Source organism: Acanthopagrus latus, chromosome 13 (genome assembly GCF_904848185.1).
Source record: "Acanthopagrus latus isolate v.2019 chromosome 13, fAcaLat1.1, whole genome shotgun sequence".
NCBI classification, from domain to species: domain Eukaryota; kingdom Metazoa; phylum Chordata; class Actinopteri; order Spariformes; family Sparidae; genus Acanthopagrus; species Acanthopagrus latus.
In genome coordinates this window covers 837,364-909,452 of record NC_051051.1, presented here as the reverse complement: position 1 = coordinate 909,452, position 72,089 = coordinate 837,364, and the positions used below count along the sequence as shown (strand labels likewise).

General features: G+C 42.8%; 1 protein-coding gene and 1 long non-coding RNA gene across 5 annotated transcripts; one reads left to right on the top strand and one right to left on the bottom strand.

Annotated features, from left to right (window-relative positions):
* Nucleotides 1-15,998: 15,998 nt before the first annotated feature.
* On the bottom strand, nucleotides 15,999-69,392 carry gabrg2 (gamma-aminobutyric acid type A receptor subunit gamma2). Of its 4 annotated transcripts, none has more exons than XM_037120023.1 (10): nucleotides 68,838-69,392; nucleotides 59,523-59,662; nucleotides 53,096-53,163; nucleotides 49,976-50,196; nucleotides 48,513-48,595; nucleotides 46,091-46,228; nucleotides 28,757-28,909; nucleotides 25,277-25,482; nucleotides 23,762-23,785; nucleotides 15,999-19,958 (listed from the first exon to the last, which is right to left on the bottom strand). In XM_037120023.1, the coding sequence occupies exons 1-10, from the start codon at nucleotides 68,933-68,935 to the stop codon at nucleotides 19,677-19,679; spliced, it is 1,413 nt and encodes a 470-aa protein (XP_036975918.1). In that variant the 5' UTR covers nucleotides 68,936-69,392; the 3' UTR covers nucleotides 15,999-19,676. The 4 variants fall into 4 exon arrangements, with proteins under 4 accessions (XP_036975918.1, XP_036975919.1, XP_036975920.1 ...); XM_037120024.1 differs by having other exon boundaries at nucleotides 15,999-19,955; XM_037120025.1 differs by lacking the exon at nucleotides 23,762-23,785.
* Nucleotides 32,261-34,282, top strand: LOC119031500. Its single transcript, XR_005078617.1, has 3 exons — nucleotides 32,261-32,493; nucleotides 33,172-33,349; nucleotides 34,077-34,282. It is a non-coding gene; the product is annotated as an uncharacterized LOC119031500 (long non-coding RNA).
* Nucleotides 69,393-72,089: the final 2,697 nt, after the last annotated feature.

The window sequence follows — 72,089 nt, the reverse complement described above, 5'->3', positions numbered from 1 at the left end:
GGGGCCAACCATTACCAGCAAGTCTCATGGGGGAAAAGAGAAGGCGGGTAGATAAAAGAGAGAGCTGTGTAACATTTCAATGAGTTTTGCATCATCTCACTTGCTCTGGGGAAGGCAGGAAGGAAGTGCACAAAGTTATGATAAAGATCCACTGCAGCAGCACAGGTTCTAGATTCCACATTCCTTCATGATCCTCCTCTCCTCAGCATGTGACCTCACAACCATTTAAACTTCTGTTACTGTGTGGATGCAGATGTGCCACTGTGTTATACCATTTTCTATTAATTATTAACTAAAAACACATGATTTATTATGTTTTATCTTGTTCTCTATTGCTGCTGATCTCTGAGACCTACCAAACAAAATTCCATTATATGACTACCATGACAAAGTGTCTCCAGCCCGTGCAGGGTCCCCGGGGGCTGCAGGAGATCCGAGCTGACAATGCCTGAGCAGCGGGGTTTCGCCCTAGAGGGGTCGCCAGTTCATCACAGGGCTGACATATAGAGACGTGTCTCTGGACTGTGGGAGGAAGGCAAAGTACCCTGAGGGAATCTACGCAGGCATACAGAGAATGTGCAAACACAACACGGAAAGACCTGCGAGGGAACAGAACAATCACACAATGCTGCTCTCAGATGAACGCAACTGAACCCCCGCCAAAATAAGGTGGACTGCAGATTCAGAATTTAACTGAGTCGTTAAAAGGGTCTGAAATGCAGGTAATCAAGTGACAGACAGCTGGTTAGTGAGCAGACCTGGAAACAGTCAGTGTGAAAGACACATTTCCTCAGAGGCATCAGCACCTATGAGGCAGTGCCACACTAATTAATGTATATATCTGACATGTTTGTGCCTTAAAGAAAGAAATGACGTTAAACCAGAGCACAAGAAGGTGCAAATCAAAGACTTGTGGTTGTTAACAGCAGTATAAAGACGACACTGATATAAACACAGAGCGAACGTCCAGTCCTCAGCTTGTTCCTCCATGGAAAAGGAAAAAAAAAACACACACACAGTATGTTTCTTTCAAACAGGAGAGAAATGATTTATTTTGTAACCAGTCTTAATTGCTGATGCTGGATTTGTGACTATATGGTTATATAATCAGCGTGTAGAATCCAGCTCATTACAAGTTGTTTTGTTCGGCTGGTGTTTTGTGTAAAGTCAGAGAATGGAGCTTGTGGATGTTGCCAGTGTAAAATTATGGGTTGGCTGGAAAAATATGGGTTGCTAAAATGAAACCCTGTCCCCTGTACTGTTTGTCCTTGAGTCAGGCACAAAACCCCCCTAACTACTCCAGCTGAGCTGTTCACGTATCTGCAGCAGAGAACTGTGAGCTCGCTGGCAGCTTCCAGGTGTGAATGTGGACTTAGATGAATGTAAACAGAGTTGGCAGAAGAACAAGCACACTCGGTCAACTCTGTGACTTTCAGCAGCATTTTGTTATCCCCTCTTATATAATGCTGGCCGTAATATTCATTTCACTTGTTTCAAGCAATGCAAATGTGAGCTGAAGTTTAATGCTTGTTGGTTTGGCATGACAAAACATGCTTTAACAGCTGGCTCATTCGATTTTCATCAAACTGCTTCTGCTTTAGTTGTCTCCTCTATTGCTCTTTAAGTTTCATGCTTGCTTTCAGGCGATTTTTCGTCATCGCTCTGGGATATCCTCATCGATCGCAGCAGGAGACTTGCTTGATAGGGAGTTAAATGTCTGTTTTTGTTGTCTGTCTAAAACAGTAATAATGAGCGAGGAGGAACAAAAAGCTCAAAGTTCAGAAGCCAAAGCCCTTCTGCGTGCTTCTACGTGTTTTCCATCCACACTCGGTTTCATGAGCAGCAGGCAACATATGGGCAAACTGCAGAGCACAAATGTTATTCACTTAAGCGAGGTCATGCTCGAGTCATACGTGATTGTTTTTAGTTGAGTGATGCTTGTTATGTTGCACTGTTTTAACAGCCAGTTGGCATTTCCATCTGTCAGGCACTCCACAGCCTCACTTGAAAAAGGTTCATCAAGTGCAGTGCAGCTCAGGTCTACCTACGAATTACAACAATGAAAACAAACAACCTGTTTTTAATCAGTCAGCTGTGTTCATTTCTATTTTCTCTTCGGCGTGGGTCAGGATAAGGTCATGCTGTTTGACACTGTGAGTGCCAAGCATGCGAACGATAGAACAAGAAATAAAAAATCAGGAAACAAATCAAAGCAAATCTGATTAAAGTCACATTTGCATCTAGAAGAAGCTCATCCATCAATGCTGCCTTCCTGAGCGTACTCTAAAGGCCATCCAACGCCCAAGGACTCTGGATTTATTTTTAGGTTGAGAGTAAATAATTAAATAAAAAGCCCCTTAAACCTCCTGACCTTTTGTCAATGCCTGTGATTTATCCTCCGACGTGACGCGGCCATTTGGATTCATCGTCTGTGCTCATCACGACATTCACCGTCACATTTATATTTATAAATGATCATATCAGACAGCTGACAGCGTTTTCCACTCATGACTGTGACCGCAGCTTCAAGATAATGCTATTTGAACGAGGGGGAAATCACAATGTGGCTTGTGACCTTGGTGTTGTTGTCGTCTCGCTCAGTTTTTACCTTTTGTGAGATTTGTCAAGACGTTCGGACGGACACAAAGTCATATGGATGAAACAGACAACTAGAGGCAAGAGCACAGTCATGCACACACACATAAAGGGAAATTGCCTTGAATTTTATTTATTCATGCTGGTCTTTTACCACAGCTGACACCTGGTGTCAATGAAAACATTCATCTGTCCACCCATTTTCTCATCATCCTCTTCAGGGTTGTGAGGTTGCTGGAGCCTATTACTGCACACGGGCAAGAGATACACCTGTCAGTGTATCACAGGACCAACAGATACGGATGAACATTTTCACACTCATTCGCAGCTAACGTCAGTTCAGAGTTTCAATTTCACCTGTCATGTCTTAGGACCTGGGGAGGAAACGGGGGCACGTGGAGGAAACCACTGCACACACTGGAACAACGTGCAGCTTCTTGCTGTGAGGCGATTAGGAAACCGCTGAGCTGCTGTTCCACCCTAAAGACAGAAAACATTTAATTTGTGTTGAATGTAATGAAATCAAACCAAGGGACACCTCTTAAGTGTGTCCCAGGTTAGGAAAGTTATAATTAACTTCCCCACATGAGTCTTGGTCAAAAATCAAACACATGTAGATGAACATATAAAGAGTATTCACTCTCTCACAGCAGAGCGGACCTGGTAGGAAATCGACTATCCAGCTGTTACGTAAGCAGCTTCCCCCTCATCACTCGCCAGACCAAATTGCAGGACAGGAAATTCCTGGAAGATGCCAGCCTGCATTTAAACATCACATGGCTGACACTTCTGGGCAGCCATCAGTGCCTTGTCTACTGTTTGTGTATGTGTGCAGGCACGCATGTTTGATCTGTATTATAACTACAGGATGTAGATGCCCTCAATGGAACAGAAAGGGTGATTATTCACTATGTGACGCTCATTAGCAAATCACTGAATTGACATCAGCTAGAAAGTATAGGTTTGTCTAAGCTAATGTACTGTATAAACGACTTTATTCACATGAGAATGATTGCCAGCAGTGTGCACAGTTGTTCAGTCCTTCTTCCTCCACCGAGGGAGGCAGAGCTCTCTGGGCAAGTGTCAGGATGGTTAAACCCCTTCATCTCCTTAGGCTGGAGAACCACAGAGTCAAGTTGTTGTGCCAAAACAGCAATATGTGATTTATGATGACATACGAATACAAAGGAAGCGCCTAGTCCATCTAAATCTAGGCTGTGTTTTGTTATTTCTTTTCTGTTTAGAATACAACATTGAGCATTGACCGCATCATCTGCTACTGTATGTCTTGCACATACTTGGAGTTGCCACCAGAGGGTCATCAGTGCCGACTATGATGGCTGACGAGCCCCAGTGGCCTCAAAGAGTTTCTTGCATACCATCAGGTGACTGAGGAAGTCGACTCAGCAGGTTGGACCAAGTCGAGGTCCAGTCTGTGTAACCCTGACGTTAACTTGAGGGTCAGGGTTAGGGTCAACATCACAAAAGGTTTTTAAAAAAATCAGTAGAGCTGTAGAGATCAGCAGATAATTTACCTCATCAGACGGCATTCAGAGGATGTTTAACGTCAGTCTAAAAAGTGGTAATATTATTCTGAACGAGACACGTCGTTATTTCCAGAGCTGATGATGGAAGAAGAATCCATCTCGCTTCCATCTCATATCTGTTGAGAGTTGCACTTGCATAGAACCAACCAGGCAGCCGGAAAGGATCAGGCTGCGACATGGAAACCAGTAATTATGTTATGGTGATCATCATTTACATCTTTTATTTCAGTCTGTCTTTCAAACTGAGCACCAGCTGGTATCTTCTTTAACTGAGACAGATGGAAGTGCATTTACATGCCAACCACATTAACTATGAAATCATCACAGTACCACACTGGACGCGTGCGGACAGGTGCCATGTTTCAGTCACTGCTGATCTGAGCTGTGTTGGGACAAAGAATGTGATGAGGATCCATCTTGGATAGGTCCCATATGGAGCAAACCCTGAGGGCAGACCACAACATGCTGGAGGGAGCATTTATCTCACCTGGCCTGGGAATGCCTCAGGATCCTCCAGGAGGCCCAAGAGGAAGTGTCCACGGAGCGCCGCTTGCCTTCCCCTGTTTCCATCATGGCCTGCATCCAGACAAGCACTGAAGAGAGGAAAGATGGATGAATGTGAACACAGAGATTACACACATTACAACACATGTGTCCTGTTTGTTTATATATATATATATATATATATATATATATATATATATATATATACATATAGATATATATATATATATATAGATATATATATATATATATATATACACATATATATATATACAGACACATATACATATACACACACACACACACACACACACACACACACACACACTTCTGTCCAAACCCTTTCATATCTTCAAAACACATTCCTAAATGTATCTCTAAATATATATGTGTTGTATTTTGCATAATGTTTGTGCCTCTGTCTCTTCTGCTTCCCCCTATGGGAGTGACTCAGCTGTGTGCTTGGGTGAGTCACTGGGACTGAGGGGAGGAGAGGACATCCAGTGGAGGAGATATCTAAGGCACGCAACCACGGCCCTTCAGCCCTGTGGGGAGAGAGAGATCCAGTTTTTCTCGACTAGACAGGTCTGAGGCCGGAGCGACATCGCCTCGGGGGGCTCAGGCGGGGCCGGTCACATGGAGGGAGGTAGTGTGAGGGGCAGCGTGGTGGAGGAGGGCGCTCCACCAGCCGTCTGATGGAGAACAAACAGGGAGGTAAACACAAACCACTGCCAATCAGGTAGAAGTATGTGGACACACACAATACACATGACTAAATAATTTGCCTCACAGATGACAAACAATATAATAGGCATATGTCACTATGATGAAACTGATGTGTTGTAGCCACTGCCTACAGCCAGTCTTGTGCTTGGTCATTGCTCTTTCTTGAAGTCTAAGTCTTGCCTATTGGTTGAAACCAACACAGCGGCTGACATGGAAGATGCTGGTTGGTTCATATTTTGGGAGGTTTAACAACTGCTGCACAGGCTGTTTCTAAAATAACTTGAGCACCGAAGCTTTCTTTATCCCCATTATTTGACACGTACGTGGTGACGTGACACACAACAACACTTAAAACATTGTGGCAGTGCTTTCTGACAGCCCTTTGTGTGACCATGCCCTGGACCAGGCGCAGCCCTGACAGATCAGGTCATCTGCTCAGCTGATAGATTGGAAAAGGCAGCTGCCGAAGGTACTGTAAGACAAACAGAAGACTGTGTGTGTGTGTGTGTGTGTGTGTGTGTGTGTGTGTGTGTGTGTGTGTGTGTGTGTGTGTGTGTGTGTGTGTGTGTCTACGGTGGGGTATGAACATTTCTTTCGTGCTGCTCCTGTCACAGCATGTTTCATCTGCCAGTGTCTATATTCACATATGCTCAAAGGCTTGTTTTGCATTTGTGTGTTTTTAAAGGTCTCCATATGATTTTGTCACTGTATCTGCAGATGGTATGAGTGTGTGCAGTAGCAATCTATCTGACTCAGTCTAAATAATGCCCATATGTGTGCCTCTTCATGACAGGGACTGGAAAAGAAAAAAGATAAACAAACCTGTTAAGACTGGGATGAAATGTGAAGCTTCAGGTTAGACTCTGTCATGTCAGTGTATGTATCCTCCGCTCTGACTCTGCACTGCTCCTGCAAAGCTTTGAAAGGGTTGTCAAGGTGAACTGTATCACTAAGAATATCCATGAAGGTTCTCAGTCATCCAGGTTCCTGTTTATCCATCAGAGTCAGTTCATAATCATTTCTCACCAATGAAGGAGGAACAACCAGAAAGAATGTAAGAAATCTGTGGTTCTGTTTGTTGTTTGAGTTTGTTAGTTCTGTGTTGGTTTACAGTCAGTACTCACAATAAACCAGTTCACTAAGGTGAGGCAGAGATACAGATCCAAACTGATGCAAACTGTGCAGTACAGAATCCTTCTATATGGATGTAATATTGAGGGCTAAACAGGAAAGCACGAGGAAAGTGGAGAATTGATCTGTCTTGCTCCTGGGCTGTACAGAGCACTCTGCTGTATTATTTGTATTTCAACACATTATGTGGATTTTGATTGTTAAAATGGGGCTCAATTGAGATTTAAAAAAAAAGGATCCACATTGACAGACAAGCAATCAAAGTACAACCCAACTGAGAATAAATGTCTGCAACATTTCTGCAAACCACAGGTATGTTGACATTTTGCATCTCTTTATAGTACAACTTTATGTTTCTTTAGGTTAAAATCTAAATGTTATGTTGTGACGACCCTGGTGAGGTTTAGGCATTAAAACCACTCGGTTAGGGAAGGAAAATATCCTGTCAACAATATACAGTGTCCAGAGATCTTAAAAATATCAAGTGGTGACACAAATGATGGAACACGGTCTTGAACAGTGGTCACTGGCTGACCTTACCACCATCCCCTTCACCATTCAATATGAAAGTCAGGTCATAAAGATGTAATGTGAACGTGATAGGTCACGTACGGATGGGAACGCATCAGTGTTCTGCCAACATTTTACTCTGGTGACTGGGCTGTCCAAGCATCACATCATCACAGACGATGGAAATATATAGAGCATCATATTCCTTATTGTACCTTATTGTAACAAACACTATTTTCACCATCCTGTGTGCAGTCGGACATATAAACAGCTCTCGAATGTCTCACTGTCACAGCACGTTTGACTCTCTCCAACAATTTGTATCCTGGTACAAGGTGATGTGGTTGTGTGTTCGTGTGGTCGGGGGGGGTGGATGTGTGTCAGTCCCGTCTGCACGCTCCATCAATCCTGTCAAAGCTCATTGCCACAGTTCATCTCGAAACCAAACTGTGAAACAGACCTTGTAATGGTATTGGCTTGACTTATCAGGTTCTGATTATGTCTGATAGTCACTCAATGGTGAGCAAACAGCGGTGTGATGGGTCTGGGCCTCAGTCTTATTTCATTACTCATAAATATCAATGAGACGTAAACGGTGAGGACGCAAAAACATGATGCTGCCGCTCAGGAAAACAAAATGTGAGGATACCTGCAAGACCAGTGAGTCGAGAGTGGAAACGAAACAGCAGAACAGGTGGCTGCCCCGCAGGGAGACTGGAAGCTAATCGACTGCACTGCAAGTAAAGTGTGGATAATTCCAAATCACATGGAAAACTCTTAAATATTTCACCACAGCCCTAAAACACTGTTCTTATAGGGAATGCAAAGCAGTTTCTAAATAAGGAATGTCTCTAAACTTTTCCAGGCTGTATTAATCAACATCAGCCAGACTGTACTCTTATCTGCACAGTAACCCAGAGCAATAGAGTGCTCTAATTTCACAGATTCAGTCACAGTGAAGAAGTCAGTCACTGTGAGAGATTAGAGATTTGAACATCTCTACACCTGCAGCTCTCTCTCCCTGCAGGGCCAGCGTGCTGAAAAGGAAGAGAGAGCAACGGCGGGTCCGTGAGCCCCTGAGGAGCAGGAGGGAAGTGGGATTATTCACCACAAAGAACTTGAATGACTTTTAGTTTCCCAGAAAATGGCGACTTATCTTGTGAACGTGATGGCAGAGTTAAAGCATTAATGGCTCCTGACAGGTTGTAGGTCGTAACATCACATAATGACTTCTTTAATGTCTAATGTATTTTAATGTCTTTTCCTCTGACTTTTGGCTCTAACCATCACCAGTGTTTCTGATTTCTTCTAAGAAGAAGGATTAACTTTGATTTGATTCTTCTTATGAAATAAAACTCAACTCTTCAGACAGTTAGCTGGAAGCTAGCTCGGTAGTTTGTGACAGCTTGCAGTGAGCAGGAGTCTGAATCTTCAAATGTCACATTTTCAAGCACATCTTATCGTTTTAAGCCCAAAACCTTGAAAGTTCTGAAGTGGCATTTGGTCCTCTGAAGCCACTCACAATGTCAGTTACCCGCAGTATGTACAGCAGCAGAGCATCAATCTAAAAGCACAACACCACTTTGAAATATGACTATATCTGAAAATCATGATGTCAGACCTTTAATGCCACGTCTTACTAAATGTACGCTCGTCCTCAATCAAAAGAGTCTGTGCAGTTCTTCAGTTACTTCATAGTGATGATTACAGCAGCAAAGTCACGTGACTGTTCACATCCTGTGAGACACCAAGTCAGCAGTAGGTTATTTTAACTTACACATCCTAGAAATGACATAATTCATGTACAGAACATACAAATGTTAAACCACATTAGTAACATTTACTTCGACCCAAACATTGATCTGTCTGCCCCTCTACAAAGAATGGTCCCAGCAAGTCTCCACGCCTAAAGAACTAAATAGTTTGATTGTCAGCATCGCCCAAAGCAACATGACCACTGCAGCGTCACAGCGGCACGTGTAGTCGACCCAACGTCTAGGAGAGAAAACTACTTGGTTAGGTTTAGAAACTGGTTTAGGTTAAAATGACCACGACCATGACGTTAATCCAACTGTCCGTGTGCGACCTCGCCACAGATTCTGCACTCTTTATACTTCTTCTCTGATAATAAGCTGATTTAAGACCAGTGTTTGACATCATGCGGGTCAGTAATCAATTTAATTGCATATTGTCTGGAAAATTGCAATCAGATTTACCTCAGATTGTTCGGTCTCAGTCACCTGATCCATGTTGTTGTGAGCACATGAAGTGACTGTATGTATCTGAGCCCAGCTGCACCTGCCTCGAGCTGCTTCTATTGTACTGTGGTATAAATAAGTTTAACCACCGTGAAGTCGCTCAAAGCCAGCCAACCATTCATCTATATGTTATAATCCAACAATCTAGCGCACATGTTTCCTGGCCTCGTGCTCCCCAGGGTTTGCCTGCTTCAAGAGCAGCACCTGAGGCGCCCTCGTCAGATCTGGGACCCTGAACAACCTCGTCTTTTCATACCCGCATGTGAAATGGGCAAGACTTCAGCCCAAGTAACAGCTTAGCAACTTCACCTCCACCTCATACTTCAGATATGATGAATCTTTAATGATCCCTCAGGGAGAAGCAGCTCAACTGCATCAGTAAATAGAAACAGGAAACAGCAAAGTAGAATACAAAATCGCATGGAAAGAGAGATTATACATAGAAAGATGGATGCTGCAGGGAAGGTTTTTTTTTTTTAACTTCCTGAGGTTGACATTTTGGTTGACACTCACAATGTTTATACAAAACTATGCCATGCTAAGAATAATCGAATAGGAAGTAGCTTCTGTGTACGACTCTGCTGTTTGGGAAGAGGTGTACAGTCTTAAGACAGTTGTGCCTTGGGCAGATAGGAGGAATGATAAAGGTGGTAACTTTACAGGATGTGGGAGTCGGGTAAATCCTCTGCTCGGGTGCAGTGCAGTCCTTGTCCTCACCTCTGATGCTGCCTGCAGGCGCCGAGCTCAGCCCAACAACAGATCCCAAAGTTTTGGCTCCACAGAATATCAAACCAAAAGAACACTAGCTGTTTTAAACTGGCAGAGCACATGGTCTCATGTGACTCCTGCTGGTGACAGAGACAGACTTCACACATGTACTATGATTCAAATATAATATTAATGACCAGTGGTGGACTGTCTGAGGGGCTGGAGCACCCTAGAGGGCACTTTAGTATGTTTGGTGTCCTGGAAGGGGCAATATGTCATGGTTTATCTACTGAAGGAGCGTCAGAGAGGGCGCTGTCTCTGCATTGTTTCAAACAGGGGGGAGATCTTGTTGTGTTTGTCCCTTCTTCTCTTGAAGAAGTCTAAAAATGTCGGCTGAGCCTGCTGCTAACAGAGAAGTGGTTGCAGTTTGCTAAATGGTCGTCAGGTATCAGCTGACATCTGTCCTCCTGGCTGTATGTGATCCTGCTCTCCAGCTGCAGGTGTGTGAATGTTGTGCTGCAGACTGAAACACTCACTGATCATTTCTGGAGCAGAGAGGACACATTTGTACATGTCATCATTTGTTGTTATTGAAAACACTTTTGTTTTGTTTAATGACTGAAGACAAAACACGTCATTTGACATTTGATTGATGTGGCCCAAAAATGCCTGTGAAATTCAGTGTAATTCATTGGCATCAGTTTAAAATCATTATTAAGTATTATTGATAATTCATTCTTAAGTATATTAAAAAGCACGTGAAATGAATGTAAATCAAAACTGAACTATAAACACATTACTGAAGCTTCAGCAGGCTCAGATTAAGAGCAGCGGTAAGTTCACTGAAGGACTGCAGGAAGCTGCAGCTGCAGCGTCGAGGGTCATTGAACTTAAGTTGCCCATAAAGCCTGAGCTTCATGGTACGTTCACCTCCTGACCAATGCAGCTTGTCTTCAGAAAGACATCGGTACACTGATGTCATACTGTGTCAGGTCTTTGCTCTTGAATCAAAAAGGAGGATGTGAGACTTTTCTGTGCCAGGCTGCTGCTCAGCAGCATCTCCACCCTCAGCACTTAACGCTGTCTCCTGGTTGGTTAATCACATCTCCAGCACATATTACAAACACTGAGGAGCAATAAGAAAAGAAAAGGTATTTAGTTTAAAAATAAAATGTTTTAAACCAAAATAAAATTAATGTCAATATAATTTAAGGGAGACATGGTTTGGATCATGACAGGACAAATATTAGAATAAAACATGGATGACTTTGGTGTAACTCGCAGCTGAATATCTGCTGTCAGAGGACACAGAGGTGGTTGGGAGGGAATTTGAAAAGGATAAATGTCAGCGGCGTCTACAGGCATTAAAGTCTCTGCTAATTACCAAAGTGAGAAAAATGTAATCTCTTGATATTTGTCTTTCAGTGACCTCTCGCTCTCCCAGTTTGTCCTCTTTGGCCTTTTCAAGTTGGGGATATTAAACATTATAATGAGATGATTTTACAGCAGTTGGTCAAGTTTCATTTATTCAGTGAGAAACTTTTATGTGATATTAAAAAAAATAGGTACAAGAAATAAATAATTGTTGTATTTGTTTCATTAGTGTAAGAATAAAGTGTGTGTGTGTGTGTGCACATGATCCTCGTGCATTTATTATCCCATTCATCATCTGCCTGATGATTGTGGATTGCAGTATGTTGACAGTAAGCCCTGGTCATTAATCCCTGTGTATACAGTGTCTTGGCTAAAGGAAAAAGTTACGTAAGCAACCCTCTGTTACTCTGCTCAGACTGTCATCGAGCCCGGGCAGATTACATTTGAGCTGTTAATGAGGGGTGCAGAAAACCAGGCAGAAACAAGCACGCACAGTTAAAAATCCATCACAAACACAGGCTGAAACATCCGGCGGCTGCAGCTGGAGAGCACCTGGAGTCCAACACTCAGACTGCAGTGGTCAGTCAAACCGGCCGTCAGTGCTAACTCGGCTTAATTTAATGTGAAGGTCAAATTATTTTATGGCTGACATTTTACAACGTGCACCATTGAAGAGTTCAGAAGTTGTTAAATGTCATCTCTAATGAAGTCTGCGGTTCACTGATGAGCAGGTCCGTTTCTTCAGCACCAGGACTTTTTGAACGTTGTGAAAAGAGGTCAGAAGAAATCCAGTTCCTCAGCAGCGGCTTTGCATCTGACAGGTGGAGATGAATCGTAGGTTTATTTAAAACAAGCACAACAGTTCACGATCTGCAGCAATCATGGAATGTAACTAAGCACATTTACTCATGCACGGCACTGATGTACACACTTCAGGTACTTTTGATGAGTATTTCCATTTTCTGCTACGTTAAACTTCCCCTGCACTACATTTGGAGGACTTTTACTCCACTACATTTGATTACTTTAGTTACTTGGCAGATTGCACACTGCTCTACCAGCAGATAAAAAAACAGAACAATGATTCTGATAATCTGAATAATGAATGAATGAATGAATGAATGAATGAATGAATGAATGAATGAATGAAGTGAACCCTGAACATAGTTTTAGTATTCCGACCTCGACTTGTGTTGACACAGGTTGTTTTCACTCCTCTCGTCTGTTTTGTAACCAGCTGTGTCATTTTATAACTACCGTCTTGTGTCTGTGAGGTTTTTGACAAGTTTTTGGTTCTGACCCGTGTGCTTCATTAAGCTTCAGTACACAGCTGAACTGAACTCTACTCCGAGTCACTTTGTTCTAGAGTGACTCCAGAGGGTCAGGCTGGTAACGGGTGAGGTAATCAATCACAATCGGCTTTTATAAAGTCAATTTGTGGGTTATTGAGGATGTGTGGCAGTGGAGCAGTATGTGGGACCAACTCAAAAGAAAACTGCAGTGGTCACGTTCAAGGTAATGAAAACTGGTTAACTAATGTGGTTTTCATAGTTTATTGTCTCAGTGGAAATCTGTTTCACAGAAGAGTTCAATATATCAGGAACAGGCAAGCGAGGCAAACTGAACTGATGAGGAGCAGGTGGAGGTGGTGAGGCGGAAAAACACTAAGAACCACAAAAACCAAATGAACTGAAACTGAAATGACAGGACGGACGACAGATATCACACTTTGTAGGACTGTGAATATACGTTCATTTAAAGAGTCAGGTTCAGTATTTTCAGAAAACTTTTGATCTGACTCGGAGTCAGAACATTCATATTCAGGATATCTCACTGGCACAGTGATGAAAGTAAGATGGTAAAGTCCTAAAACGGAGCCATGTGCAGACTGCATTATTCATGCAGGACTCCCTGCACTCCCAGCTCTGCACTCGCCCAAGAGCTTGTACCTCCGCTGATGAAGGGGCCGGCTCTGATGGCATGGCGCTGTGGTTCACTGCAGACGGTTGCGTAATAATCAGAGGGATTCGCTGTCTGTCCTTTGCAGCTGCCACCCTGCGCAGTGGAGGGAAAGGTGCCAGCACAGGGGTCCATCAGCCAACTGCTGCTCTGTTTCAAGTGCACTTTCCTGGAAGGAAGAGAGTCACTGGACACGAATGGAACAGGCTGTGCTATTCCTGTAAAGAAACCGTCCTATTAAATGAAAAACACGCTTCTGGTAGAGTTATGTCATGCCTCAACTAATGTCCTTAACTGTGTCCCTAAAGGCAGAAAATGACCCTTGTTTATCTGTGTCATCAGATAAATCAGTGACATGATTTACAATTTCACTTCATAACACAGAACATTTTACACATTCAGAGCAAAATGATTCCACACAGTGTTCAGCCTAACATTCATATGATTTATATCAGCTGTTTGCATTTGTTATGTTTCCCCAGAAAACAGAACCTGGAGACTCACAGAGCTCAGCACAAACCACAACAGGGTCAAAGCAAACTGGTCTCTCAGTGTCTAATAAAACCCACAGCCGCCTGCTGATTCTATCAACATGAGAGACCAACAAAAACACTGGACCCAAAAACCAAAGGTGAGGTGGGAGTCAGTGATCAAGGGGAAACTAAATGTGTAGAAACTGGCCCAAAGAAAGAAATCTCAAACTCTCAGCTCAGAGTTTCACCCAAACAGAAACGCAGAGAGCCGACTGATGGTGTCGACTCCCTGAAGACACACGACCACCTGAGCAGGTGAACTGCAGCCCTCTGATAAAACCTCCCAGCTGACTGACTGCAGCCAGCTGAGGGAGAACAGCACAGGTGAACCCAATAGATCCTGATTACCTGAGACCTGGACCTGGAGAAGCTCTGATCCGTCCATAACACATTGAGGATTACATTATATTACACTACATTTGGTGCTTACTCAGTGATGAAGCTCTAAAATTAAACCTACAGTCCTCAATATTTGGATCTCTACCAGAGCGACATCCTCCGTTAGCACCCCGTCTACTTTTCATTGCATTGAAAGACTCCTGACAGGTTCACATGAACAGGCTTGAACATCAGAATTTAAGACTGTCTGCATCATTCACTGCCTCACAAACTCTGATGTCTTTAGTGTAATTGTGCAGAAGATAATTGCTGCTAAGAGAAATGAGCTTGGTAAATTTACTAAAGCACGTCAGTATTTCCATTCCACGCAAATATTGTACTTAATACTGAACTACATCTAGTTTACACATTTAGTTCCTGCAGAGATTTAGTTTGTGATGAAGCTCTTCCGACTCTGACCAAGTGATTTTGTGCCCAAACCTGTCCAGACAATAACCCCAGCACTGTGACAAAAGAACGCATTTGAAATCTGCAACATACAGAAACGTCAAATTTTAACTGATCAGCTGTTTATCAGAAACATACTTTGCCAGCACATATTCAGGCTGCACACAGTCAAGATCCATCACATAGACACAGTAGAGGTCTCGAGTCTCATTTCACATGGATGTAAGTTGTTAGCAGCTCCACCAAAGACACATTTATCAAATCAAACCTTACGTGGTCTTCTCTCGGCTGATTCCAGTTTGGGTTTGCCCCAGCAGGTCGTCTGTTTCATCCATGTATGTGTGTTTGGAACCAGCAGTGAGGAATCAGACTGAGCTCCCGAGGACTCTGACAAGTGGACAGGAGGAGCTCAGGATCCAATCAGCAACCTCGTTATAAGTTTTTGAGAAGATTTATGAACTTAAACTTAGTTACTGTTCAAAACATCAGTGATCGCAAAGAGTTTAAATCTGAACGTTTCTGTTGGGTACAAAGTATTCATGTAGATACGACTCCACATTAGTTAGAGATGTTAGGATATCTCAGTGTTTCACTCAATTGTTTATTCTGTGAATTTTCATGTTGTGTTTTGTGAATATTTTACTTTTTTTTGCACATGCACATATGCACTCACTCATATCACCATATCCCTAACTCATTTTGAGTAGTGTGTAACAGCCATCCGCTTGATGTTCATCTTTGTGCCTCTCGGGAATGCAACTTTTTTTTTCTTCATATTTCTCTAAAACAGAGACATTTTGAGCGCAACCCCTTCAAGGACAGGACGGCCTCTTCCTCTTCCCCTCCTCTTCCTCTTCCTCTTCCTCGTCCTCTCCATCCTCAGACTCAGTTCATGTGGCTGGTTCTCCTGCGCTGCCTCTCGTCTGCCAACCAGATTGTTCAGCTCGCCCCAGTTTGAAACAATTCAAATAGTTACATTAGTTATATTTCTAATGATGTAACTAGTTATCTCTAACCTAGTACATTTAAAAAGAAACCTTCTTATCACTGGTGATCAGTGATCTTCTTGTTTCTCTGTATATAGAACTTGCCACTGAAACATTACATCATTACTACAACATCCTGCAGTACGATTTATACATAATAACTGGGCGGCTGTGGCTCAGAGGTAGAGCCACCAGCATGTTATCAGAAGGTCACTTATTCACCCCCCTGGTGTGCATGTTGAAGTGACCTCACACTGCTCCTGCTGTGCATGTCGGCCTCCACCATCATGTATGAATGTGTGTATGAATTAAGTCACTTTGGACAGAAGAGTCTGATAAATGTCCTAAATGTAAATATAATGATGAACTTATACACAGATATAAATGCAATCATTTTATTGTAAAATTCCACAGCTATGTGCAATTCCCTTATGAAAAGGATTTTTTCCAGTACATGTATAGCATATTATGCAGACCCTAACAGAACTGATCAGTGCCCCTTTTATACAATACTCAAATATACATAGATGGTAAACAACTAACATACTGTATGTATGAGGATCATATGAAATTCATTTTGTTCTTGGACACATTTTACTGAGCTCTGTAGCTCCAGTGCGTATTATTTTGTTTTCTGCAGTTTGACAAAATACATAACAATAGAAAATATCTACATGTGCTGTTCGCATATTTGTCTCATTTGTGGGTCCAAAATAAATAAAACCAACACTGTCAAAAATAAGCAGTGTAATAAAGTCTGTGTGTCAACGCAGGCAAAGAAAGGACTGAACCAGATGAAACAAAGCTTGAAGTCGTCCCGTTTCTTCAACACGTCCCCGTTTGACTGAAACGTATTCAACATGCACACTACTGAATACAAACACTGTTCAGTATCTCCCACACTGTTGTGTCTCTGCACTGACAGTAGAGTGCACAGAAAATATAATAAACAAACAATAAACAAGCTTTTATCATCATGAAAAAAAAGAAAAAGACCACAAAGTCTGTTTGTTTTCTGCACCACTGTTCAAACACAACACATGCTCGTTATCAGAAAGATGGGCTCGTAAATAAAGTCAGATAGTCTGAGTCAGATAAGTCTCCAGTTCACCCTGATACAAACAGGACTTTCTGTCAGGCTGCTTCTCATGCTTCTGCTTCTCCACGGTGTGAAAAAACAAAAACACAAACAAACACAAAAAGCAAATATCAAACGTCTCAGGGAACTTTCACTGCAGGAACTCCGCTAAGAAAACGCTGAATTGTAGCTTGTTCTGGATTAACAAATGATATTATTGTTTGATATTCTCTATTGTATGTGTGTCAGTTTGGCACTTTGTAGGATGCAATCACTCTTATACGCTTCTGTAAACTACTGAACACTGATGACGACCAGCCTACGTCGCTATCGACACACGTACGTCTGTAAAGATGTGGGAGATGTGCACACTGAGGACGGGTTTAGACTACTAGGCAGCAGCTTCAGAACACAACAGGACCACCATTAAATACAAAAGGGAAAGAACTGCAGGAAATATAAGATAATCTGATAAATGCATGTGGTTGAATCATCACTGATGCCTTTATTAATGATGAAATATCAAGACCAATGAAAACTCGTGGTGGTGGGAAAAAAAGTGGAAATAATTAATAGTCACAGCAGATGTTCTTCTTCTGGTGGCTCGGGAACTGTTTTTTTGTGTTTTTTTTTTCTTCCCTGAAAATATTAAAGTCTACTACTGAGAAGCTGCACAACAGGTAAATGTTGCAACTCACTAATTCAACAGATATAACAGTTCGACAGGCCTTTGTGAGAGTAGTGTACATCGATCACAACATAGAAAACACAAGATAAATAAGCTCAAGCTCCATTGACACATCAACGAAAATGTGTCTGATATAAATGACAGCATTCTGTGTTTCTTTTCAGGGGCTATATGGACATAAAGTACAATTTCTTTCAATAAAATAAATAAATAAATACCATCAATGAATAAATAAATAACTAAATAAATAAATACCCCATTACCCCATATTCTACATGGTCAGTCCAGCATAACACAATAAGTCTAATATACTGTATGATGATATACTGTAACAATGCTGAAATTACAAAATATATACCCTTTTACAAAATCCCAAGGGCTCGACGAGTGTTTTCTTCCTTTTATAACTTATGTACACAGACAATGTGATTTACACCTCTTCCTCGTGAGTGTACAAATCAAACCGCAGCTCCGTCTCCATTTGTTGCATACTGGCATCTATCAAAATCCATGAGGGGCTGAAATTCATGTTCGTCGTATGTTATCATACACAACATTTACAATTCAGATGCTTTTCGCTGTGTTTTTCGCTCTTTGCACAACCTTACAAAAGAAAATTTGAATGGAAAGAAAAGTAAAGAATAGATGAAGTTCTGCCGAGCCGGTGAATCAGTTTCCTGACTGTGTGGTCATTTACATTCTCCATGTGTTTCTCCTCAGAGACACAGGAAGTGAGACGCTCCATAATAAGGCTAACACATCCGTTCTCAACACAAGCCGATGCTTTTTAAATGTTCTTTACTTGATTGAAGCTCTTAAAGGTGCAATATGTAAGAATTTCATTCAAAACTTTCCTAAAATGATCAGCAGAAGGTGAGAGAGTCACAGATTTGTGTTTACACTGCTGCAACGCTCCAGACCGCTAGCTGTGAAGCTAACTGAGCTAACTAGCTACAGTCGGCAGCAGTTAGCGATTCATCTGGCTTATTCCTACATATTGCACCTTAAAGTCCGAATATTTTTAATCCATATTCTGTATTTTTTTTGCATTGTTTAGTTATTCTGTTGTTTTGTGGCTCATCTTTGAAGAATGACACATAAAAAATCCTACAGCTGTCTGCTTTAATATTTGCATCAAAGTGTAGATTAGTCTGAATTCAGCTATCGATGCTAATGTAAAGGGTAAAAACTAATGTGATATGAGTGTTCATAAAAAAAAAAAACAAAAAAAACAAAACATTGTAGTACAGGTTCTCTTGTACAAGCTTGCATAACAAAAAATTCTAACAGCAGTGTGTCGTTATGTAAATGCTCGCTTTTAACAGCAAATGGAGGCGATGAGAGGTCAGTGTTGTCTTTACAGTGAGCTAATCATCCTGGGCTCGTCCTCCCACCTGTATGCAAAGCCGACCCCTCAACTTAAAAGGATAAACTGGGCACATTTTTTTTATCATTTGTTTTTCCAATTTTCCTAAAAAAAAAAAGAATAATTAAATCCTGAATGATAACCAACAGTGCTCTTTTTTTGTTTGTTTTAGTTTCCATAGCCAACAATAGAAGACCATAAAACATGTTGATTTTTGGCCTGAAAGGTGCATGCAATAAATGTAAACCACTATGTAATAGTAAAATATATACAGTGTCTGTACAGTTGAGCATTGTCCATAAACAGCATCACCTCTCTCCGACCACACACAGAGAATGTGTAATTGTGCCGAAAATTAAGCTAAATAAATTAAAATAAATTAACATTCAAAATCAATTGTGATGTCACTGTCTAACATAGCTCTATTAAAGTGCTTCAGATTAGTGTCTTAGTATGTTCAATTAAACAAAAGACGCGTGAGAATAAATGATAAGACGGTCGATGTCGTTTGGATTTGTCTCATAGAAGTTTGCTGTGATCTGAATTGCTATTTATTTATTTCAATGGTTCACTGTGGAACTAAATAAAAATCCAGTTCAGAAGAAAAAGAAAATTTCAACAAAAAAAAAGCCCAAAATAAAATCATCAAAACCAAACTAAGACTCATTTTGCTCACACAATCAGTATTTTCACAGCACACCTACAAACCTCCTCGTACCAGTTTAATGTAGTGCTACAACATTTGCAATGTCTGTCAATGTTTTCAAATGAATGATTGAAATTGAAAGATTAAAACTAGGGAATTAAAGCAAATGCTTTAAATCAGATCATTGGGTATTTCAGTGGGTCCCCTCCTTCAGAATGTCCCTTGCTGGCACAGAGCATATGTAGAATGTAATAGACTGTGTGATGTGTTCACACCCGGGCCTAGAGATAGAGATAGGAGACCCAGTAGACCAGGTTGAAGAGACCAAATGCAGTGGGGAAGAAGATGCGTGCGTACGAGTCTATCTTGGCGATGCGGATGTGCAACCTGCCGTGCCGCCAGGCTCCGGAGCGGCAGTCTTCGAAACAGCAGAAGAAGCTGGTGCAGTCCTTCCCGTCCAGACACTCGTACCCGTACTCCTCGTCTCGCTCCTGCATGTGCGTGGCGTTGTTCATCTGGATGGCTGTGGCCGAGCGTGGACGGATGTCTACCGTGGGTGTCTGCTTTTAACAGGATGAAAACGACCCAGTTAGCCACCAGAGCCTCAGAGCATCTTCATCAAGACGTCACTGGACCTAATTTGACCTGCCGTTTTCTGCCTCCCATTACATTAGTCAGCAAATTATAATTTGCGCCTTCGACTTGCCAACGGACCCTTTAATGTCAAGAAAATCGCATTGACCCGTAACTAATAATGTAATTAGTGCAGTTTATAGTGACGAAGGGTCGGTCCCCGTGGAAGCCATGATGCAAATCACACCTTTGGGCTGGGGTGTAGCTGGCAGCTGAGGCGGTGGTCTATATGGCTTCATATAGCAGCTGCATTAAGCTAGTGCTGGGCAATGCCCCTCTGTTCTTTATTCTAATCATGCCACTGCTGCTACACAACATTCAAAGATGCTGCAACAAACAGACGACTGTGCGTCATTTGTTCTGAGTTCTTAAAAAGGTTCTAGTGCTCAGTGACTCAACAAATAATTTGGACCTGCATGGGTGTTGTAAGCAATTTTTCTGAGATATATTTATAAGAGATGTTGTAACCGGCTTATGATGCATCATAAAGCCAAGCTTAGGGAGGAGCATGTGTTGGCAGATGTGCGGTGCACAGCTCGAGATTTCTGCAGCCCACTCGTTCTGTCACTAAACGGGTTAAAATAAACCTCCTTTTCAAACTGTGGCCCACTGGAGGGCACATGCCTTTCATTTGTGGAGGTTCCTAAAATAGGACAGCGACTTCAGTGAGTGTGTGGCCCTGTCACTCTAAAGGGAGACAATTAGCATTCAAACAGACGGTTTTCATCAGCTTTTTATCTTGAAATACCATGCCACCTTTGCACAAATTGGAATTCTGGCTGTTTGGCAGATTAAATGCCCCCCCCCTCCACTCCCCTCCTTGGCAGAAATGGACGGTTTCTTGACCTTGCTGATAAACTAGGGTGTCAAGCTCATCATAAAAAAAAAAAACACAGTGAATTAAGCAAACTCCAAAGTTCAGCTTTTAAGATTGACATCTCAAAAAAGTGTCAGCGGCTGTCGTTAGGTTGTACTGTGTGTATATATGACTACAGCAGCTCTATGGATGTGTTCAGCTCTGTGGATGTGTTCAGTAGTGTGGATGTGTTCAGTAGTGTGGATGTGTTCAGTAGTGTGGATGTGTTCAGTACTGTGGATGTGTTCAGCTCTGTGGATGTGTTCAGCTCTGTGGATGTGTTCAGTAGTGTGGATGTGTTCAGTAGTGTGGATGTGTTCAGTACTGTGGATGTGTTCAGTACTGTGGATGTGTTCAGTACTGTGGATGTGTTCAGTAGTGTGGATGTGTTCAGTAGTGTGGATGTGTTCAGTAGTGTGGATGTGTTCAGTACTGTGGATGTGTTCAGTAGTGTGGATGTGTTCAGTAGTGTGGATGTGTTCAGTACTGTGGATGTGTTCAGTAGTGTGGATGTGTTCAGTAGTGTGGATGTGTTCAGTACTGTGGATGTGTTCAGTAGTGTGGATGTGTTCAGTAGTGTGGATGTGTTCAGTACTGTGGATGTGTTCAGTAGTGTGGATGTGTTCAGTACTGTGGATGTGTTCAGTAGTGTGGATGTGTTCAGTACTGTGGATGTGTTCAGTAGTGTGGATGTGTTCAGTAGTGTGGATGTGTTCAGTAGTGTGGATGTGTTCAGCTCTGTGGATGTGTTCAGTAGTGTGGATGTGTTCAGTAGTGTGGATGTGTTCAGCTCTGTGGATGTGTTCAGTAGTGTGGATGTGTTCAGCTCTGTGGATGTGTTCAGTAGTGTGGATGTGTTCAGTAGTGTGGATGTGTTCAGTAGTGTGGATGTGTTCAGTACTGTGGATGTGTTCAGTAGTGTGGATGTGTTCAGTAGTGTGGATGTGTTCAGCTCTGTGGATGTGTTGTTGAAATACTTGTTAATATTTATTAGTTAGTTTTTTTTCTCTCTTTTGCTGCCACATGAATGTTTTGTCCCAATTCAGATGTTTCTACTATAGGCATGCTTGCTGCACATAAAATAGGTCACTGCAGTTTTAGTTTGAACATAACAATATCTGCCATAAGCATGCATCCTCAAACAAGCTTAAAGCACTTAAACTTGATTGAACTGTTCATTCCCCAGAACTTGTCGTCTTGCCCAGCACTAGTGCACAAACTAGCTGTCCCTTTGAAAACCATACATAACCACAAACCAAACAACATAGCGGGTTAGTTTTCAGCATTTTTGTCCTTATTTCACGGACAGCATGTTGAGTTAATGAGGGGGATTAGCAGAACAGGTTATGACTCAGTTCTCAAAGGGGATTGGTTGCACTGGAGGAAGCGCAGTGGAAGCTCAAGCAGAAGGAGCATTAACAGCATCCTGCCGCATGGCCTGGTCAAGCTGGGCTGTGCTGAGTTGGTGTTAGCAAAGAAACGAAAAAACAAAGAAAAGAAACAACACAGTGGCATTGGCAACTTTAACCGGCTGAAAGTAGACAACCTCTCAGAGATGACAAAGATGGAACCAGACAGGATCGTTACTGGAGGATCCCTCATGTTCAATATTTGATGGTCGTGTTTAAATCAGGGATGCCCAGAACAGGAAGGTAAAGCAAACAGTTACTGCATCGTATTTAAATACAAAATGGTGATAGGATCCTCAAAACTGCCTTTTTTCCACATTCTGTGAATAAATGTAGTTATTTTTGGAATGTTTTTTAACTAATTCTTACATATTGCCCCTTTAATAATAGTCCTACATATTTAAAGAACATTAAAACATTTTTTTTTTTTTAAAATGAGTTAATCTTGCAAAAGCACATGTTGGCCCACTTTGGGCAGCCCTGGTTTAAACAGCACTTCATTTAGACTCATTTTATCTGTTAAATTAAATGAACCAACTGTAAAAAAGTCCCTCCTCATTAAAAACTGATTGTAAATGATAGAGCCTGACCAATACTGGAGTTTTGTGGCTGGTGTATATTCCTGTGAATGTTTTTTTTTACATTATGTTCTGAAAAAAAGAGAAAGAAATAAACATATCGGCACATATGGGACAACATATATACTGATATATTGTATCTGTGATAAACCAATATTAGTCAATTGATTTATTGGTCAAGCTCTAGTAAACAAACAAATACGTGAATAAAAACATATTGCAGACCTCTCGGTGGTAAAAACAGATTCTCTTGTCTCGACTCTTGTCAGGTTGAATTTAGATCTTTGCCAGCTCCCACCCACCCTGGATGCTTTTTAGGTGTTTAAAGATTAGCATGTGTTAATCTTCTGAATGGACCTCCGACTCTAAATAGACTTAACGCGGTGCGGGGGTTGTCTGTTTCAGTCTGTTAAGGCTCTGCTGACTCTGTAGGAAGCGTCAGGTTGAGAAGCCCATCAAACACACAGGTATAGATTTACTGGCAGGAGAAGGGAAAGAAGAGGAAGCTACTGCAGCGCTGCTACTTCACTGTGGTTACAACGACAACAACAAAGAGTGAAACAGGACAGAGGGAGCCAGAATGAGACCACACTCGGTCTGGACTATTACATTCCTCTGGACACGGGATGTGTGGGATATTTGAATTTTAAAAAACTGCATAAGTACGTCTGGCTGGCTGCCTCCGCGCTGTGCACTGCAGAGTGCCCTTTTTATGTTTTCTGTGATACCTATTTAGTAACTGATGAGGAGTACAGTAAGAATGCAGGGAGATAAAGAGGAAATAAGAGAGAGGCGTGTCTGCTGTATGGCAGACAGTAAAGCAGTGAGGTGCTGGGGGCTCAAAGAGCCAAAATGCATCAGACACATGCAGTCAGACACAGGCAATATACCTTTGAGGAAAAGAGCCGGAGGAGCTTTTGTCCAGACAGGAAACAAAGAATATGTGGAATTGAAAGAGAGTAACAAAAAAACAAAGAATACATGTGAACAGAGGACAAAAACAGCAATAAAAAGAAAAGAAAAATGACAGAAACAAGATAATGTGTGAAAATTACAAGCACTGTATCGTCTAACTCAAGATGGAGAGAGAAGAAGAACACTGTAGAGAGACATACATGTTACAAACAGACACAGGGGAGATGCATGGTGGGATATATGTATCTCACATGCTTCTTACGCCAGCATCACTTCAGGAAAAATATTACAATGCAATTTCAAAAGTACAGAGATTAAGTAAACACGATTCAGAATGCAGAGCGACATGTTCAGATAACAGTGGAAGCTTCTGTCTCATGTCAAACATCTTCAGTGAAATCTATCAAATGTTCTGATAAAGTACAATATGTCAGTTTTCTAAAATATATAGAACAGAATAAGCTGATAAACTAAACTGACAGGAGGAAATCCAATAAACAGAAATCTGCATTTTCAGAAGACAAAATCTTACAAGTAGGAAAATAAACTTTTCAGGTTGACTATAAACAACATTCTTATTAATTCTTAAAAATCACGAGTCAAAGACCTCCTTTCCTTGCGCATTTCCTCCTTCACGCATCTTGGCAACTCATGCAGAGAACCTAGAAAAACCCCTCTGAGATGGCAAACTGGCATCGCACCTTCCACCTTATTAGTCATTCATTCGCCCACGAGACAGTTAGACCATGTGAAAAATCCTGAGCTGCAGAGGCTGAAACTAGAGCGCCCCACTTTCCCCCAAAGTTCCAGTTCAATACTCCTGTTCACCCGAGCACAGTGCACTTACAGGCCCGAGTCCAATTCCCCCCAAAAGAGCCGTGACTTCAAAGATGGATTTCATTCACCTACTTATAATCTGAACTTGGTAAAATATAAACTTTCTCCAATAAGTCCACTTACAGTGGTAGATTTAACAACACAATAAACTAACCCCATCTGATAAGCGAGGCGTGCTCGTCTTACCGTGCTCGTCTCTGTCAGTGCTCGTATGACGGGAGAGCGCCGCCCTTCAGTCGAGCTGCCGTGAGGGAATTAAGGCTCACACGAGGCCAACTCTCCCGTCATGTGACACGGGTCTAAATTACAGCCATGACAGATGTGTGGCGGGATTAAGAAAAGGTTCTAGCTGCACGCCTCGCTCATTGAGTAATTTGACGTGGTGGCTGCTGGGAAGATGCTCCCTTAGGGATACTTAGCAGCATATAGCTTTGCTCTAAGGCTTAATGGCAGCACAGTAATGCAGCGGGGGAGGACAGAGAGTGTGGAGTGAGAACTTGACCTTTCACCTACATAAAAGATACTGTAAACACTGTAAGGATTATGCACAGAGATGTATTACACCGAACAAAGACGTGTTGTCTGCAGCCACATTGTCACAGAAAACCTGTTGTTAAAAAAATCACTTCAGGTAGTTTTAGAAAGACGCTCACCGGGTTTTTCTTCTTCTTGTCCTTTTTCGCGCTCGGCTTCCTGTTGCTGACAAAGTAGTGCAGCGTGCCGTACTCTATAAGTGCGGCGAAGACGAAGATGAAGCAGACGGACACAAACAGGTCCATGGCGGTCACATAGGACACTTTCGGAAGAGACTTCCTGGCAATAGTACTCAGCGTGGTCATGGTCAGCACAGTGGTGATGCCTGGCAGTGAGATCAGGAAGATGGAGAGAATGAGACAGATTAAGGAAAGATAGAGAAAGTATAAGTTGTCTTGAGAAGCTGTCAGTCATGTGACAGTCCCGTCTCTCTGGTTTGTTCAGTGCTGACCGGACACACAGACTTTTACATTTACACACACACAGGAATAGTTTTTCCACGTATCTGATGTGTTTGCTGTTTCATGTTTCATGCTTTTTGATGCTTGTTTACTTGTGCTCATTTATCATCTTCTGTATTTGCTTGAAATACCTTTTGAGGTAGATCCTGTTATACTGTCAGCTTCTCTGTGTTTCTGAATGTCACCTAAACAACTGGCTTGTTTTTTGTTGTTGTTGTCTGCAGCTTTGTTTAATGTGCTAATTCACACTTTTCTGTACTTCAGCACTGAGCTCAGGAAAACTCTAAAACTTGGTTATAATGTAAAAATAATTTCCCACCATCTTATTGTTCTGCTTCCTGACTCATGCTGTGTCTCATCTGTTAATCAAAGCAGCTCTCCTGCTTCACCTTATCATATTAGAAGAACATTATAACATTATTACGAGCATCTTGTCTTAATGTTTTTTTAAATCCGTTGTGAAGTTGAAGGTAATGTGCATGATGCTAACAGCCATGTAAACATTTATTATTGCGGTGCTGAAAGAAGAATGAATTAAAATGATTGGAGGTGTTGTTAATAGAGTTTTGCCCCTCGAAGCCGTTTCAAGGTTGAGTGAAGATCAAAACTCAGAATGGACATTTTTAATAATTCATCACGGATCATGCACCAGTTTTTTAATTCACACAGCCTCACACATTTTTCAACTTTGGAACGAACACATGTTGAGTGTAGAAGGTAAGTTTTCACCCCTGAAACACATTTACTGCCAAGTATAGAAAAAAAGAGAAAGAATAACAAAACAAACACATCACTGGAGAACTGCTCGTCTGAAGCTTCATCAGTTGGAACGTGAGTCTAATTTTTGTTCTAAAAACAAAATAAAGATAAATTAGCAGATTTTGTCACTAGTATAGGAGTATTATATTGTGTGACTGGTATTACGGTATGATATTGTATATGAAGATGTAACGATTAGTCAGTTAATCAATTTGTCAATCAAAAGCAACTGAGCAGCCGTTTGCTGCTTCGAGCTTCTTGGATGGAAGTTTGCTGCTCGTCTTTGTCGTCACATGGGAGGAAATGAAGAATCTGAAGACTGCTGGTTGCACATATTAAGCAATTTGAAAACGTCTCGTTTTGTAGAAGTTCTACATTTTATTGACTCAACGATTAGTCAGGAATGTAATCAATGATGAAACAAACAGTCACTTATTGCAGCGCGACTGTTGGTACGTACTGTTTGTAAAGGAGGATTAACGCTGTTTAATTGTGAGCTCTGGAGGAAACAGCTGTTTTCCTGTCCCCCTGATCCACATACTTTACTGGTTTAGCTGCCACTGACCACCACACTGACCCAGCACAATCCTTTATGGAATAACTTTCTGGCCTTTAACTCACTGTGCCTGCCTCTCATGATGATGTTGATGGAGGTGGGATGATGGCACACGACTGGAAAATCCATCCAAGTACACAGATTACCAACAGCAGCATAACAACAGACGAGCATAACAAGACCACTTGTTTCCTTTAAATAGACCGTACATGTGAGGGCCGTGTGTACACGAGATGATTCATGTCTAGATTTAATGTGGAGTGAAAGACATTCAGTCAGCACCAAGATTAACGCTGCAGTGTTGTGAGTGAATTGATATATTTCAGGATGGCATTGAAGGATTAAGAATTATGTCATCTGCATTAATCCGCCTCCTAACCACCTGGCTTCCTGTACTTCCTGCATCATCTTTCAAAGGAAATTAAAAGATATTTGACTCTTGGTACATTTTTAGCAGAGGATTAATAATGTTATTGTTTCAACTGCAAATTATGTCTGAGCTGCAGAAGCAAAGCAAACAAAACAACCTATTTTTAGAGAGATTAATGATGGACAAAGTAATGACGATAGTGAGGTAGAACGAGGGTTTCTGCCTGCAGGGGTTGTTTTACATTCAGTTATGCTCGCTAATGATCACATCGCGTGGACTTGAGGTCAGGACTGAGAGCCATGAGGGGCCAAAAGGAGAGCTGACTAAGGAACACGGACGTAACTGCATCACACGTGAACTTTCCAGGATGTCCGCTGGACACCAAGGACAAGTTCAAAAGTTGACAAATTTCCTTGAAATCCTCACGTTTGCCCTCTTTTCTTCCCTCTGTGTCCCTCATTACATGCAGTGAAGAGGCCACCTGCATCAGTTTTGTGCTGAAGCTGCATCTCTGCATCTTCCCTGCTGTACTGCATAATTAATGCCTCATTAAGGCATGCATGAAAACGTATGTGCCAGGATAGGCTCTTCTAATCAAGATGGACTAGATTCCTGAGCAGCTGCCCTGTCTCAGAGGGGACGAGAGGAGGAGGAAGGATGTCAAAGAGGAAGACAAAAGGAAGGAAGAATCTGAGTTAGACTGTTCACTATTGCTTCTTTCACACTGTAAAACAAACCCACTAACACTCACAAACATCTGGCTTTTGTCTGCAGTGGGAAAGAGTGTGATCGGCCTAATTTGCAGGTCAAATGACTGTAAAGTAATCACAGTGTGTCTCAGCTCCGACCGGCTGTGATGGAACTATAACACCTGGGTGCATCATTTTCACCTCTTTCCTGGCACCATGCTGTGAGGTGCGCTTGTGACGTTAACTGATGCACTACAATTAAAACAACGACTATCATGTGGGACACGTCACCTCGGCCCCTCCCAGTTCCCAGTTCATGTCATGGATATTCATCTATTAAATGTATGAGAGCCTGCAAAATCCTGCAGCTGTCCTCCACATACACTGTTTGTTATGAATTGTTGAAGTTTGGCCCAAAAAAATAAACTACAATTCAACACTTCTGTGAGTCCTTGTATATTTATTCTAAACCTCATCGACTGAAACTGAAAAAGAAAGATAGTTGGCAACATGTATTAATTAAAGTAGTTGCTGCAGTAATCAAATGAATAACAATTCATATTTTCTGCAACCCAAGTTAGATTTGTGTTGTATGAATATAGTTCTATCACAGCTTGAAGCTATTTGGTCCTGCAGGAAATAAAATAAATAGCACATGATGAAATGATTCCTGCTTGCTGATCTGTTACTCTCATAACTGGCGTCAGCATGGACCACGGCATGTGATCAACACCTTGTGTCTGAAATAACTTTTTTATTTTTACCCAGTGATGTTCTGGCAGGTACTGCATCCTTGTTGATCCAGAATGAGACCCAGGAGAGGACAACAATCAGGGTGCAGGGGATGTAGGTCTGGATGGTGAAGTAGCCCATTCTCCTGCTCAGGTCGAAGAAGACGGTCAGCACCACGTAGTCTCCTGAGAGAAGAATAATAGGAGGAAAGAGTGAGGAGGGCAGTGTGGAACAATACAACAGAGGGGTAAAGGTTACACGCTGGGTACTATACACACTGAGATCAAGACAGGATGAAGAGAAAAGAAAACACTTAATTAAATCATTTCATATCATCTTTCTCTGATTAAAAATGATCGTCTACACACAAACATTACACAAACAGTGCAGTCATGGCCTCATCAATACACAATGTTGTGTAGCCGAAGACTTCACTGCACGATTGCCCAACCAACACAACTGGAGATCTACAATGAAACAGAGCGAGTCAGAGAGCTGGAGCACACACACACACACACACACACACACACACACACACACACACACACACACACACACACACACACACACACACACACACACACACTCTCCCTCGTCTCCTGCCAGTCGTTAGCTGGAACATGAACACCAGCGTCCAGCTGATGATGAGCCATCCCTGCACCGGCTGCCTGACCCCGACAGATGTTAGGTGTTGGGAGGTTGAGGTTAGCTCAGCCCAGATAGACCTGACCCTGACAATATGGATCACCTGGCCTGCCTGTTTAAAATGCATGCAAAGCAAAGCACGCGCACACACACACACACACACACACACACACACACACACACACACACACACACACACACACACACACACACACACACACACACACACACACACACAGACACAAACACAAATGTGCTTCCAACAGGAAGGAGGGTGAACTGAAACAACGTCACACAGAGAAGACAGGCACGGAAGAACAAACTCATCACACACACTCTGTGCCGGCTTGACAATGCAGCAACGCTTGTCAATACTTTCTGTCCTCTTCAGCTGTCTGTCTGTGTACCTGTCTGTTCTTTGAGTTTAATGGCAGTTCACTGCTGGCCTCCAGCTCAGTCAGCTGACTGCTAACTGATTAACATCAGACTGTTAACAGTGTCGGAAACCTCCCCTGGCTTCTTGCTGCTGTTTGTGACCTGCAGGGCACAAAGCTACTCTCTCAGCCACGCATCTACAATATGTGTGTGTGTGTGTGTGTGTGTGTGTTTGTGTGTGTGTGTTGTTCGAGCACCCACAGCACATGGAACAGTCTCTGCAGCTGGGGACTGAACAGCTGGCTAATAATTTTCCTCATGAGAAAGGGCCCACAACACACATCGCAGCTTAGTGAAAACAGCCAACATCTGTGTATTTGTGTGCTAATGAGAGACAGAGAGAGAACGAGATGAGACTGTCAGAGTTTATCATGTCTGCGAGCATGTGCGCCCTGTGTGAGCGAGTCCTCGTAGTGTCTGGACAGGAACCAAGTCTTTGTGATTCATCCCAGCATGCACCTCTGTTCGCCCAGCCATTGATAGCATCATTAAGTAAACCAAGCCCAATAACCCCCGGCAGCACAACCATAACTGTTCATATCACCACGTGTGTTTTCTGCTGATGCAGGCAGGTGCGCAGTATATTACAGCGCGCCGCCTCAGTTTGTAGGAGTACGGGAGACACATGAAGGCTGCTCTCAGGGGTCCCACAGCCCACTATTTTGTTTTTATTAACATTACATTAGCAGGGGCCTCAGACGGAGACCCCTGACAGCTGAGAAACTGCTGGTTGATACACTTATTCCAGCTTGGTCAGCAGCACAAGGCCTCCTTCACATTACTTCAGACTCTTAATGATAATGGGATTTCCACCACGGGGGTGAGGTCGGCTGGTGTAAGACCCCGCTGCCACACGCCTCCCTCCGTCTGTTCGCCAGTTTCATTACAGGCCACATCGCCTGCCAGGAAGACACTTTAAGGAGGTGTTATCGACCGCCGCCCTCCACCCTGGCAGCCTGATGTATCTGCATCAGCCCGCCTGCCATTATGGCTCTGTAGTAATGCATCAGTTTGGTAATGACTTCCTGATTCCACTCAAAAACAAAATGGTTTCCAGTTCCCTCACTGGTTTAAGTGTTTGGCAGGGATTTCACAACATTACCGTATGGGGAGGAAACGGTTTAGATAAACATTCCCAACACAATTAGTGGACTGTGTGGACACTTAACACAGTTTTGTTTTGCATTTACACTTGACTGTCTGCTTGACTGCATGTTAATGTGTCCAATTATTTTCCGCCATGTTCTAAAGTATTCTGATGAGACGTGTTTGCTTTAAAGAGTGTCCGATCCTGGTGAGCTCGGGGACGTCTTCATGTGTGTCAGAATCCTACATCAAGGGGCTTTAAATGTTAAACTCTATTTTCTGCCACTAGGGGCATCTCGGTCAGAGCAGGGAAAACAGGGATGTAGTTTGATGATGTCATAAGGCAGCATGGGATCATGGGATTTGTTGTCTTCACTGTGTAAGAGCCACCACTGCTAATGGAAAACCACCTGACATGACTGCTGGTCACAGATAATGTACTAATAATGTTTAGTCATGACTGCAGACTTCATCTCTATGATTTTATCTTTTAGATAATCTAATTTAATAACTTACCTTTGTATTACACTGAACAAACTTACAGACTCTCCTGGATCTGAGCATGTCAAAACATTTAGAATGATTCAACTGCACAGCTCAACAGAATAAATATTGGAGTTCATTTTATTTTTCAGACATTTAATTGCAGCGATTATAAAAAGCAGTTGAATGGTTTTGTCCCTCTGTTTCTCCACTTTGGACTCAGATCACAACAACTACAAACACATTGAATGTTTGACACATACATCATACATACGGCCACCTAAGAAACATTCAAACTCTGACAATGACGTGACAATTCTCGCTTCATCACCCTGGCTGAGCAAGCTGGATCCGAAGCGTCCAGAACGCTGCTACAATCTGAACTCTCCGGTCTTACTGGTCTGAAAACTACAGAGGATTGTACTTCGAGGTGTTTTCTGTACAACACTCTTCTTAGAGACTCTGTTGATGAATCATTTATTAAAACTGGTCTCTTTTCTTGCTGTGGAGTGTTTGTAGTAGAGATCTGCTGCTGCGTTTGTTTAATTGTTGTTCTCTTCTCTGGTCTTATGTACTTGTAAAGCACTTTGTGAACTTGCTCTGAGAAAGCTGCTATATTAAACAAACCTTACTCACTGAATTTCTCCAGAACAATAACTTAATAACACTGCTTCCTTTCCTCCAACACCAAACCTTTAAACCTTCACAGAACTGAACTCATGTTGCTCTTGTGTTGTGGAGCACATGTTCACATGCAGCCTGTGTGGGATGAAAGGACCCTGTTTATTCCTCATAAGGCTTCATGTGAGATATCAAAGCATCAAAGTCTTCGTGTCTGCATTCTTCCTAATGGGAGCCCTCAAACTAACCTGATCTGTCAGCTCCAGCAGATGAGGGTGCGTTCACAAGTTCACACTCTTCTCCTCTCAGGGTCTCTTTTTTAAAGGCCGTCTTATATCAAATGTACCTCCTTTTGTGTATTAACAATGAATTTGAAGAAGCTGTCATGTGTGATCTCACAGCCTTTCACATGGATCCAACAGCACCTCCATCTCTCATGACCCTACAGGCAACCTCATGTGCTAATTTATCCTCTAACAAGAACACTAGCAGGGTTCAGGTCTGTTGTCTTTGGTCCTTGTAATTAAAAATTCCAGAAAAGTTCCAGTTTCATCCCGTTACCATGACTACATTTCTATCCATTCCGCTCTGCTCAAGTAAAGACAATGCTGATGACAGCTGCCTGAAAAATCAACGACACAGACAACAGCTCAAAACTATTGTTTGTATTAAGATATGGTTTGAAGTATTTTTATTAAGATCACAAATTTCCCTGGCGAAGAGTTTACTACCAGCTGATGTAATCTATGGAAAGCAATAAAAACTTGGTGGGGAAGATCATTCATCAGAAAACAGAGTGGCTCTGTTGTTAAGAGCCGCAGAGACGACATACGCAACGGAGTCACACACACACACACACACACACACACACACACACACACACACACACACACACACACACACACACACACACACACACACACACACACTCTTCCATGCTAGCCTTCTGCCGTGGAGGAAATAGAAGAAAGATGGATGTTTTATTATTATTAGAATACAGAAATTGTTCTAACGTTCTGTATTGTTGAATATTGAGGGAGAAGTGTTGATCCAAGTATATCTGTCCAGTGCTGCACCACAGCCACAGGGGAGTTCAGAGAATTGTAACATGGTAATTGAGGACTGCTGGTCGAAAGGGGGAAAAAAAAAAGTCATGAGAATATCACTGTGCCGGCAGCCGGGCTGTAAATTGGTCTGGATGTGGACGGGCAGGAGAGACCTGAGGCACATGCTGGCCATCCAATGAACACAGACGAGCCAGACGCATCGCAGAGCTGCTGACAGGCTGTCTCACTGAGCTCCTCTCCTGTCACGGGTCATCTGGATCAGAGATGACAGCGGATGCTGTTGTGCAGGTGTGTGTGTGTGTGTGTGTGTGTGTGTGTGTGTGTGTGTGTGTGTGTTTATGAGATTGCTAATGACCAGGGTTATGCCATGGCTGGTTGCCAGGGTCAACAATACTTGGAGAGAATGTTAACTCACCACTTTCTGTGACATGACCAGAGGCTATCTGCCTGTGATTAACTGGTTACAGTGGCGCTCTGCCATCACAGGCTACTGCACTTATTCCTACCCGACGGTGGGTGGCGAGATGATGTCACGGCATTGTCATGGTGAGGGACTGCAGAGACACAGCAGTGTGATTAAACAGCAGACAGCAGTCTGCAGAGTTGTTGTTCACATTGAAGTGAATGTGATGCAGACAGATGATTATCTCTCTCTCAGACACACTAACAGCCCTCAAATTATTAAGAAGCGGACTGTTTACAGGATTTTTGACAGGTAATAAGAAGCTGCCAGAACTGTTTCCCTTAGCATCATTTAACAAGTTTGGGAGAAAGTGTAAAAGTTCTAAATAAAAAAAAAAAAAAAAAGGTTTAAATTGTAGTTTATCTACAATTAAAAAGATAAGTTAGATGATGATGTCACATGCTGTGGTCTCTGTTGGACCGTCTGCTCCGGCACACATGTTCTGCTGACACATTCTGAAAGCCTGAACTTCTCTAGAAGAAACGACCATATAGGTTGCAAAACCAAACACCTCATTACGACCCATATTTATTTTTTGTTTTTGACCTTTAGCAGCCGTGAGGAGGAAGTGAAGAGAGGGAGTATGAAGAGCGACCGGTCCATAAAGTGAAGAGGTCGGGATGATGGATGTAGTACACACGGACAAGACGTCACTCAGGAGATCTCAATACGTGTCCAGTGTGAAACCCAAAATCCACCCTGAGTTATTTTAACCTGCTAACATAGTGTTATAACGTCACATGCATGATGTACATACGTTTACCTAAACAAGAAGTTTTCTTGGCTAGATCCAGTATTTTTCTTATTAAAGCCAACTTGCCATGTTGTTTTAAGGTGTTAAACATTGTTAATTAATGTAAAATATTCAAGACATTGAAACTCTTTGGACACAGAGGCCCTCTAAGAGAAGGTCTCAGGTTGGGTGAAGGTTGTCACCCTGTGGCCCAGTTTTAATGATGCTTCATATCACCAAGCAAATTTGCAGTTAATCAAATCAGCATGAAGTAATAACCACACAGAACGGACGGTGGCCCCCGTGGCTCAGTTGGTACTCCAGCCTCAGCTGCCATCTAAAATAAAATATCACGCTTGTCTTTTACTTCAGACCACAAATAAAGGTCTTGTTTATTTCATGTTCTCACCTAAATAGTGCAGAAATGTTCAGACGACCCAGACGCCATCAGTGTGTTTCTTTCCATCACGTCATATAATTAAAAACCTAGCCAACACTTTCACCAGCCGCCTCTATCACCTCGCTCTGCCTCTCTCCGTCTCATCCACGTTCCTGCTTACCTCTTCTAAAAATGGCTTCATTATTTCTTGTTCACACACCGAGGAAAGATGCGATTCGCACTTATTACATAAGCCGCAGGTTCTAAAATTCAACTCCCGCTCTGCTTTCTCCCCTTGTTTAATATATCACCTCTGTGCTCTTATTTTCTCTTCCAACTGTTTGGCCAGGTGACAGGAGTTAAGCAGTCACGACACTGTTAGCTCCAGTTCTTTGTCTCACTTGTGCTTCATTAAAAAGATGCCTGAGCTGGAGTCAGAAATAAATGAAGCTAATTTGAGAAAAGTAACAGCAAAGAGAGGAGAGGAGAGATTGTGATGCTGTGGCGGTGACAGTGGTGGACGCTCGATTCAGCTTTGACTGGTGATATTATCTATTATCTAAAAAGGACATTTTATGAAAAACAAAAAAAGCTCAGGTAGATAGACAGGTGAGTTGATATTTTAGGGCGAGCTGTCAGGAGGAAGAGGATGGAAAATATTTCATTGTTTTTTAGTGATACAACTGCAGCCGTTCTATGTTTTAGCTGTTACCTCCATTGTTCTGTTGCTCTCAGCTGGTGTAGAATACTGATTATCTCCAGAAAAAAGGAGCCAACAACAAAAAGGAGAGTTGGAGCAGGAGCAGCTATTTGCCTGAATAAATAGCAGAAGAACTGAGTAGTTATCTTCAGTTGTAATAACCACCGTGGCTGAAAAGCTACAGAGCTTTAAACACAAAGTTGCGATGCGAGGACGGCCCGGCGCTTAATAACGGATTATAAACTGTAACTGTTGTTTTAGTACAACATGGTCTGGACCTCTACAAGTGCCTCCCACATGCAGAATCACAACACCAGAAGATTCACTCTGAAAATGTACGATGATGTTTCACAACATCTGAACTGTGAAACAGTGTGGTCCTCTGTGTTTGTGACTCACTGAGCTGTGCAGAGCAAAGTTTTCTTACTGCATGAACACGACTTTGGGCTCTTCTGCTCAGGTTGATGAGGAGGAGTCAGATAAAAGATCGGTCAGCATTTAATTTATCTTATTTTGTTGACGTCAATGAATCGTCAGAAAAAAGAAAACTCACTCTTACAGGATATCTTCAGGATGACTTTTTAGAGCGGCACAATGTCCTTCTTTTGAAAACAGCAACAATACAATTTAAATTCAAATTTGATGGATAAGCTCAAACAATCATTCCCCACTTCCTGCTGATGGCTTTGTGCTTTCACAGATAAGAGTTTTTGGTTGCCTGCTTTTAAGCTTTGAAATCAAATGAATCACAATCAGCACATTAACAGAATTGCCCAAAACTACAACAGTGATTTATGCTTGTGCACACTCAGATTAAGAAGCATTTCCTTTTAAGAATCACAAAGCTTTCCCAAATCAGCAGCTGAACTTAAAGAAAACGCAGCATCTGTCAGACGCTGACGTGCTGCTGGAGCTCAGGTTCATGTATGATCCCAACAACTCAGCATGAATATTAATGATGCGTCCCCTCATTCAGATTCATTGACAGTTTTCATTGAAATTCAATTTCACTTCAGACTTAGTTGTAATAGGCCTGCGGTGTATTATAATATCTATGACATGCATTTGCATAATATGCACAGATACTCCAGATTGTGCTCTTTTCAAGGCTCACAGAGATAATAGCATATGTCACGTATGACATGGAAATATTGATTTAGCAAATTTCTCATACTGCAATAACAGAAGAAAAGCATTTAACTCAAGTGCTTCCCTCAGATTCAGGTAATGTCCTGCACAGTGTCATTAGGATTCATGAGAAACTGCTGCTTCTGTTTTAATAGCAAATCTGAGACTTATCCCTTTATGAAACGTATTGATCACCCAGACACAGGCTGTTCCAAGCTACGCTCTCCTTATTTCTTATTGCTAATTACTTTGAAACCCTGGGTTGAAGAGTAATATTACACAAGGCCAATAAGCTCAGTGAGAAGAGTATCCTGGACCCAAGCACAGAACTTAAATAACAGTTTATGGAGCAATGAGCGCTCGACCGTGGAACAACTGCTCCAAAGAGAGGCATCAGCTTTGGATTCAGTGAGGAGAGACTGCTACAGCTCATTCTGTGTGTGCAGGCAGATACTCTATCTATCTATAGACTTTAACAACAAGAACATCTTCTGCACATCTGTCTGATCGCTACTGTTCCAAATTTGCCAAATATCCTTTCCATAAAGAAGCCTGACTGACCTGCTGTAACATTGAACTATTATTGACACTGACGAGATAAAAACTGATCTTTTTATTTTGAAGATTTGAATGCACGTACCGATGCTGCCCATCTGACGTAGAAACACTGGAAACAGAAGCAATAGAAACATTTTCTATCAGAAGTAGATGCAGTTTTATAAGTCGTATTAATTTAAGCATTAACAGTAACAGTGGCAGTAAATCAGGTGTGACTGTGTCTTCCTGCACCTTCAAGTTTCTCACTCGCACTTTGTCACAATCTAACTGAGACTAAAACCTTCGAGTGCCTCATGTGTGATTAAAGTGAGAGCGATGTTTCAACACAAACACAAACCTCCACAATCGGCATCTCTGACAGCTTTGACCTGTTTGGATTTTGGCTGAACATCCTCTTCTTTTTTTTCTCCTCTCTTGCTTTCATTCAGTTGCTGCATCTCTCCGCCCCGCGACCTCCATCTCTGCCTGGTGGCATCTGAACCAAAAAGCAGGAACTAACAACACCCTCACTTTACGTCCACTCGCCTTCCTCCCCTTGCAAATTAGATGACTTTAATTTTGTAGTCAATGTATTCCAGTGTCCTAGTTTATCCTGAGCCCTGGAACTCATGTTGCAGCAGCAGCTGTGCAGCGAGGAGGTTTGGTGTCATTAAAGAGGATGAAAACATTATGCAGGCGTCTATATTCACATTTTAGGGTAGAAGAGGAAGTTACAGGAGTGGAGCGATGGGCAGCCTTTGATTCTGAGTATGACTCTATTTCTCAACCTTCCACACTGTCTTCAATCCATATTCCTGTGTGCTTCATGGTCTGTCCTCCAAAAAAAGACAAACACCACAGAGCACTGGTCAGACCGACAGTCTAACATACCGCACACAAAAATCTATTCTTCTGCTCTTCTGCCATTCACTGCAGGCGCTCCTTTATATGCAGGTGGTGGTCAATGTGGAGGAATACAAGAGCCTTATTTTCCCAAAGCAATCTCTTCTCCTATGGCCTATCAGCACTCCCTGTTTTCAGGTTTTAATTACTGCCTTATTAGACTGTCAGCTGAGAGAGGCAGAGAGAGAGAAAGAGAGAACGAGCGCGAGGGGGGAGGGTAGCTGCAAAAAGTAGGACACAGGAATACACCGGGTGCAAAATGGGAAAAAAAATCATCTCTTTTGCGAGAGCGAGCATGGAGGCAGAGGAAGCGGAGGAAGCGGTGGGGTGTCTGGGTTGTGTGGCGCAGACACTTGTAAATGTGAATACTGTTGTGTACAGGGCGGGTTAGGATGTGTGTGTGGAGGATGGGAGAGGGGGACAGGGAGGAGTGTAAATTGGTATTTAACTTCACAAAAGGAGGATTCTGGCTGAGTCAGAGCATTTTTCCTCCCACTCCTGCCCATCACAACTATCACCCAGAAGCAAGAGGGAGAATGCACAGAGAGGAGAGGGGGGGGGGTGAGGGAGGGGGAGATTAGAGACAGCAGCTATCACAGCAGCAGAGCGACCACGGCTAACACATTGTTTCAGCACTCCTTCACCTTTTTCCCTCAGCAGAGATCGTCACATGAAAGAAAGCTTGAATGTGTCATCACTGCCATTAAATGACTGTTTTCATATACAGCACCAGCGCACAGATAAGCTGCAGCGCACCGACGGTGTAGAGGTTCAATTCTGTCGACAAATGTCTCAAATTATTCTCACTTAGAATCAAAGAGATATTAACAACACGTTAAGACCAGTGGTTTCACCTCTACGCTGCACTGCACGCGACTTTAATACATTTAATAATCTTTCATCCATAAAGATTTATCTGAACATTTTTCGATGCAACTCCCCAATCTCATCCTGCGTCTCCTTGTTCACATTTTTGTGAAGATGAAAATGTTACTCATCAAGACAAATTTATGCATCGGAGCCTGGAATCATTTTCACACAATATGCTCGAGCTCACAGGTGTTTCATTTGAACAGCGATGCGATGTCTCCTTTACAATATATATATATATATATATATATATATATAAGAAAAAAAACTATTGGCATTTTGGTTTTATTGCTTTTTGTCTCCCTCCATCTTTTCTTGATTAAAACAGGCAGGAAGTGACGAGCACCATGTCTCAGTGGTATCCTTCTCTTTTCTTTTCTTTTCTTTTCTTTTCTTTCCAAAGGACTCTGATGATATTTTGCCTTTAATTTGCTTTGGATTTCTGCTTTTGAAGCCCTCTGGTATGTGACCGTCTCCCCACCACCACTGAGGGATTTCACAAACCTCCTGATGCAGAGACAATATAGCAGGGGCCCGTCGTCCTGCTCTTTTAAGTGGATTTGCTTAAAGGAACAGCTTTTCTTTTTGGCAGGACACAACAACACCTCGATGAAACCAAACTAATCACGACATACTCCTTTAACAGAACTGAAACGTTATCTAAGTTACCAACGCCGATGGTGTTCTTCCATATAGAACGAAGGATATCAGCGGAGAATACCAAGCAACTGCCCAAACACACGTGACGCTAATGCAAATCAAGTCATGCAAATGAAAATAAAAAACGTCCCGGAGCAGCAGGACTGTAGAGACTCGACTCTGCAGAAGTGCCGTCTTAAACACAGAAGAGCTCTCTCTGTTACTTAATATCCCCAATTCACAACATCACAAGCACACCGGTGTCCCACAGTTAGATTGGAGAATTGCCCAGGATTACGATACCACACAGGAGAGAGTCAAGGAGCCATCGCATCCCTCGCTCCACAACTCCTGAACTCCCCCCCTCTTTTTAGACAGCCGACTGGTCTGCTAATTATCCCAATTCACCACAGCTGTGGCGTTTGCATCCCGCAGTTCAGCGGCAGACTCGGAGGGAGGCAGCAGGAAAGAGTGCAGGTGACAAGCAGGTACCGAGATGAAAGATTGTACTAAGATGAAACATCATCCTGCTGTCTCCCTCAATAAGTAATTGGCAAAAACAAGAAAATTGGAGCTAATAACACATAGCGCTCTGTTGAACCACCCTAAATCACTGCAGGGGAAATTCCTTCACCATGACAGCCCAACAAAGAACCCTCCTCAAGATATATGAGCCCAAATGTGATACCAGAAGGAAGGATGGAGGAACAGCTCTTGGCAACGGAATGACTGTGGCATAAAATAGCTTCCTGAGGACTCCATCTTCAGGCCTCATTCTGATGTGATTCTTCACCTTCCATTATTTTGTTGCAGCAGAGCTGCATCTATTCTGGTTGTGTGTGAGAGTGTGTAGGAGTGTTGTTAAGGATTAAATTATGGTCTCGGTCCCTGTTTGCAGCACCAAAGGCCTAAAGATAGAACAGCGTTGCACTCTGCCATGCTATAAGGGGAATCCTTTGGCTTGTCAGAGAGTGACTGTGCTTAGCATGAGCGTGTTTATATATACACAGCGTGCATGGGCGTTTGTGTGTTTGTTTCGTTGACTGTTTGCTTCGCCGGGTCACTTCCTCTCAACCACAATGCCTCCAGATTCGCCCCATCAAAGAATCATCTGCAAACTGTGGAGCTCCGTAACCGAGAGAGGGCCACTGATGTGTCCCAGGGCTTTCTCCACTCAAACTGAATCACACAGGCGGACGCACACAGACAACAGAGCTGCACGCCATGGCTTTTGGAAGGTCACTCTAAGAATAGCTTTCAATACATAGAAAAAGATCCAGTGGAGAGGACACACTGAAATGCGCATGCAAGCAAATGGACACACAGGAACATGTAATAATTCATGGACACGGAAGCAGACCAGAGCACTCTGAACACTGTCGAACACACAGATATGTTCCACTGGCAGATGCACGTAGCGCACATTTGTGCTCAGCTAAAAGCAAATTAACCACCTCATGTCCTGCTGAAACCACCCTGTAAATTCACTGCTGAGGAAAGTGAACTGGTTGAAAAACAAGAAAGAAAGACGGCAAATGGCATCAACCCTTTACACAGGGAATGACAAGCTTCTTGCTCATTTATTCCACTAATGTGCTGTGAAGATGGTTAATGCTGCAGAGAGACCCTGTCATAGTATTTAACTGTTAATGTAAGTGCACCACCCTGGCTTTAGAACAAAAGACTAATCATCATTTTCTTGATAAAACATTCATTTTGGGTCTTCTTCTTCCTCTGCCTCGCTGTCTATCACACCTGTGCATCTATAATGTGTCAGTGCAACCACACAACTGTTGCTGAATGCAAACTGGTGAACTAATAACAGGTTCAGTATCGTCAAGCTCTGAGAGTGTACATAATGTATTACTTATGCATTATCTAAAATTCAGATACAAAGCAAGGAAACCCAAGTAACCTTCAAAAGAACTCGTAATAATCCTGAGTTAAGAACCCTCGGTAAGTCTGACAGAGACCTGAATTTAAATAAGCCACTTTCTGTTGGTCTGTCTGCTAATGACAGTGAAAACAAACACTCGACTATTATGATTGAAATGCGACTGGAAAACCATAATTGAGATCTCACACAGATGTGAGCCTGCTGGAGAAACTAGCACTGATGTTAGCTAGCTAGAGAGGCTAACTCTGACATTAGCCTATTAGCTTACATTTCACAGAGCATGTATTAGCGGGCACACAGAACAGCGTCTCCTCGACTGTCACGATTAATGCCTCTGACTCACTGAAGCTAAAATATCACACCTGTCTTCTCTAGTTCAACCTAACAAGCCAGTCAATGAGTGAGCATCTTTTCATGGATGCAGGCGGCCTACAGTGCATCCTCACACAGATCAGTCGATCGAAGACTGATGTTTACAGTTCAGCTGAGGGTTTCTCTGGATGAGACACAAGCTCTGACATGTGATGCACGGCCATGAGTTTAGGAATTGCTTCTGCAATACAAAGATTTTTTGTACTTTCTCTTCACACACTCTCTCCTCCGTTCCCGCCTGTCCTTGTCTGCACTGTGACGTTCCTCCCTGAACTCCAGCCTGGCAGATGGGTCAGAACACAGCTCCCAGCATCGAGCTTAACCCAGTCATCAACTCTGAGGTTAACTTAACAGCAATGTTAACTGAGTACACTGTGCCTCTGCTGTGCTGCATCTAAATCCCCTCTACCTCTTCATCCTCTCTCTTTTCTGCCCACTATTGTCCTTTCAAGGGTCCTTGCTTGTCAAAAGCAGCAGTGGATGTTTTTTCTATTCATTTTTTCTGGCTGAGATTGTGTGCGTGCATGCAAATGTGTGTGTCTTTGTTTGTAAATGCAGGTATAAGCTTCCAGGCAGCACAGGCGGCCCTGATGTGAAGTGACATGTTAAGAGACGAAGCCTTTGGACACTGGCTGAGGGAGGGAAGAGAAGCTGCATAAAAACAGACATCGGTTGTATAAAAAGCTACAACACAACTGCACCAGGGCAGCAGATGGCACATCACCGCCCGCCCTCCTTTAATTACAATTTCACTCAATTGTTTTTAATCAGGCATCACTTTGTACCATCGTGTGTTTTATAAAAAAGATACTCAGAGAATGTGAGCAGCGGTAATGCGGTTGTAGAGTCGTACTGTGACAAGTTGAGCCTTGGAGAGGTTGGCTTGTCTCGTAGGATGAGAGAGAATCTCTTCCTCTGACTGTTTGCTACAGTCATCATTGTCTGGATCAGGCCCGTTCACCTGCCTGCCTGTCTGCTCAGGTTACCATTAAACATCCCTCTGTTGCCTCACCTGACCCCGTCTCAACTCAGTGCAACTGATGGTGATGCAGCGGAGCGCCAGAACAGCGAGTGTAGGATGGGAACTGATCAAGGAGTTGCTTTAATATATTGCTGATTCTCAGTACACTGACTGCAATGTTGCACAAATGTTTGTTTTTTTTTCATAGAGAATTTATAGCTAACTTGTCGCCTGATAGAAGAACAGTTCTGCTCCGTACTACAGTCCACATATCTCTGTTCCTTCAGAAACTGCAGCGACGACACATCAGCTGTTCTCAAGCTTCAGCCTCACTCAACGTATAGAGACACAACAACCAATTCATACAACATGACTTCAGTGAGGAAAGGAAGCGAGCATACTACTACTACTGTCGATATTATAAACACTAATAAAATACTTTAACATTATTAGATACAAATAAAAAGGGTTTAAAAGCCAAATTAATGACATTTTCTAATTTAATTTAAGGCAGGAAAATTAAATGTGAGTGTCTAGCATTTAGGCTGGAACCTGGAACCTGAACTCTTCTATCCAAAACGTGGATTTATGATCTTAAAATGCATAAACATAACCAGTAATGATGCAGCATAATGAGGAATACAATTCCAGCACACCTTTCAGCACCATACCGACAATCGCGAGCACACGAGTAGGCCTGCGTGATTATACGACCCTAACTGAATGCTTTTTGAGACAGATGTTGTGCTCATGAATCTTGAGGCAGGTCAGAAACCCAAACTGACTGCAGAATGAGGCAAGAGGTCTCTCAGCCACAGTCGAGGTTCTCCGCTCTGACAAGCGAGCAGATGGCCGTTTGTGGAAATAACAAACCAGATCAGAGAGAGGGAGCGAGTCAGAGGACGCTGCACATTCTCCACTACAGCTCGTCCTCCCACGCAGATCGCCTTTTCATGTTGTCACTGGAAAAATGTTTTGATTAAAACAGAAAGAAAATTCACATGCAAGTTTTCAGATGATGTTTTTTTATCATCTCGCAGCACTCGGCAGGTGACCGAGCAGGTGACTGAGTGACCTCTGGTGACCTCTGGTGAGTTACAGAACATCAGGGTGAATTCGGTGAATAACCTCAGAGAACAACTCAGCTGTTTTCTGCATCGTTCAGTGAAACCTGAGCAGAAATCTCATTCTGCGTGTCTGATGTGTTTATTTTAATGTAAATATTCAAACTGATGAACTATATCACAGAGGCCAACATAATGTTTTAATGCATGTAACTACATCATGATCAACTGTATCATGACCTGACATTTTCAAACAGGGTTTTCTGTGTTTCTGATGACTCATGGTGCTTTGTCAGTGTTGTTTGTCACCATGATAAAGTACTGGGTTACCTAACAGGGATAACAGCTATTACACCCTCAGCAAACCCTCCAAACACAACTGAACTGTTCATCTTAGGAGAGCATTGTTCATTTTGTCCCACTGCTACCAGCTGGCAGCATCTCCACATCTGAAGTCAGCAACAGGAAACTCATCCACACATTCAGTAAAACATTAAAAACTGTATTTTTCTATTTACATTTAACTGTAGCTACAGTGTATGCTTCTTACACGACAGTCTGGGCTTTTATTGTGAAAGGGAGGCAGTATACTAAACAACTAAGACATGCTAGGCTGCAAATGATAGGAAGATTGATGACCCTATTTCCAAACGTCTGAAACAATAACTTTACTTGCTGGAGCGTCCCAGGCAACAATACATTGTAATCCAGTGGAGTGCAGCCAAAAAACATACATTCCCACTGATCAATACACACATAACAGAGAGAGTAGGATGAATTGATTATCTCATAAAACTGAAGATGGAGTTGAAGCTACAACAGCAGTCTGTATGTGCGTTAATGTGGAATCATCATTTCAATCATTAAAGTTTTGGCAAAATAAACACTGAAGTGGCTGCATTTCTTTCCAAACAATTAAACAGAAGTGTTTATGAGGAGATCTGTTACTTGTACATATATAACAGAGGCGTAAATGTAATCAGTGGTTTCCACTGGATGATGCAGCTGATCTAATGAGTATGAACTTTCCTCTGGCCAGAGTTCCTCTCTGCGGCAGGCATCCTCTGGTTCACACCACAGACCGACGTAAAGAATACACACACTTCCTCCTCGCAGAACATTCCATACATTACTTACCGACATCTCATGAATATAAACATAAACAAACATAAGCATATGTAAGCAAACACACTGTGACCCTTCTCTCAAAACATCAACACCGCCCGGGGAAAGCAGCTGTTTTTCCTCAAGCCAACATTCGTATTCCTGCATCATTCTGAATGGAATCCAGCCAGCGCGTCGTAGAAAACACTGTGTGAGTGATGCACAGTTTTCTCTCTGCGTGTTATTTTATAGCCGCCGCATTCTTTAAAGTCATCCACCCTCGTTCCAGCATGCTATGAAGGACAGTCCGCTCAGGTGTCAGATGGTAAACAAGTAAAGGGCATGTGTAACAATCCTCAGCGTGGATTATATTCTCAACAATGATTCTATCCAAACAATGGAAAACAAACTGGAGCAGAACAGAAGAGAGACATGTAGTAGATTATAATAATGCTCTCAAATAAAACTGCTAGTTCAGTTTTTAGTGTTTGTTTTAACCATATGAGGTTCAGAGAGTCTTCATTTGGAAAAACACTGCATACAGTTACCCTGCAGTTACAATTACCCTCTAAAGTATCATCACTTGAACCATAAGGTCCAGAACATGACTGAAGGCTACGAAGACTCTCCTGTCAGTCATGTGTGTGGGAAAGACAGGACGAGCCATATAAAACTTTCTGTGTGCATGAATGAGTGGGATGCCGTCTTTGTACAATCCACGGCTCCTCCGAATGTGTCATCCCACTCTGCCAGGGAAAAAATGTTCTATTGAAAATCTGTCTTCCCATCCCACAGGGGAAGTGATATAAACAGGAGGTAATGCTGAAGAATTTCACTCGTGGCCCTGGGAACTGAAAGTGGATAAAAAAAATGACGGGTCATGTTCGTGTTTCACTACCGGTTCATGTTGAGACGAGAGAGACGGTTACTTTTAGAGCATTATTAGAGTCACTGGCTTGCATGGCTCTGCTTGATAATAGTAATAACGCCTCTCCAAATATTCAGCTCCATCGTATCGTCACATTAGAGTGATGCTGCCTGCACGCTGCTGCCTCCGTCAGCTGAAATGCATCACGGCCAACACGAATGTCGTGTCGCGCTGCACCCACTGAATTCCGTTGCAGGCGTGACATGTTGCAGACATCACTTCTGACACACGCTACCGTGCAATGACACGAACAGGATGTCACGGAGAAAGAACATGTGTATCCAGTCAGCCTGTTCTGAACACGTAAGAGAGAAGAGGTTTGCTAGCAAAGAGAATAGATTGTGTTCTTACCAGAAACAGTCCTGACGATCTCAGAGGTGTTCCTCAGACCCACAAAGGAGAACTGGTAGAGCCTCCAGGAGCGAATGTCCCCAACCTCAACGGAGCTCCTCTTCCACTTGTACACAATCTCCTCCTTGGGGTAGCCATCTGAAGAGGAGAGAGTTAAAATGAGCTTTGTTAACACACGAGAGGAGAGGAGAGGAGAGGAGAGGAGAGGAGAGGAGAGGAGAGGAGAGGAGAGGAGAGGAGAGGAGAGGAGAGGATGTTTTTCAAAGACTAACATTCATCCCTGTAAAGACATACCTTCAGACATGACTCCTTCGATTAGCTCCCTGCTATATAAAGCCATGTGTTGATACACCGTTCAATATAAAAGCAAACCACAGAACACAGTCTGTTTTATTTCTCAGTGATCCATACCCACTAAGTCAGCTAGCTTGCACATAAACTGTTTCATGATACAACCATTATATAACAGACTCCTGCACAACATGTTGACAAGACATCCAGTCCATCTGTGGAGAGAAAACTTCTTCTTCTGAAGCACTGAGCTGACTGAACAGCAAATGTTACAAATTGATCCATGGGTGCTATCAGTTGGATTCTCAGGAGAACTGATACTGATTCACTTAGATGAGTGGATGCATTTTCATAATCAAATCATGGTTGTTAGTATTGAATTTATGTGTAGTGTCCAAATGGAAAAGAACAGAAGAATAAAGTCCAGTTGACCGTCTTTTCAACTAAAATCAACCGCAGTCGTTCTTTATTTCTGGTGACAGACGAGTGTTAATATCTAAATTCTGATTCTCTTGGTTTCTGTGGAGTGCTGTCTTCAGTCGGATGAGCTCTGTGCAGCCGACGAGGGAGCGGCTTGAATAATGCACGTGAAGCTTCCTCAGTGCAAACCTTAAATGGCTTTATAACTAAAGTGCTCTCAGATGGTCGGTAATGCCAGACCCTCAGAGGAGTGAGGGATGGAGGGATCGGCCCGTTTGCCACATTACAGTCAGAGAGGCAGGCAGTCTGCTCCTTCACTGGCAGTGCTTCCAGGACAGATGATTGATTCAGTGTCCTTTTGGGAAGCGAGAACAACAGTGCTCCTGGAGCTCAATGCCATGAATTAACTTTGGAACAAGCTGTGCCGTTGTTGTCGAAATTCAAATATTAAAACAAACATGGAGTTTTGAACAAACTGAAATAACGCGCTGCGTCGTCATCCTCCACCTCAGTGCAGCCGGATCTGATCCCGTCTGGCTGCAGTCGAATCCGACCGCAAAGCAGGTTATCTGCGGATCTCTGTTGCTTTGTGGCACGTGTGGAGAAAACACAGCGCGTGATGAACTGCTGCATGCACCACTCCGCCTGCTGCCTCTGAGATTGAGCTCATGTACTGTACATCAAGCGGTTCTCAAACTTCTGAAAACATCCATTGCTTTCATCAAATTTAAATGAATGCTTCTGTTCCATTTTTAGGCCCCGCTGCACCCCCCTCCCCGGTTTCTCTTTCTTGTTGCTCTGGAGCTATTTAGGAAGCGTTCTCTCGAGAGACTATCCCATGGTGCATCTCTCTGTAGATCCATAGCGGCCTCATTAGCATAACTTACCCCCCATCTGCTCCTCACACGGGGGGGGGCAATGACTCATTTGGACTCGTGTCACTTTTTGAAATGACTTTTCGAGCAGTATTGACAAAGTCCAGGGAAATCAATCAGTGCTGTGCCTCTGGTCGAGCTGCCAGTGAGACATCTATTATTAAATCTCTTTACTGAAATGCCAGTGCATACTGTGAATGAATGAATGGTTTTGTTCACATCTCTCATTTTGTGATGAATAAATACATATTGTTTCATCTCATACGCAGCCCTTTAAAGACTCAGATAGCATGTTAGCTAGCCAAGAGAGCCCAATATCCTGTAGAACCTGCACATGCGTACATACCAGCCGATATGACGCAAGTTGTCAGCAGAACCGGGTGTTTTTAAGGAAACCTTGGGACACATCCAGCCGTGTCTCTGGTTATTAAAACGGGGTGTGTTCAACAGGAGATCGGCCAGTCTCCAGCAGTGTTGGTGGCAACTAAAACAGGTATTTTAAGCCAAATAATGAGGTTTTCCAAACCAAAACCAAGTGGATTTTGAGCCCAAACGTAACCAGAGAAAGCTGCAGCATCAAGGAACGTACGTATCTTTGGTTTTGCAGAAACATACTTAGCTAACACTCATTGTGATGATGGTGTTTGTTTTTCAGGAGATTACAGCAGATTGAATCCTCCTCCATTTGGCCTGTTGCATGAATATTCCTCAAATGATGTCTTTGTTAGGCTAATATGTGCTGCCTCATGGCCACTGTGTGTGTGTGTGTGTTTCAGATGAAACAGGAAGAGAGGGCGGGGTGAAACAGTTGGTTATCAGCATATGGCCAAACTTACAGCTTGAAAACTCCAGGGGACACGAGTGCTCATCCATTGGGAAGTTGTTCAGTTTAAGCTGGCATTCAGCATCGATGGTCAACCTGCAGAGACACAAAAAACTACATTTGGATCCACGACTCAGTTCCTGCAGAAAAAATAAATAAATACTGTAACATGTACATGTGTAAGTATAGATATGAAATGGCATGCCAGTCTGTTACAGCCTACAGTCTATGAGTGTGTTGTTGAAGTCAGAATTAAACCCCTAACCTTATCTGTATTAACACAAGGAAATATTAATTAAAATTTCACTGAACTAAATTGATGTTTTTCACAGCAACACCCGTCTCTCCTGTTCACACTCGAGGAAGTTTGAAAGCAAAGTCATTAAACTTCCCCTTAATGAGAGAATGACCTTAAATGACTTTACCCATCCATGCAGTCGCTATTGTCATGTATCACTGTCCTCCCAATCACTGCGGTCATCCTAATTAACTACTGGTTAAATTCAGAGTTCCTTAACAAATTAATGAAGTGGACGGGGTAGTGCTCTGCACAGCGGAACATCCATCACGGCTTGATTGAGTCCAGAAGAGTTCACTTTCTCTCTTATTATCACTGATGATGTATTGTGGTGTCAGAATAAGCGTCTGCTGTATTTATGATGGCATGCAAAACATGATAATAAGCGTAATTAATATTTCCTCTTAATCGATCCTCCTGTTTCACACATGTTGTGTAAGTTCACTGGTTTCACATGCAGCGTGTTGCTACTGAGCCGTGACGAGCCGCGCTGGAAGGAAAATATTCTCTCTTACTGTCAAACATCAGAGCTTCCTCGATACTATATCATTATATAAATATAATGGGCCATGACACAATACAGCAATATTTATAATTAGTATGATATCTATATCATTCTCAGTTTCAAAGAATCTTCAGTGTTTCAGAAGCTCAAATTCACTAAAAGAAATTCATGAGTAAAATAAAACTGTCTCTCCGGCTGCAGGACGGCTGAGAGCATCAGTTGATGTCTTCCTGTGTGTCCTCGTCACTAAACACTTCCTGTCTCATGCAGCACCACAGAGTTCCTGCACGCTAATTAATGTCAAATTTAAAATGCTGAAATTTAAAAGTGCCCAGGGCCTGTTCAGGATGATCAGTACCATGAATCATTTATGCAGAGAGGCCGTAAATTGTTGGGTGCTTGGAGTACACGCTGCTTGAGGTGGATTCCAAGAAGAGTGGGAAGCACCTCAGAGTCAACAAAGTGATAATAATAATAACCACGCTGCACATACGTTCACCTTAAACGAGATGAGGGCAGTTAATATGGATTATCACTTTAATTTGTTGTTCTCTGCTTTATTCAGCAGAGAGCTCAAACTGTTTATGTAAATCATTTTGTTCCCAGTGAATCTGTATTCAAATGCATCTTTGGTTTGTCTAGACACTATCTCAGGCATCCCTGACGTCTTTACCTGAGGGTGTAGAGTATTCGGCCATCGTTCCAGATTCGAAGCATGCGATTGGGCGTGGTGATCCAGTGGGCGTCGGCCTTCTTCGAGTTGCGGAAGAATGTGTCTGGGATCCAGATCTTCCCGACCATGTTGCTGTTGAGGCGCAAAACCTTCATCGTGCTGTTGAACTTTAACCTTCTGTCGTACCAGGTCTGAGCGAAGAAGATATCGATGGTGTATTCCTGAAGACACATAAAACATCGTCTCACCACAGTCATTCTGCCAACTTCAGAAGCTGAACATGCTTTATGTAACACGCAAGATAAAAGTCTCTGTTTGTCAGGAAAACCCTGTCAACAGTATTGTTTGCAGCAGGCGCTGTCACCAATATGTAGCTTTTAACTGAGCGATATGATGAGTTCAAATCCGAGAGCGAGCTGGAAAACCACTCCTCTGTTTCTTCTGTCTGAGGGGAACTTTTCGACGCCAGTGGAAACTTATTACTGGAACACATTTACAGGCGTATTCCTCAGACAAGATGGTGCCTATTCAGGCCAAGGAGGCCTTTTGTCCCCACTAAAGAGCGTTGAAGAAGACCATCTTGACGCCCTCAACCTGAAAATTAAATGTTCAACGGGGCAATTAATAATTTCCCTTGTTTGGCTCAAGTATTATCTCACCTCATAACCTGCTGCCTTGGCAGCAATTTGTCCTGAGCCTGACAAAACTCTGCCTCCCACTCCAGCCCCTGCAAGAGCCGCATTACAACATAAATATAAGGGATGAAAACTTAGGCGACGGAGGCACCGGCAGAGTTGAAGAGCTGAGGCAGAGGTGAGATGTGAGAGGGAGCTATCAGTCTTTATTTATTTTGTTATTTGGAATGGTTGAGCCCTGAGGTTCAGAGTGAAGTACAGCAGGAGAGAATAAAAAAATCTGGGGATTTGTGTGCAAGAGGGCATAGAGGCATTAACTTCCTGACAAAGCTTAGCCCAACAATAAAGCCTAAATCCATGCCAAAGAGTCCTAAACGAGATTTGAAAAATAACATTTTCACCAGGCAACACTCCCATGCTTTCAGCATCATTTTCCCACAGAGGACAGGCAGTTCAAATCCAGTGATGAGAGAAAAACTGAGTGCCTTGGGATCTTCATCTGGGCCCTGCTGAGGGGGATCAACCTATATATACTCCGGGATCTTTTACAGAATCACACTTCTTTTAATACAAACAGCTGCATGCAGCAAACAGCTTAGTGCTACAAAGCATCGATTCACGACTGCTTTCCTCTTCAAACCTTCCTGTTTGTGTTCCATCTCCTCGCACGAGTCACAACTTCCAAACATTCCTAAAGCATCATTAAAGATTCATGTTTGTGTTCATGCTTAGATGCTCTTCAGAAAATCTACAAACCTCACCACATTTGTCATGTTACCAGCCCAGCCAGCTTCATTACATATGGATGTGAAGCAAAAAGTCGACCTCTCCTGTCAGCAGAATGCCGCCGTCACACACACACACACACACACACACACACACACACACACACACACACACACACACACACACACACACACACAGGCGGACTCCCTGATGTGAGCACCAACATTTTCTAACTGATCCCATCAGCGCTTCTTCTCTAACTTGACTGTGACTGTAGTTATGGAGAGTGGGTGTTTTAGCTAAGATGAAGTGAAATGGAACGCCACCACCATGCAGAGCAGACGGCTCTGGGTTCTCAGCGGGAGCGTGCAGCAGAAAACAATGACACATGAAACAACGCTGATGTGACGGGAGGCTTTTCTAATCCTTCTTTCTCTTTTACAACTGTTTTTGTTTTATTCTTTTACTATTTCTCAGTTTTATGCAACAACAGACGAGTTGCAGTCTGGTCGTTCTACCTGAACTGGATTGCTGAAATGTTTTATCATTTCCAACACGTTCATCTCTAAAATAGTTCCTTAATTAAGAGAAACACGCTGATGTGAATTTTGGAAGCTGATACTGTACAAATAACTAGTTCTCCCACTCATATTGGCTGAAACTAACGTGCATCATTGTAAGAGTAGCATAACAAATCCTACACAGGCAAAATAAACTTGTTACATATTAAAGTAATGAAGTGGTAAAATGGACTCGTGCAGCAATTTACATGTATCAGTCACTTTTTTATTTGACATATGTGAGCGGATCGTAAAATGTCAGTTTCCTAAGCGAACCTGAGGACGACTTGTTTAAGTTGTTATCTGCTGCTGGACTTTGGATTTCTTTGTGAAGGACTCGGGTCGGATTTACTGCGACAGTCCAAACGACGTGACTTCATACACGGCTGAGTGCAATCTTGATCCATTGCTCTAATATATAAATGACTTGAGCAGTGTTTAAAGGAAAAAAGGTTTAATTTGCACATTTAATAGAAGAAATGTTTCCAGTTGGTGAACAAACATTTATCTAGTCCAACCAGAACTCGATCTGAAGGTGTCGCTCTCAACAACAGACAGAAATGATCAAAAAGTTAAGAAAAAACCTTGTCTATGAACCAGAGCTGAGAAAAATCATAAACTGGTATATTTACTTGAACAAACGACAGAGTTGAACAGGTGACACATCAGACTGTGGCTGACGTAATTCTTGGCAACAGCAGAGCGAGAACATCTTGGGATTTGCCAACGTGCACGCAGCCATTTGCAAATATGCTGCTGTGAGATCCGGCCTGTGATTCCAGCAACACAACTGGCTCATCAGAATTTCTGATTCAAAAGAGGTGTTTCATCCAATCAGGTGCATTAGATGGAGTATATTTATCCACCGCGGTGCAAAGGCCAGTGCGGTCGTTAAGCAGCTGATTGACACATGCATTGTGCTGCCACACTACATGGGCAGTGGGGCAGCATAGCGATTAGGTGGACCAACCGATCCTTCATGACAGCAAGTATCTGCCCTGCTGAAGGGTGCTCGAGCAGGATCACTGAATCGCTGCCAGCCCCAGAGAGGAGACGTACTCTCTGGATCATTACACGCTCACCTCTCTGAGGATGGAGGCAGGCTGGGTATAAATATTCTCATTTAGTTAAACATGCAGTTTCAGGCTGATTATCAACAACAATAATGACATACTGACACATTCTCCAGCACTACTCACCATGTTGATGGCGTTGACCGGGCCAATGCTGTTGACAAACATGTCTGTGTGGATCACTGTCGGTTTGACTGAAAGAAGCAGAGGAAATTCTACATGAGCACACAAAGTTTCCAACAATTCTGTCTGTATCAGAAGACATCATCTCCTTGTTGTGGATGTGTGAATACAGAGCTGCTGGAAAATATCACTGCTCAGCTGGAATCCAGCGGTGCATCAAGTTTTGTCAGATACACACCTGATAGATGTGTGTGTCGGGTGAAGTCACGCGAAAGGAAATGTTGAATTGTTGCACAATAAGTTCAGTGGAAATGCAATCGTGGATCTCTATCAGGCATCAAATTCACAGCATGAAACAACAGCATCTTTATATTCCAGGGCTGCGACAACCAGTTGGAAAAGCAATCTCTAGTAAGAGTGGGAGTCCCTAAAATGAGACAAACAATACATCTTCAGATCCATTTAAACCAACAGAAAGTGATGACAGAAAAAAACAGATGGGCAAAGCAAACTCGCAAACTCTTATCACAATAGATCCACCAGCAGAGAGGGGGAGGACAATCTGACAACCAGCACTTCAGAGAGAGTAAACCAGAGACCGTGATGCAGGAGAATCACTCCAGCAGCAGCAGCACGTCGACACTCAGCACTCCTCACAACATTATTACATACATGTAAGTGCTCAGGACTCACGGGTTGGACCGGACCGATCTTCAGACTGCTGGGATGTAAAGCATGAGGGCACAACCTCATGATAATGGATCAGACGACATCAACTTCAAACTCGCCTCAGGAACTCACAAACATTAGCAGGCGATGCAGTCGCTGGCCAGTTATCATATGATACTGTACTTCACTCATTAGAACAAATGTAAAAACTAATCTTGAGATAAGATTGTTTTCCTCATTTCAGGGATGTTCATTAATCAATTATTGATGTAGCAATGGACTCTGCTGTTTGTCAGTTTGTGTGTGTTTGCTTAATTGGCTGTTGCAGCCTGTGGCTCAAGTATTAAGATGTTGCAGATTTCATATGGTCATTCTGAAAATGGCTCAAAAATGAAACTGAATAAGTGAACTGTCTCTTTACATATGTAGTGAATCATTAGGTTTATCTGCAGACAGAGTCAGAGAACACACACGTTGTATTCATGGTTGAACTCCTGACACAGTTGCTACAACACCTTTGAGTCCTCTGCAACATCCATCCTGTTTCCTGTCAGTCTCTGCCTCAGGCTCAGAAGGTCCTCATTAATATATTGACTTGATGATATTTGAGGGAAGATCATAAATCTTAGCCCAAAGTCAACATGAGATTAAGCTGTAGTTATTGGAAACTATTACACTGTTAAGTTTGTTTTAATTGAGGATAATTCCTTTTGGGTAAACGGGTGCATGTGCACCTTCACCTACATCTGTCCACCAGCATGCATCACACCTCTCGGTGGTGGAAGCCTGCCTACACTGGTTTAGTGAGATGGACAGATGGATGTCAGACGAAGTATGACTGAGGAAACTGGACAGCTTGGTATCAAATGGACGCCGAGGCTCTGTCAGATCCTCTACGTCAGCCTGGATCAGCTTCTACACTTTACCATCTAACGCGTATGTTTATGGATGAATGGACGTTTTATGTCTGAGAGGAAGGACTCAAACAGCCTCCAGGCTTGATGTGGGAACTAAAGAGTGTGAGAGATAAACAGAGGGAGTGAGTGCAGGTTTGCATCCATCTCCTGTGTCACTCGCAGGCAAACATGGGTTTGCATCGCAGCCCTCCGTGCACACATGAATATGCATGAACAAACCGTAGCAGACAAACACAGCAAATGCTCTCACTGGTTAATACATTATCTCCCATAGTTCCCAAGTTCTCAACAATTAAAGCTCATATTGATAACCTTTTTATGTATTCTAAACAATAAATGTGCAGAGCTTGTAGAAAAGTGCAGAATAAAATTAAAATGAATCATTTTACAGTGTCAGGTTTGTTTACCTCTTTGTAAGAATTCTGACGGTCGGTTTCAGATTCCAACAAGGTTTGTGAGCCAATAATATTAGTTATATAAAAAAATTAAAGTTGGATAATTAACTCTTAATAGTTAGCTAACATCAGTGATGGTAGTGATGTTGGCTAGCTAGCTGTAGCAATGCTAGCTACACCAAACTGGAACAGCGGGGTGGTGACATGAACGCGATGGTAGGGGGAGATGGATCACCACATTCAGTGGCTGAATGTATCAGTAACACCTTTAAGTGTTGCTGCTGGCCAGACATATCTGTGACGAACTACAACTATAATTACTTTGGCATGACTGCAAAACTGAATGCTGAAAATGTGCTGCACAAAATATGTATCCCTGGACTAGATGATAAGATAAATCACACATAAAGTTACAGGCATGACATAAATAGACTTTTAATAAATAAATACAAATGTGTCTTACTTCATACAGCCAACTGGAAAGTGGATGTCTTTCATAATTGCACAAACAGACGCCAGGGAAATATTATTCCAAGATGCCAGTGAACATAAAGTGGCTGTGCTGAGATTTTTTACCTCGTGTCTGAGACAACATGATACATGCCAGAACTCCCACTGCAGGCATCCTGATAAAAGGCTGGTGGAATTCTCTGCATCACCAAACAATATCAAGAATTCAAATCTGTTATAACATCAGTAAACTCACTGTACTGTAACTTCATGTCCCTCACAATGTTCTCCATTTTTGTGAATGCTATGGAACAAGCTCTTAATCTTCTAGCAGGCGATGACCTTGATCAATGCCATGGACGTATTATAGATTAAGAAATGAGGATTTTAAAATGATCTCTCCCACGTCATGCTCTCTCTCTCTCTCTCTCTCTCGTTCTGTCTCTGTCCTATTTGTTTCAGTGTTCATCCGTTGCTGTACACTCCAGAGGCATTAAAATTAAATGAGCACCACAATGGACTTAAAAGAAATGCAGTGGCACAATCAGTGATGAATCTAAATCCACAGCATTTCAGTGGAGGAGAAACCTCGCCTTGCCATGGCGTGGTTGCTTGGTTGATTGGCTGGTGGATCAGATGACAGTATAGCCAGCTAATTATAACCCCTCTGTAGCTGTGTAACTTGGCAGCAGCTGGAAGACCAACACTGAGAGAGCGAGATCATAGCGCATTTGAAGATGATGGTTAAGACGGTGGCAGCCTGCCGCCCGGCTCCGCAGCCGCTCTCTGGGTTGAATTCGCACCTCAAAGCAGATCTGAACCGCTCTTCAGTTTATAGCACAAGAACACTTCTCAAGTCTTAAGAATACAGATGATGGACTGTGTCACATTATATGCTGCATTGTTCATACTGTACAGTATATGGGGGGAAAATATGAAAGTAGCTGAATTTAATGGGTCTAAAATAAATATTTGCTGCTTTCATCTTGTGCCATCGTTTCAATCAATTCATTATTTGCGCTTTAAAGCTGCATTAAGTCTATTCCCAGCAGTGGCACCCAAAGCTTGCTGGGTGTTTTTACACCACAAACAACTGGCCATGTTTGCGGATGGGAAGCCAGTGAGGGATTTTACCCTGTGTGCTACACTAGGGATGCCTGATGGATGGCCAGAGCACCTGCAAGAAAGGAGGATAATAAAAACTTCTCGGTGGCAGGTGTGTAGAAGCAGCTGGCGAGGTAGCACAACCGGTATCAGTGTCCCCATGGTTTGCTGCTTTGGGTAAGTGGGTGGGCCATTAAGGAGCAGGGCTGCTGATAGCTGTATCACTGCAGTCTCACCTTTCTACACAGCACTGTGGTGCGCTGGCTGCACCAATTCTCATTCTGATATAGGGGGGAAAGAAACACCCTGCCTTGTTGGAATGTCTTTAAACCAATCACAAACTTTTTGGGTGCCTCAGGATGCAGCGCTGGTGTTGGTTACACATGGTCCCCTCAAAAGAAACGGTAACAGCTGTAAGCTGGTTTGTTTTAAAGCCATCAGTGAACTGGTTGGTGTTGGAGTAACCTGCCAGGTTTAGCATGCAGGTTGCTGATTTGGAGGTTGTCGTTCTGTTACGTATCGATGGAGGTTATGAAACAGTACACTCAGATAGCGGGAGGAAGGAGGCATCAAATGACATCCTTCATACCAGCAGTCTGCATCTGGAACGACAGACCATCACAGAAACCAAGATTCACCTGAGCTGCACAAGATGTCATCAACTGGAGTAAAAGTTGTCTTCAGTTCAATAGTTTCTCCATGGCTCCATTCGATTTACAACATGGAGCACGACATGGCAAGCTGGCTATGCTAGAGACTCTGTGTCACACTTAGTGAGGCCAGAGTAGATTCTGAATCTTACATTAGAATCTACACCAGCAGTGACTTTTGCACTGGTAATGACAGCAACATTAATACAGCACAGAGGATTAGTGGAAGGAGAAGGAACTGGAAAATAAACATTTTCATTACATTTTCAATACATTTTCAAAATAAAGGTCTCTGAACATCAAGAATTCACAACATAATACAGACTTATGTTGGGAAAAAATGCCACAAAAGATTTATTAAACAAGCTGAAATGTTGGTGGCTTCAAGCAGAACAGATACCTGATTGAAAACATTCAATGAATCCCTAGAAACCTTACAACAGTCTTTTAACCACCTGCTTTGTCAGAGAACCAGATACGAGGTCAATATTCCTCTGAGGAGCACTGTGATGCTGCTGTTAGGGTTCAGGTTGCCTGTTGCTCTGTATGTTAGTGTAAATATAAGTCAGCTGTAACTCTCTGACACGCACTGCTACCTGGACTGAGGCTCGCCTCTCTGTTCCTGCTGTTGCAACTATAAAACAGCTTCACCCAGTGATACAGCAGGTGGAGAAGCATTTCACTGCTGGCATACAGAGTGGTAAATCTTTATTATTCTATAAGTGTATGTGACGGATTGTGACTTAAACCAGTTTTCCCAGGAATGCTGACCTATGAATCAGGTATTCAAGGGTACTGAAGATCTCCCTCCTCAGCTCCTACGGACAGACGTGACGGGCTTTAGGATGAATGTGCACCTGTGGAGACGAGGGAGACCTGCCCAGCCGTCTGTCAGAGCGAAGGAGGAAGTCTGCTTCTCACACTGATAAGACAAGGCTTACAGGACCGTGACGGACTGCTGTCTGAACCAGAACACATGCATGAACATAAACACAAGCACACATGTGTCATAGTCGGCCTGCCAACACACAAACAGACGCGTACAGTGGAAACAGGCGTCACACAGAGAGGCTCTGGGTACTGCCCGGCCCGGTTTAATAATGAACTGTACGCCGAGCATATTAAATTCTGTCTGTGTTCAATTTCTACAGCCTGAATGCAGCGAATACGAACAGGCTATCCAGCTACAACTGGCCTACCATTTTCATTTCATGCCATTAAAAAGTCATTATTTCTTATCGTCTTACAATTTGCAGCGGAGGTATTCAAATATGTTTCAGGTGGCATGACCAACATTATTACCAGCTACCACCACAGAGAGGAAGTCACAGGTAGAACTCAAGTCCTGAGTTCAGTCCTAAACTCTTCTGAATCTTTAACAATTCATGCACCCTCCACCAGACTTGATGCTGTTTCACAATCTTAAAAAGAGTAACGGGACAGAAACGGTCCCTTGTTATGTTATTCCTGTATTTCTGATTGGTCGGGTTTTATTTATTTTTAATACATTATTTTTCATCTTTGGGGTTTGGGAAGTTATTGAGTGATTCCAAGTGATCAGGCTGGAGTACAAGTGACGTTGTGAGTCTTTTCCTGTGAGATCACGTTGAAAGCCAACAGATTCACGACTCAAACAGTGTGAGAAGCTCATGACTCCAGTGTGAGTGGTTCTCACATCTTCCTCTTCGTGTTGAGGGAATTTTATGACCTCAACAAGACATGATGAGTCATTTTGAACCCTCCTAAATCATCACAAAGGAGCATTGTCATCGACCCAAACACAAGGCCGTTGTCTCATCTCCTTAGCAGCTGATATATTTTCTATTTGTAAAAAAGTCTCCTATGCTCATATAAAGTGTCACTAGGTTTGTGTCGTGACGTTCTTCTAATTGCTGTCTAAGACCAAGAGAAGTATTCTCTTGATTTAATGTAAACATCTAGACGACCGGTTTGAGGATAATTGCTGTACTAAGGAGATAAAAGATTGAATAATGGTATTTATAGCCTTTCAGGCTCGTACAATCCTGGATTATCTGTCAAGTGAAAAAATGTCTAATGCTGAAAGCTTGAGTCCCTTAAAGAAATGGCTGGGTGACATCACAGATGGTGTGGCTGCTGCGGTACGAGCATGTGTGGCAGTTAATGAGCCTGTATGCATTTGATGGCGGCTGTAACCATGAACGTGGGTTGTCATTCTTTTGGATTCTGTGACTAAACAGATCATCCATGAAAAATCAGCGCCCACCTCCGATGTCAGGTCTCAGTTTGTTGTCGTATCCATCTAGTAGGCTGTTGAGGATGTGTGTGACGTCACTCTCGTACACTTTGGGAGTCAGCACCCACGTCTTGTTAGACACCTCATCGTCGTCATCAGTCTGGAAGGAGCTGCAGGGAGAGAGAAGGAGGAAAATGCACGCAATCAATTATTGCTTTCAAAGGGAGAGCAGACACCGTCTTCAGTGGGATCTGCTTTTTCTTTTTTTTTTTTTTACACAGAAATATGTGGAGATGAGGGACAGAAGGAGAGTGCTGTGAAGTGCTCGATTCAAGGTCAGGAGATGAACTCATCATCACACTACTGAAGACACACTGAAGTCAATGTGATTAATCTCCTCTTCCCATTCTGTGTCCATTATTTCTGGTGATACAAAGTTGTATCAAACCATATCTGGATAATCTTCACATTTGTTTTGGACGACAGAGTTCAAATTCTGTTGTCTCCATGCTGGCGACCACAGCGTGAGACTAAATGAAGGAACTATGGATATCTTTGAGGAGACTGTGGGACATCTCCATCCATGTTTGTGTCGAACCAAAGCAGTTAATTTTCTTATCATAAAAAAGTGTTCTTTATGCCTAAACCTCATCAGATCAGAGACAAAGCGTTGTCACAAGGTAAAACTGAAAATCAAATCTGTAAATCAATCATATCCAATTAAATGTGAAGTTGCAACATAAAGAAAATTATAGTTTCAACACATCTGCGGTCTGCAGACACACATGTTCCATTTACTCTGCCACCTGGTTGCCAGTCTACAGTCTGTATCACTGTGAGATGTGAAACTACTAAACAAAGAGCGATTCAAACTTCCTATTAGACATTTGAATCTAAATGTTCACCTAGAACCAGGAGCACAGCATTCTGCTGAGGAACCCTCTGGTATACGAAGACCGGCCCTCTCATGTATTTAGGTCGCAGCAGATGTGAGTAGAAACAAGCTGTGTGCTAATTGATGTCTGATGTAAAATAGATGAAAGGACTGAACTTAGTTGCTTCTTTGCATCCCCGCACAGAGACGCCTCAGATCTTTGAATCCCCTGCATGGACATGACATGTTGACTCTTCTTTCAGAACCGGGTGTTTCTCAGTCGTGCTCGTGTTATAGAACACTTAGAGCTGCATAAAGCAATCATGGCTCGCAACGTCTCAGGCTGTATGTGCTCACTTAAAATCATATCAAATAGATCAACGCAGACAGTTTGGCAGTTTGGCTGGTGGGAGTGACATCATCTCTCAGAGGACATGCCATTAGATGATTTAAAGTTTGATTGTATCTTTCGGTCCATGACCGTTCCTGAATAAACCCTCGTTTGTGTGGGAAGTATATCAGGACGAACACAAGTCAGATCAGTCACAGGTGGGTGTGGCTGACAACAAGGTTAGCAAAGGTTTTTAATACTCTGGATCTGTTATAAAAGTAAGACCAAGTTCAAGTGAGAATATAAGAATGTCCCTTTGAACGAGGCCCCTGATGGGACCCCACATAAACACTGAACAGATTCATTGTGACGGGTTCTTCCTGTCAGGACTGAGAGTTCAGTGATGGTCACTCCTGCACACTGACATGTCTTGGCTGTTGTTTGCTCCACCCATGTGACCAGCTCTGCCCCAAAAAGCTGTGTGACAAAGCCTTTCATGAAAGGGAGCAATTTTCAGCAATTTTCACTCGATAGATCTCAAAATCTGACAGAACGTCCAGACCAGCGAATCAAAGTAACCTCTTTCAACCCTCTTTGATCAAACAGCAATATATATTTTCATCGAATACAAAGTCTTGTGTCTGTCAACGTCCAGATTTCTGTTCACTGCTCAGCTTTGTCTCTGTGTATTCTACAGCTGCACATGTGCCTTCAATAGACCAATGAGACCTGCTGTTTAAATTAAGGCATCAACTCAAAGCAAAGAGTTTTAATATTGCATAAAAGCAACATTTTACATGAGAAACTCATAGCTTCCCAGCCTCCCTCAATAACAGCTAACAGTCTCCGTCCATTCTCACGTCAGTGACTCTGCAGAAATAATGAATACCTATCATGACGGCAGAGTTGAGGGCCTGACTGCAGGATCTTTTGACGTGTCATAAAAAGGCTTTTTACAGCCCCCAGATTTCTGTGAGAGCCGGCCGAGACAAGCTATTTTCCTGATTTTACCTCCTCGCCCAAGACGACTCAAACTGAAAGGATAATGATGTCTCAAGAGACCCCGACCACAAATACAGCCACGGCAGAGCTGCACTCTCCTGTAGGTTTATCCTTTGTTAAAAATAGATCATCTGCAGGTCTGACACCTGAATGGAGGACGGAGGCACATGATTAACGATAAGTAAAGTGAACTAATATGCTGACAATAACACGCTGCAGTAGAGTGGGACTGTTGTATGTTAACAGACTTCTCCCTTCGTATCGCTGCCTGTGATGAGAGGGAGATTCACTCTGCAGCGCTGAGACGTCTCTGCTCTGTGTGACACAAAACATGTTGGCCAGATTTATGTGCAGTGCATAAAAGCACAGGTCGAATCTGCGCCGCATCTTTTCATTCAATTTGTGTGAGTGCTATCTGTGTGTAATTAGTGTGTGATTTACTAAGGCAGCAGTTCATTACACAATCAGTGTCTGGGGCTGCCTTCCACGTGTGCTCCCTGCAGAAGTGAAGCTCAGCAGAATGTAAAACTCACTGTAATGACCGAGTTTCAATTTTAATATCAACCACAAGAAAGGCTTGTAAAAGTTGAGGAAGTGAAAAAGCTACGAAATGACAAAAAATGTCTTTTTTTGTACATCTATTTGTCTCAACAAAATATGGAGCTGCAGTTTCTATGCACCACATATCTCACTCGGAAAACTTTTCGTGTAAAGAACTTTCATTTACAGAACACATTCAACTAAAAGACGATTCAGCTTGCCGTGGCTCAAGAGTGATCAGCATCTCTGCACTGAAACCAGTCGCCTGTGTTTTGTGTTAGAAGATGAGCAGATATTTTTTTGTCCCTCTTTTCTGTAGAATTCAGGACAATTAAAGTGTATTTTTTTAAACAATACAATGAATTTGCACATGCTCCACAGAAGGAGCTAATTTTCCATGCAAAAATAAAGACAGCAAATTCAAGAGTAATAATATCCAATGGAATGTGCAATCAACCACACATTTCACATCTCCTGCTATTTGTGCAATCTCCCTGTATGCATATGCATTAGAGAGGCCTACTTCAGTAATTACATGCAAGTTGCATCTCAGATGACAGAAAACTTGCATTCGATAAACAACAATTTCATTTAGATGCACAATGCATCAGAAATGAGGGCAGAAACAAAAGAGGACAGTAACAGATGTTTAGATGAAGACAGAGCGATGTGGAAGCACTCTGAACTGATAACTTTGTACCTCCAGCGTCCATCAGGGCCGATCAGGGATGGAATAAAGGAGCAGCCCTGAGAACAGAGCTTTCAGTGAGGCCTCGGAGTGGTGAAAGGATGAATGAAATAATAAAGAATCTGTAATGGTGAGAAAAGAAGACGTGTTTCCATGGTGAAGCACGAGTAAAGGAGCCCTGAGCCCTTTCTCATGTTCTCAGGACGGCTGAGAGGAATAATGTTTTGACCAGCACTCTTCCTCGGGCCGCATTAAGTGCCATTAAGTGCCATCCATCTCCACCATAACACTACTGCCCCAAACATTAAATGTTAATTAGTTTTACTCCGGTGGACAATTTTAGATATGTCTTACTTTGTGATAAAATATACAGGGAGCATCTGTCGATAGACAGACAGACAGACAGACAGACAGACAGATAGATAGAAGCTAGGTGGTGTTTTCAGGTTGCTGCTCTTCATCTCTGTGGATATGGAAATGCTCCAAAGATGAGCACATCAAAGGAGGAGCCATGTGTTCTCCACTGCAGGCAGATCTGAGCTTCTGCCTGCTAATTCAGTACCTGAAGCTCCACAGAGGGGTCTGAGCAGGCGTGTGTGTGCTGTTACGTGTTTGCATGTGTGCTCGTGTTTGTTTTTCATGCATATGCATGTCTGATATCATGATGGAGAGTGCTGGAGTTAAGTGTTGTGTTCACAGCTACCGTCAGCGAGGAAAATCTGATACATTCTACCCCTTCACATTTAGCGCCATCACCCAGAAGCACTCTCACCTGCTCTATACGCAGCAATCAGAACCTGTCCCCACTACTGAGCAGATCTCAATTAAATTCTCATCTCGTGTTTCAGCGACGAACAAAACTCTCTTCTGCAGATTCATGCGTTCAAAAGACGGTCTCAGTCAGATGCCGTCGGCTATGGAAACAGCTACATGCCTTCCGTTAGCATCCACATGAAACTCCCTGAGCTACCATCATGGCGTGTTTTAAATAGTAGCTACTAAAGGAACCACATCTAATGAACCCTCTTGCTTATTATCAACCAACATGTAATCGGTCCAGCACCCATGGTAACAACACGACAAACCACTCTCGCACATTGAGTTCTTACTACAACCCTCTTTCCAAAAGCCTCGACTATATATAGTACAAATAACACAATGGTCCCTTATTACTAATTAACAAACTGTCTGCAGAACATGTCGGGCTGTCAGCCTGCAGAGTAAGCATCCACACTCATGGTCCTCACATGCAGGACTGTTAACATGTGATCACCTGCGCCGTGTCAGCCTGCTCCACTTCACTGACTCCTGGCAGAGAGTTTTTAGGCGTCACTCTCTCCAGTGTGAACCAGATCAAATAGATTAGCTAATACTGGCGTGCAGGGTTGACTTGTTTCTCTCAGCAGTATAATTAAGCAGGTTAGACCCATTTGCAACGCTGCCAATATTGTTGCTAGAAAGCTTTTTGCCGCTAGTAACTTCTTCGTCAACATTCAAAGGTGGAGAATGTACTTTTGGGAAAACTTTTTATTCAGAAGAGAAAAATCTTCACTGATTTCATTTCTGAACCAACTGAACAGAAACAAACATCCTTAAAGGTCAACATACTGGCTGACTTTGTTAATATTTGCAGGACACGTCTGAGGACGGCCTGTTCATGAAGAGATGAACATCATCAAATAAACATTTCTGATTTTGTATCCATAGCTCATTAATGTTGTTAATTAGAATTGTGAGATGTCTGCAGAATTACCCGGGATTACACATTGTTGTTTGTGTTGCTCATCAGCTCACTGCTGTTTGTAACTGTCCTCATACATACAGTATGTCTCTGTCTGTTTATATTGTATATAGTATAGTCACTCTTTGTTTATTGTCTTCGATGCATGCACCTTCTTCATCAAGACAAATTCCTCGTTGATGTAAAATCATTCTTGGTAATAAATCTATTTCTGATTTCTGATACTGTGGAAATGTCTCTCATCCCGACTGACATACATCCTTGTACCAGGTTTAAAAGGTTTATGTCTGTAACGTAGCTGTGGTCAGGGTTAGAGCGAGGTTTACTGAGGAAGCTAACTAACAGACAAGGCGTGGACACTTCATGTTGCACTGAGCAGCAACAAACATATTTTCATTTTCTCTCCCTCATGTCACTGACAGAAACTCCAGGTTTTCAGCAAATCTATCACAACAGTCCAGGACTCAGAAGTCGATGACCATCAGCCATCAGCGAGTGGGAACAAATATTTGCTCAACCTCGTTCTTACTATTACATTTCTGTCATTCCTTCACATTTTCACATACTGTAGGGCACTTCAAAATGATGTAAACAAACCCTGAACAGCTACATTAAATATTCTGTCTTGTTATGAAGCTCGTCAATCAATAAGTGAGTGATAGCAGAGTTTTAAAGTTTCAGAGTGCTGGCTGGGTTTCCCTTTGCATTTCAATCTCAGTGCTTTTGACTTTTTGGAGCCTGATATGAGCTGGTTCACTGCAGTGAGACCACATCTAAAGTAGCATTGACTGTTCAGTGACTAAAACTATTCCATGGATATAAAAGCAGGCCATGAATATTACCAGGAGAGAAAGAAAAACATCCCATGGTTGGTTTTGAAAATATCCTAAATCCACCTGCGGTGTACCTGCGTCCTCAAAAATAGAAACGCTCCCTTCCGGGATAAGGGATCGCCAAGAAAGACTTTTATATATTTATCTCTTTGGACAACGATAGAACTATCAGGGTTGAGATAGCAGGGAGAGTAAAAAGACTTTAGATATGAAACAGTTTTAGGAATGTGTGCCAAATACCTACTGAGCTGAGTTAATGAGGATTATCATCACTGCTGTTGACTCACACCCTCCCAGATCTACCCAGAAATCAGGACCGACTCTGACCTCAGCACCTCCTGGTGATCGATAAGTCAGAACTGTAAGCGAGAGGCAGCTGTGAGCTTTGACTGTCAAACTGTCTTAAATCAGCATTAAACAAAGAGGACTGACATATCTGTGCTTCCAAATAGGATTGTAGACAAAAATACATATAATGGTTATTATGGGATACATGACAGATTGACAGTTTGTCAAAAATAAGCATCCCAGCACTTTGGAAGTGATGACAAGAGGCAGATAATGTGTGGCGGCTGACTGAGTCCAGTGCACTGTAGGTGTCCAATCTTCTGCTTCTGCTAGCCTTCGAGCTAACGCTAGTTTGGATCACTTGAATGCAACGAGTGGCAGGTTGGATTTCAGGCTGAATTCATGAAATTGGCCTAACAATGTGTTATACTGTGAAATCAATACCATCACCCACAGTTAGCAGCAGCTCCATAGTAAAGTCCAAAGCTGTACTGTACTAATTCTTCATTTTATGTATCATGGCCACTGCATGTTCTGGCTAGCAAGCTAATATTAGCCAGAAACTAGAGTCAGTAAAGAGCCTCAGTTAAACAACTGATGACAGAATTAATTGAAGTCACTTTATTATCATTTGTTTTATATACAATTGTGCCATCTGCAACCAACAGTGTGGGTGTTTATGATGCTGGCAAGGAACGCTGCTACTGTGACTTGTTTGTTGCCTCTTATTTGTTTAGCTGGAGTATTTTTTTATCTTCATCTTATCATCCTGAAGGAATCCTACAACACTCCACTGACATCAAGCGTGACAGTTAAAAAGGGTTGAAGTGGTTACAAAGGGTCAAATCCAAATCAAAACATGTCATTAAAAATAAAGCTGATGAGTTCTGGGCCTACAAATCATATTTTGATATGAAACCATGAAAGTATGTATGTATGTAACCAGAAAGACTCGACACCCAACAGCATTCACTGAATCCTGCGCTAGCAAAGAAAACTGACCAACTTTCATGTATAATGATCACATCTGTAAACAAGGTACGACTCGTTGTGATTTCACCTTGTTTCACTCAGTTTCTGTGGCGGGCCGACGGCCATGCTGGTGCCGGTGATGTAACCTGAGAGAGACGATGTCACTGAGCAGTTCTGAACAAAACTAAATGGTATTTTCCCGTCGCTGCCACAAACAATGACGTTCTTAACATGTAAAATCATCTTTTAAATTGACACATTGAGTGATTTGTAGCACAGATCAGGAGCGGGACTCTGTTAGTATTACAATAAATTCTTCTGCAGTGAAGGTCATAAAACTAGGAACACAAAATAAATAAATAAATTGCAGTCTGTCCCAAAATGTGGTTATGTAATGACTATCATCTAAAATGCTTGAGGTGAGTCAGAGCAGCAAACATTACCTGGCCTAAAGAACACCTGAGCAGTACTTCCTCACCGTGACATCACTTCCTGTTGTCATGGCTTACAAACAGTGGCTCACAGGCCGACACCTGAAGCATCCGTCACATCCTGAGCGACCCACATTTCCTCCACTTGTATTTGAGGGATGTTACGATACGTTAGATGTAAACAGAGTTGGACTGTGTGCAGGGGTTAATGTGTGCAGTGTGGTGATAGCCATCAGACATCACTACACATAGTAACTGTCACAATGAGTCACAAGTAGCATAGATTACTGAGAGCGAGCCCGAGGCCTTGAGAGATTCTTATGTAAGAGGTCTCATACATGAATCAAAAATGACTTCAGATGCAAATTCCCCAGCAGAGGCTGCCTTTTAATTAACACAGACGAGACTTTTCAAGAGAAAATACATCATGCTGTCAGGACGATCACCTTTACGCAGGTGTTTACATAAAGAGCCCAGTTCAGCCCGGGTCTGATCACTTCGGAAGAAGAGAAGCTCATCAGGTTCCACTGGTGCACATCAGACCCAGAATCTGCACAAACACCTCGACAAGGTGCAGTGTTTACTCGAGCATACTGTGAGCACTGCTTGTGCATACAATTACACACACACACACACACACACACAGGCCTAACAGTGCAGGCTGGGCTGGGAGCCCTGAGGTTGCGATCAGCATGACGGTGATTGAACGTCGACTGATTTATCTGCCTCCATTTTTCAGCCTCCAGCAGCAGAAGACGAAAGCGGTGCGAGGAGCCTCACCATCCCTCCTCCTCACTGTTCTTATCTCGCTGCTCGGGAATAATGTCCTGACAGGGACGAGAGAAGCAGCTTGACTCAACCAAAGTCACATCTGCACCTCAGTCAGAGCTGAAATGGCAGACCCTCCTGTGTGTGTGTGTGTGTGTGTGTGTGTGTGTGTGTGTGTGTGTGTGTGTGACAAGGATCAGTCCATATGTGTTATCCTTGTCCTTATTGTGCCTTTACACTTGTGTTCTGATTGTCTGCCATTTTGAAATGCCTTTTTGTTTCTAATCCGTGGAGTGATCGAGCCTCAGTCACAGCGAGCGTCTTCCTGTCAGCCTGTGAGCATCAGGCAGGACCGAGGCTTTGCTCCTGGAATAGACTTGAGCCTTAAAGATAGCTTAGCACAGACTATATGTAGCTTAGCTTCAAGCAAATTAGCCCAGGCTGAGCCGGACACACTGCTCAGTGTTCACCTGACAGAAACCCGCTGCTCGACATCACACACAGTTTATATTCTCAGCTTCTTCAGCTGCTCGACGATATAAAAAAAAATAATACAAAAAATACATGATGAGGCTCAAAATGTGCAGAAACACGGAGCATGTGTCGCCGGAGATAAAACCACCGGACGCGTCGAAGCGGAAGAATCATGATGATACATGAATAACGATCACGGTAATAATAATAATAATAATAATAATAATAATAATAATAATAATAATACATGTATTATATTCACACACGGGTTCTGCTGCTCGGCTGTGCAGTGCCGCTCAGCCGGGCTGTGAACACCGCAGCATGATGAGCTGCTACAATAAGAAATAAAGATGGACCACAGAACCGAGCCTGGTCCTCAGCCCCCCTCGCGCTCCCTTCTTACCTTGTGGGAAGATTCACGGCGATCAGCAGCCCGAGCAGCAGCTTCAGGGGGAGGGAAGGCTTCGCCATTGCTGTCGAGGCTAAATTTGGCGAAGCCATGATCACCGTGTTGGTTTCCTCTTCGGTGCAGATGGACGTGTCCGTCTATTTACTGTGTTTCCTCTCTACGATACATTACGCTCGGTACCGGGAGCGGGTCCTCAGATCTAGACCCGAGGCGGACGTGCGGTGGAGTCCGAATCAGACCAAATCGATGCGAAGCTGGATTTCTTATCGCGTTGCTTTTTTCTTTTTTTCGTCTCTGTCTTCCGCGTCCGTTTCAGAACCGACAGCCTGAAAACAGGGCCCCAAAAAAAAAACCCGGCCACGGACGGCGGAGAAGCCCCCCCCCCTTTTTTAGTAACAAGCTCCGCTGATCGCTCGCAGCGGAGAGACGCAGGGAGCTCAGGCTGATGCAGATTAACACCGCGGGGTCACAGAGGAGCTGATGCACGTTGCTGCAGCGCGGATCAACACATGCGTGGCTTCAGCAGGAAGCAGGAGCGGAGCGAGGGGGGGGCTGGTGCTACAGGGGGGAATGGTGTTTTTATTTTTTAGTGCTAGCTCACTGTACCACGTGATGCTCAGTGTCAGGTGTAGTTCTGAGGAAATCACACTACACACTTTGCATGATTTGATAATTCAAGTTGAATAATGTGAGTCAGCAATGAAGGAGAAATCTGTGTGTCTGTGTGTGTCTGTGGGGGGGGATAGGGTCCCTGATCAGGAGTGGATCAGATCAATCAGATCAATAACTCTGTGCAGCCTCCGTGTTCACAGTGTACAGGACAGGAAGTGGACGTCATGTCTCACTGGCACTTTTTCTACCTACAATGCAAACAAATAAACTCCTGTATAAGTAAATACAGAGGTGTGTGCATGTGTGTGTGTGTGTGTGTGTGTGTGTGTGTGTGTGTGTGTGTGTGTGTGTGTGTGTGTGTGTGTGTGTGTCCCTCAGTGCCATACAGATCTATTCAGAATCCTACATGAGCTCCAGGCCCGACTCCGGTCCAGTCAGCCTTCAGCACCACGGACAGCTCTGTTAGTTCTCTGCTGCACTTCAGAGCACCAATCAGCAGCGAGGACAGTTTCTGTCTGTTCGTTGATGCTTAAAGCGGCACTGTGTCGTTTGGGAGAAGTTTCAAATTTCAAATGTCAGTATTTACATTATTAATGAGGTTGTATCACAAAACCACAACACTGATCGAAGCCAGAAAGGTGGCAGGGTCCGCCACATGTAAACAAAGTGAAGCAGTGTGATTTGTTTAGTTTGTTTGGACATAAATAAAAAGTCTGTCACAATCTGTCTCCTCTGATTACAATTTCTACCCCACGGCTACGTAATGCTCCTTTAAATCAGAGCGGTTCTATCTCTCTGGGCCCAGTTCATTAACAGTAAATGAATGAATAAATAAAGAAACACTGCAACCCTGAAGTGGAGCTGAGGAAGTTAAGTTGAGTGTTGTACACTAATTGATTGTTCAAACCAAACAGAGGACTGCAGCCCGTGCCAGAGGATGTATTTATATATTTGGGCAGCGTTCTTTTATGATCTATGTGGTTTCAGAGTCTTCTGACATATCTTGAAACCAATCCAGGCTCAGTATCCTGAGGTTTGCATTGTCCTTTGTAAGGTGCTCTAGTACCCGTTCCAACATCCTTATGTAAGTATGCTAATGCTCCCACTTTGGTTGGGTGTAACTTATTTCCAAGGACTCCTTGAGGGGATGTTTGAGAGAGAGAAAAAATATGTGTTCATAATCTAAAACACAAAATGGTCGCCTGTCCCACAGTGGCTCATAAATTACTTTGATACTGCTGTTACACTTCAATGTCTCCCTCCCTCCCTCCCTCTCCTTTCCTCTCTCTGTCACACATTGCTGGACTGGCAAGTTTTAAATCTCTTTAAATGCTACTTGAGGAGAGTGTGTGAAGATAAATATAGAGATGTATGAGTAAATAACACAACAGTTGGGGCTTGTTAGTGCTGCCTACGTGTTGTGAATGACACGAGCAAAGTAGGTCACGTGTCCTGCAGCAGCATTGTTCTGCCTCTGCTTTGACTAACCCAAGGACACTTCACATCTGTCAAATGTGTTTCTGTTTTCAACTGTGTACATGATGACGATGGTTTTCTGCCATGCTGCATCTTTTAAATATTGTTATTAACACAGGGAGGTGTGAAGAACTTTGTCAAATATCAACTCTGGGGGTCATAAAATGGCTAAAAACAAGAACATGTAGATGACATCAGTTTGTTTTTACATGTTGTCCCCAGCCAGTAAAATATTGCTGTACACAACAAACAGAAACACATTAAGTTGATGTAATCTAAAATCAGAAGTCGACAGCGTGACGGCTGAAGGAGGGGAACGATGAGAACTAAGAGTGGCAGGTGCAGTGACAACAAGCAGGTGTTTGCAGAGTTGTCGTCTTGTCATGGAGCATTAACCCAAAGTCCCCTCTCAACATTTATTCCCCAAGTATACAAGCAGTGAACACGCTGCACTATCACTTTTTACTGACCCCCCGAGGCTGCAGTGCAACTGGTGCCTTATAAACTCATCCAGCGCCAAATGATAACCAGCACTTGTCTGGTTTCTGTTTTCAGCATTAGTCATTAAAATTTGACTGTGGCAATCAACGGTGATTGCAGCTGAAGTGTGACATGCATGAAGATGAGGTGTGTCTGATGTGAAAACAACATCATGTGTTTGTTTGTGTGAGTGAAGCTCAGTGCAGGTTAATCATCTCCAGGAAACTGACAGATGCTTCATCAGCCATGCAGAGTAAACCAGCAGCCTCTCCCGCAGAACGAAAAGAAGGAAAATGCTGTTTTAAATGTTATATAACTACTTTAGTCTGTTGGTTGGTTGGTTTGTCAGCAGGATCACACTAAAACTACTAAACAGATTTCCACAAAACCCCCAAACAGTCCCCATAGGATGTGGAAACAGAACTGTTTTCTGTTCTTCTTTAACATTTTCACATTGTCGTTATTCAACTGTTTTAGTCATTTTGTAAGGAAATAATTCATAATGAAAACATTCAGGCGTATTTCTATCTGTCTCTCTATCTATGGGACTTCCATACACTGCAGTGGACCTGACTGTCCACTCTTTCACCTGATAACACTTCATTTACCAAAAACACTTTCTTTGTTCCTTTGAAACGTTAAATATTCATCATTGGTATTAGTACTAACAGCTTTCGG

What these genes read in the sequence shown, in the direction of transcription:
- gabrg2 (XM_037120023.1), bottom strand. Translation starts at nt 68,935, where the DNA reads ATGGCTTCGCCAAATTTAGCCTCGACAGCAATGGCGAAGCCTTCCCTC. An exon ending in CGAATACTCTACACCCTCAG is followed by an intron (nt 48,596 to 49,975) that starts GTAAAGACGTCA and finishes GTGTCTCTGCAG; the next exon opens with GTTGACCATCGATGCTGAAT. An exon ending in ACCTGCCAGAACATCACTGG is followed by an intron (nt 25,483 to 28,756) that starts GTAAAAATAAAA and finishes TCTCACTGCCAG; the next exon opens with GCATCACCACTGTGCTGACC.